Source organism: Haliotis rubra, unplaced genomic scaffold (genome assembly GCF_003918875.1).
Source record: "Haliotis rubra isolate DU_JTF1 unplaced genomic scaffold, ASM391887v1 Scf164, whole genome shotgun sequence".
In the NCBI taxonomy this organism is placed as follows: Eukaryota; Metazoa; Mollusca; class Gastropoda; order Lepetellida; family Haliotidae; genus Haliotis; species Haliotis rubra.
The window spans coordinates 901,580-962,527 of NW_025765603.1; the positions used below are offsets into that span (position 1 = coordinate 901,580).

Below are 60,948 nucleotides of genomic sequence, written 5' to 3' on the forward strand. Positions count from 1 at the left end.
GGACTCGGGCGTCGGGCAATGGGTTATTTCGACCCCTGCATACCTGCTTTCATCATCTACTACAATATTACTGATATTACAAAAGTTACTGACAGTGTTTTAACAACTTCAATGACACCAACAGTCCCTACAGAAATGTTTTGGTACTTTACAAGCTGATTCATTATAATACACATATACTATTTTCCTTCTGACTACATTACATCATTTTGAGAGTGATGCTACTTGCTCACAAACAACACAACAATTCCCATCGGACGGCCTCTCACCTGTCTGATTGAATCTAGACTGGCCTCTAACTCTTCCGATTTCTTCTTCTCTGCGTCAATAGCAATTTCTCTTTTCTCAGTTTCCACGGCAGTGATACTATCAATTGCACGGTTAAATTTCTCTTCCTCTGCAAAACATATGAGCATTTGTTGAAATATTCACAGATGTATAGAGAATACCTGCAATTCAGCGTCATCAAATATGATCACTAAATAGAAAATGTTTCCAATCACTTAACAGTGTCAACAAAAGTCCCAATCTTATTAACATATTTTGGTTTTAGCCAGTTTCCAAAACTGATATTACCTAATAAAGTTCACGGTTATTAACTAAACAGTTTTCTCTATTTGCCAAAAATTGACTGATGACAAGTTTCCTTAACAGTTTTCCACTACAACTACAAAATGTAAAATAGTAAAGTATAACTTCAAGACTGGTTCATTTTGAGTGAGCGAATTAGATATTCCAGTTATATCATGAAATGATACGCGTCCTAGATGTTTACCACTTTCATGAATTCCACGTTTGTTGACAAACCAACAAGCAATCACAGTGGAACCTGGATTCAAACATCACAGGTTTCTCACACGACAACAGGAGGAACTCATCACAGGTTTCTCACATGACAACAGGAGGAACTCATCACAGGTTTCTCACATGACAACAGGAGGAACTCATCACAGGTTTCTCACACGACAACAGGAGGAACTCATCACAGCGAATTGCAGACCCTAAGATTGCTTTTTCAAAATTTGTAAGTATCAATGCTCTTGTCCTTCGTCTCACCCTCGAGTCGCGCCTTCTCCACAGCGTCCACTAGCCTGTTGTCCATCTCTTCCTTGAGGGCGTCCAACTTCTCCTTCAGTTCTTCCTTGTGACGCTCCTCCATCTCCGCTAGCTGTGTCTCCAGCCGCTCCTGGTCAGTGATGGCCGACTCCCACTTGGCGAACAGCATCTGGATGTGTGATCCTGGAGCTGGACAGAGACGTTAGTGTTAAAACATATAGTCCACAACTTTGGTCTAGATAGTGAGTTTGATGTTGACATTCTTACCATCGTTAGTGAGTTTGATGTTAAACATTCTTACCATCATTCGTGAGTTTGACATTGACGCCACACTTCTCCAGGGCCTCCTCGACATCTGTCTCCCACGCCTGTTCGTCCTTCACGATACTGACAAGCAAGTCACGGACCCACGTCAGTGCATTTTCTGTCGACAGAGACTGGATCACAGTCAGCTCCTGCTGCAACATCACTGACAGGCGACCATCTGTCCTCAGACGATTCTGAAAAACGGGGAGCCAGAAAACTTCAGAAGCAGTGAGGTTGGTTTGAAAAACTCCTTCAGTAATATGGTGGTGGATACCATAAATGTTTTCCACACACTGTACCCATAATAATAACTACAAGTGGAAGTTTGGAATATAAACATCCTGAGTTTCATTCTAGAACTATGTTATCTGACAGTACTAACTTAAGTAGAGTATCTCCAGTTGAGGGTTATTCAGCTATTGTTAATCTCAATCATTGTCAGAAGTACAGGTGTTATCATTCCAGCAAGATATTTACAAAAGTCATGGGGTGTATGTGTTTTTGTGTCTGTGTGCATGTATATGTTTGTGTGTCTTTATCTGTAAGTGTTTATGTCTGTCCATGTGTGCTGTCTGTCCATGTGTGCTGTCTGTTTATCTGTCTGTCCATGTGTGTGCTGTCTGTGCATCTGTCTGTCCATGTGTGCTGTCTGTGCATCTGTCTGTCCATGTGTGCTGTCTGTGCATCTGTCTGTCCATGTGTGCTGTCTGTGCATCTGTCTGTCCATGTGTGCTGTCTGTGCATCTGTCTGTCCATATTTGTCGTCTGTGCATCTGTCTGTCCATGTGTGCTGTCTGTGCATCTGTCTGTCTGTGTTTGTCTGTCTGTCTGTCTGTCTGTGGGTGGGTGCCAGGGGATTACTTCTATATATAAATTTCAACATACCACTGAAGCCATCAATTTTTCCTTCAGTTTGTCACCATTGGTGATCAGTTCACTTGTGCCAATCTTAGCAAGTCGAACTTGCTCCTTGAGATCTTTAATCTTATTGGTCAGACTCGTGCGCTCATCAATAAGTTTCTTCATCGTCTCGATCAGCTCATCGTCTGTGATCTCAGTTTCTGGCGCCTTGATTCCAGGAGTGGAGAACGTGACCTGTATCACCCGGTTCCGGAAGCGCTCCAACTGAAAGTGAACACAAAGATGTTGTAAAGGATACAATAATCATGTTGGGCAACATGTACTCCAGTATGCTCCCCAGGGAGCTGAGAGTGCAAATTGAATGTATCTATGGAGAAGACATAATTGTATTGCTGAGAGGAGCGAGTGAGCGAATATGGTTTTACACCGCTTTTAGCAATATTCCAGCAATGTGATGGCTTGGGACACTTGAAATGAGCTTCACACATTGTACCCATGTGGGGAACTGAACCCAGGTCTGTGTCATGACAAGCAACTGCTTTATCCACTAGGCTACCCCACCGGCCCTAGATTGTGTGGACTTTGCACTCAGCAGCTGTACATGATATCTATTACTGCTTCTTGGTACTGAGTGAGTGAGTGAGTGAGTGGGGTTTTACGCCGCTTTTAGCAATATTCCAGCAATATCACGGCGGGGGGCACCAGAAATGGCTTCTTGGTACTGTATTACGTTGGTTAGGAAGAGCAACAGCACTATTTGTAAAATATGTTATCTGCAAAGTTAATAGTTGTATACACTCTAATTTTCCATTGTGATTCACTTTCATCAGCTTACTACAAATATAGGGGGGGAGGGGGGAAGTTGAGTGCATGTAAAACTTAAACAGATTTATTTTTTATTAAATACAGCAATTATAAACTTGAAAATCATTCAGGTACTGATCATTTATTATAGTGGCGTTAGCAAGATATGATACCATCCTGGGGCTCCTTTCATGAAGCAACCTTTACTAAGGTTAACCTTAACTCCCATTTGTTAACACTGCACTAAGGTTACCTTAGTGACTTACGATCACCTTAGTGCTTTGTGAAAGCAGGCCCTGATTCCAGTACAAGCAACACTCCATAAATACTATATATTATCGGTCCCTTGGACAATAAATGTAAATGCCTGTTTGACACATGTTCTATCCAATCAGAAACTGCGATGGCCTGACATTATATCAGGTTAACAACCCTATATATATTTTAATACTGCTGATGGGCTCACCCTCTTGGAAGACTGCTCCATGTCCACTCGGACAACTCTCTCAGTCCGCTGCATGTCCAGGAACTGGGACTTCGCAGCGTCCACCTCCCCTTGAAGTTTGCGATGGACGTCCTCCGACTCAAACAGCATCTGTTTTGTCTTGTCCAACTCCTCTCTGAGAGAGCCAATCAGGTTGAGTTGTTCTGACACTTTGTTCTCAGAGGCCTTGAATTTCTGGAGGAATAAATCTTTGTTTCTATAGTTTCTATTGTTTCTATAGTTTCTATAGTCTATTGTTTCTATAGTTTCTATAGTCTATTGTTTCTATAGTCTATTGTTTCTATAGTTTCTATAGTCTATTGTTTCTATAGTTTCTATTGTTTATATAGTTTCTATAGTCTATTGTTTCTATTATTTCTATAGTCTATAGTTTCTACTGTTTCTATAGTCTATAGTTTCTATTGTTTCTATAGTCTCTATTGTTTCTATAGTTTCTATAGTCTACTGTTTCTATAGTCTATTGTTTCTATAGTTTCTATAGTCTATTGTTTCTATATTTTCTATAGTCTATTGTTTCTATAGTTTCTATAGTCTATTGTTTCTATAGTTTCTATTATTTCTATAGTCTATAGTTTCTATTGTTTCTATAGTCTATAGTTTCTATTGTTTCTATAGTCTATAGTTTCTATTGTTTCTATAGTTTCTATAGTCTATTGTTTCTATAGTCTATTGTTTCTATAGTTTCTATTGTTTCTATAGTTTCTATTGTTTCTATAGTTTCTATAGTCTATTGTTTCTATAGTTTCTATTATTTCTATAGTCTATAGTTTCTATTGTTTCTATAGTTTCTATTGTTTGTATTGTTTCTATAGTTAATGGCCTGCCATTCTCCTGCATGTCACAAAGAATACATTCCTGAGAGATTAGTTGCTTATTTCTACCCTGACCTCAACTTGTATCCTACCAAGGCTATTAGTCTGTCCCACAGTCCCTGAACCGCATCATATTCCTACAGCCTAGCCCTCCCTGCAATGCTAAAGCCCTTAATGGGGCAAGTCTAGATTTCTTCAGGTTCTGAATCTCCGATCTCACTAGGGCTCCTTATCAATTTATATATACGTATATTATACATCTTACATTTGCTTTAGTGAAAGCTTTGATCAGTAGATGTTTTAAGTAAATGATAAAGCACAAACTGAAGACAGCACAGAACCGTTTCTTTTTGCTGATATTGCAAGTCACCAACAGCTTGGCAATACAGTACAACAACAAACGTTTGAAAACAATTGCAAAACATAAATGCACTAAGAAATTACGTTAATCTCTGAATAGATATAATTATATAGAAACAAACAATTCTTTTAAATAGGAACTACCATTCCGTTATGGTTAGTATTTTATTTACAGTGCACTCTGTCAAACTCGGACTGTCTTTCTCGGATTGCTGTATAAACAGGACTGAACTCATGGTCCCGACGTAATCCTTCTTTGTTGTCATAATAAAAAAGTTCTGTATCTCGGACTCTCATTATTTCGGATTTCGGACCAAAGTGTCACAGTCTTTGATGACTGATTTCTTCACAAACTGAATCTTTTATATGCAAGTATGTAATAAAAAAATGTACATGTACTTTGTCAGTGTTTCGTCTTTATACGCATTCATGTAACATGTGTTTCATGAACAATCGCATGTTCGTCAAAGGGAGATAACTCCATTAAAATCTGTGTACTTCGGACTACTGTATAATTCAAACTTTTTAGTCGGTCCCAAGCTGGTCCGAATTAGACAGAGTGCACTGTACTATCATGGCATTGCGTTTACAATATAATACTCAGTAATTGAATTAGATTGTAAACTGTTATGACAATAGTTGTCATCATCATCATCATCATCATCATCATCATCATCATCATCATCACCGAGGAGGAGATTACAGGGAGAATAGACAAGAGATTCGATCTTGACCAACCTGTCGCAGGCAGACCAGCTCCTTCTCTCGGACATCCGATCTGTCCTCACCAGGACGGCTGACCGGTGTCGACGTGTCCTTCAGCTTGGTGACCTACAACAGTGTATTCATCTTACAAAAGCTCAGCCTCAAAGGTAAAGTATTTTCTAACTTCAATAGTCTGTATTTTCATCTATAAATTGGTAAACTGCTAATGTAGTTTGTTGTCATGAAAATCACTTAAATACTGGTAATATCGTCACCATGAAAAAATATAAACTCCTTCATATGTTCAGAAAAATTTGAAAAAGTATTTTTGTCAACCCTTATGTTAAGTTGGCATCTTAAAACCAAACAAAATTAGAAAATACTCAAAAGATTGTTTTGGGGTTTGTTTGTTGTTTCACAGCAGTCAGCAATATTCAGCTAATAATTGAGTATGGACCACACAATCCAGTGATCAACAGCATGAGTATCGATCTGCGCAATTGGGAACAGATGACATGTGTCAACCAAGTCAGCGAGCCTGACCACCCGATCCCGTTAGTCGCCTCTTACAACAAGCATGGGTTACTGAAGATCAATATTCTAACCCGGACCTTCACAGGTCATACTTAAAAGAACTATTTCATGATGTTGATGTTGTTTTATGTTCTCCCCCTACCTTGTTGTTGAGTGTTGTTACTTGGACATCACGGTCTCGGAGTTCCTTCTTCAATGTCTCAATTTCTCGGGTGAGCTTGCTGATAGACGAATCCTGCAATGTGATGACACCATGATGACGGAACATATCCGTAATACCAGGAGAGTGACAAACATCTCAGAACACCCTGTCATAGCAGCTCAATTCCAGGAACTCAACCAACCACTCTCGCTCGTGGATTATGTGTGAATGAGAGTGAGTGAGTGAGCTGGATTTAATGCTTTGAACAGTATTCGCGTCATATCACAGAGAATTAGTGAGTGAGTATGGTTTTACGCCGCTTTTAGCAATATTCCAGCAATATCACAGCGGGGCACTGCAGAAATGGGCTTCACACATAGTACCCATGTGGGGACTCGAACCCAGGTCTTTGGCGTGACGAGCGAACGCTGTAACCACTAGGGTACCCTACCGCCCCTGTATCAGCTTGATGTCGAAGGAAAACTTCAAGTGATGTAGGTCTTATGGTTATGGTACTGGCAAACCCAGATACATGATCAGTGAGAACCGGGATTCAAACCCATGATCAAATGTTTCAATGTGCCCAAGGGACACTACTCTGCACATAGAAATGCTGATTTATTTGAAGAAACAAACATTTTGAAATGCCAACCAAACTGTACAATTTCTCACTAAGGCAATGTAATATATGATTCTGCTAATTTATGTTTCGAATTCATTATGAGAAACACAGCGCAAATTTTGTCATGTTTTTTGCAATAAATATAAACATTGATGAGCTTATGGCATTAAAATAATTGTACAGAGTTCTTTCTCCTGATATAAATTTTCTTATCAATTCAAAACATTGATCTTATTCGTTTCAATAGTTAGCAATATGTGTGTGAATCAGCTTGGATCACTGTATCCAGATATTTGGCCACACTGTCATGGTTGAGTGAGTGAGTGAGTGATGTGAACAATGCTGATCAGTTTTGATGATACACTATCAGCAAGGTCACATGACCAAAAAATTCCTTGTTTGGTCAATAAACTTACAGCAAATATAGGGTGCTGATATACCATGTGACTCAGAACTCCCGACTCAGTGAGTGAGTGAGTGAGTGACTGACTTTGTTTAGCACCACATTGAACAGTGCATGAGTGAGTTTTGTTTTTACACTGCTTTTAGCAATATTCCAGCAATATCATAGCGGGGGACACCAGAAATGGGCTTCACACATGTTGCCCATGTGGGGAATCGAACCCGGGTCTTCAGCGTGATGAGTCAACACTTTAACCACTGGGCTATCCTACTGCCCTTCCTTGAACAGTATTTCAGTTATAGCACAATTACAGTACATGTATATACCACTCAAGGGTTGCACCCATATGTAGAGATTTATTGCGAGGACTTGAAGAGCTGCAAGCTATCAAGAGCACACAGACACACCTAGTCAGTCAGTGGAGCAAATCAGCTGACAGTGAAATCGGCAAGTGACGAACAGTGAAATGTGCATGAAACTGACATGAGTTCTAAAGCAGGTAGATATCTTGAATATGCATAGAGTGTAACACAGCACATCTCATGTGAATTATTTCTTCAAAACTATCTCCATCCATAAGTAATATATATACCCATGCTAATGCCAGTTATCTAGCACTGTCAAGTGTTGTGAGTTAATTCATATATTGTCACAATGATAATGTGATAACTGCATGTTAATTATCACACTGTATGGTGGCATGATATAGAAAAAAGCTGACACCAGGTTATATGTGATACAATATTTAAAAAAAAAGAATGAAAATATTTAAGGAAAGATGTTTGTAAATTAATCCTCAGTTCATACCAACACATCGAAAAAATCCTGCAAAAATACCCCCTTCAAATTTTTGTGAAAGTGAATTAGAAATGTTAATAAAATGTCAACATAAAATGTTTGCGGTAAACATATCAAAAAGGACCTTTTGTTTCAAAAATAATTCAATGAAACAGTTGTTTCAAATATGTAATATCAGATGGAAGTTTCACCAGATTTTCACATCAAGCAATATCTTTTTAAAATTAAGAAATATTAATGTAGATAATTTTGCTCATGTTTAAACATGATCAAAGGTTAAAAGCCCCAAACCCTTTCAATGCCAATTTACCTTATTAATTAATTCTGAAACCTAAAGTATTGAACTCCTAACAACAACGAAGAAACTTCCACGGCATAATTTTCTAAATCTTTCCCATATAAAGTCAATTTTGTAAATAAAAAATTAAAACTCAAACAGGCAAAAATTTATTGTTTCAGACCACTTCCAGAACAAGGTACAAATACCAATATTAAAAGTAAAGCTTCACATATAACCAGGAATGGATGAAAGAATTCAAGTGAAAACCATTGCATGTGCCGCAAACAGGTTTACTTACCTCCTCCTCCTCTGGCTTTACAATAGAACAGAAACACATTAGCCTAAATCCACAGCAGGCAAGGCTAATAACAAGGGGAGGCTACTCTAGGCTATGGGGTATTACAGGGAGACAACTGGGGCTGATTTAAACTAATACATTGCACTACTTCTTAGGTAATTCAGTTCTATCTACCATGCTCTCAGGATCAAGAATTTTATATCAGAATTCATATTTGTTACAAATGGCTCTAAATTTGTGGTTCAGATAAGGATGATGATCAAGGAAAGCAGAAATGGTAAATTACGATAAAAACTGAAAAATGACATTGAACTGTTTTCAGATCCTTATTTTCATTATATATTAGTATACCAAAGCGAGCATGCATGTTGCATAAAAGCATAGGCTTTGTGTATGTTATTAAATATTATTGAAAAAAAATATCTTAAAAAGATATAATAACCTATCTGATTAGCATATTCAAATGTGCTTGTGAAGAATTGAAAGAGGCTGAAGCAGCGAGTAGATTCACTAACGCAAGCTGTGTGTTTTCATGTCGCTCTTTAAGGTACAATTCCTTTATATTTGTAGTTCTAAAGAATAAACATGAGACCTGTCTCTGTTTGTAATCTATGAGTTTAAGTGACTTTTGGTTTAAGTTCCATAGTTATGTCGTCAGCAGGCTTGTTCTCAGAAAGATTAATTAAAAATTAAGAAGAACTTACACAAAAGACTCTCTGTAGTAAACAAAGAAACAAATTAACAACAACTGTATCAGACATTTACTGTTATTCTAAACAGGCTTCCCTCAGAGTAGGATAACCATGACATCTTCACATGTAACCATGGTAACAAAATTGAAACAATCAAAAATTTTATCATAAAACGTCATGAAGTAGAAGGTGGGTAACAAACAAAGAAAAATCAAAATTTAGAGAACCACAAAAATTATAACGAGGTAAGTGGGTAATGATATTAATGGGATTGAACGACAGACAACGAAGGGTTAGTCACAGAAACAAGAACATGCTCTTCAGTTAGCGTAACAAACTGGGGGGTTAGACAAATATTCTGATTACACTTACTTTATTTGACATGTCTCTCTGCATCTGGGTTACTAAACCCGACGTGATGTTTTTGTCTTTCCTAACCCTCTCCAACTCATTGCGAACATTGTTCAGTTCTCGCACCTTCTCGTTGAGTTCTTGTCTTAGATGGTAAGTACTATCACCCGAATCGCTTTTCATGTTATTAAGCTACAAATACAAACAGTCGTCTAGTCAGTGGATTTATCATATCAGTTTTTACAATTACTTCAGAGAGATTGATGCTTTTTTCACTTATCGATGGAGTATGGTTTTACACCAATTGTAGCAATATGTTAGGACTATCATGTAAGACAACTCCAGAAATTAGATTCCTACATTGTCCCAATTTTGGGAATCAAACCCAGGCTTTCACCATGCTTTCTAAACGCTTCCACCACTGGGCTACCTACACACCCCTCTGAATGAGGTTCAAGGATAAAGAGGCCCACATTAATTATTGGACTTTAATCCAGATTTATCAAAAAACTAGGAGAGAGGGAGTTTAATTATTAACAATAAAAAAATAATTTTTAAGAACTGTGTAAACTACATCATGGAATTTTATAAATGTATTAATGACAGGAACGATTTCAGATATTGTGAAGTTTAGGACCTCATTACAATATACAGGACAAATATGTAGACACATCTTGTGTTATATATGTCACATGTATTAATTCATACATAATATATGCATCTACAACTATCTGCCAAAACACATGCTATATTGCTATATATACATGATATATGCAGCACACTTCTAATTCTAAACTCTCAGGATTACATCTCTGGTAATATGTTTTCGATAAAAACACCAATCTCTCCTACAGGTCATGGTAAATATTACCGTAATAACTTCTTAAAAGTGTTCCCAGTATATTTCCTGTTTCCATGGTAATTAAGTGACGCAGAAATACATCTGCATAATTAGTATCTGACCCATCCCACTATAACCCACAAAATAAAAACTCTACACATAATTAGTACATGCTAAACAATCAGTTGTGCTCAAAACAAAGTACACATTCAATAACCAACTGTTATTCATATCAGACCAGGCAAACTTAATTTCTTGTTTAAATTCTTATAATTTAATAGTAGGTTACAGTTGAGGTTAATTAACCTCCATAATTTCCATATTTAAGTCACAACAAAAATATTATTTTGGAAAGGCAAATACTCTCAATCACCAGAGCTCTTTAAAGGAAAATGAGCAAATGTCAGCAAATCAAGAAAAATCATTGGCCTGGTCTCAGTCACATTTCTATTTAAATTAATTAACTTGAAACCCTTTGTGACAAAATACAAAACTAAAAACCATACCAGGTGTACTTTGTATTTATACCCGAACCAAACACCAAGACAACTATGTAGTAAGATACACCCGACAAAACACATATGGAACTATACACCTGTAAAATATAGCCTAGCAGCACTTAATGTACATCTCCATAAGAAAATGAATTTTTTTTTTATCAAAACATTTCTTTTTGTTTACATATTTTGAAACTCATATTGAAAGACAGAAGCCCAAATTAATGATCAAACAGTAGGTATTGTAACTTCTCCACAGCTATAGATATTTATCTACCATTTCAGCTGTTTCAGTTACTCTTTGCAATTGTGCATCATCAGCTTCCTATTGCAAGGGAGGTAACTGACCATAAAAGTGTGGTTTCCACCCAAGCCAAACTAGGCTGGAATTTCATGGCTCGATCATGGAACTACAAGTGGCTATTATGAGTTATGTCCCTTCTATGTTCAAATCAGCCAATCAAATTCTACTGTCATATTACTGTCATTAACCTTGAATGTAATGAGAGCATCCAGTCAGGAAGATGTGATCAATAATCAAGAAAGTTCAGGATATGAAGTAGTTGTGCTTAACAATTTTTCCAGGTGTATTTTCACTCCATAACATGAAAGAACACCTGTGAAACTTACCTGTTCCTTGAGTGATGCAACCTCATCCTTTCGGGCATTAACTTCCGCCTCTAGCACCAGCAGCTTGGCCGAGACATCTGTGTCTCCGCCCATTATGACGGACGGCTCTTGATGAAGCTGTTTCTGCAGCTGGCCATTCTCCTGTTGCAGCTGCTGAATCAGCTGTTCTTTACGGTAGGCATCAAACTCACCCACACGCAATCTACTATTTTCTTCAGTTAAGTGTAGAATCTTTTGTTCCTGAAATATATTATAAAATAGAATTCGGTTTCAGTTATTGTGACTGAGTTTACAGAATATGTATCATGGTAGGTGACATCAAGAAAGGAACATCAGCATGACAAGAACACACCCAACCAACTGGCCTATCCAACCGACTGGCCTATCCAACCGAATGGCCTATCCAACCGAATGGCCTATCCAACCGAATGGCCTAAACCGAATGGCCTATCCAACCGACTGGCCTATCCCACCGACTGGCCTATCCAACCGACTGGCCTATCCAACGGAGGAAAACACCCGACCTACTGGACTACCCAACAAAGGACCATTACACTTAGTGGACATTAACAAGTAACAAATTGCAATAGTATATTAACATTGGAACTCAAACCCCAGTGTTTAGCTTGAGCAAAGACTTTAACCATTAGTGATGTTAAATTCTGATTGGTTAAATTTCTGATGTCACTGCCAGAAAGTAGTACTATATGCAGAATAAAGCACAGAACAGAAGAAGTGAGAACACAACAGAGGACACAGCTGTTTGCTGCTTGTACACCATCCTCAGTCATCCAGGGAATGAAGTCTCCATTCCTGATATAATCCCTGCACCTATTTCCCACAATGGCTTTGTTCCACCATTTTGAGCAATATATTCTTTCCACTGAACTAAAATGAAGCGATAAGGGACCGTTCATAATTTATGGCTAAGGGGGGTGATGATGATTTTTATGGAGAGGCATGTACAATGTGAATTACCCCCCTAAAATATATGTACAAAATAAGTGACCCCCCTGCATGTCATGTACAAAATCAATTACACCCCCTCCCCTTCCCATAATTTCTAAGCATAATTTTAAACATATTTTTATGTAAAAAGTTGCTGACCCCTCCTAGCTCCCCAGAGCAAAATGTGTGACCCCCCTAAAATCATCATTTCCTCTCTCACCCCCACCCAAAAAAATAAAAATAAAATAAATAAATAAATTATGAATGGTCCCTAATGGCAAAATGGTCTAGATTTATATACCTGGAGAGATTAGAACCTGGACCATCTGTGAGGTTGGTGAGCACACTAACCATTGAGCTGCCCTGTTATCTGTCATGTGACTTACCTTCTCCTGCATCATTTGTAGCAGATCAGGGCATGGTTGCTGTGGCGTTGTCGGTGGCGCTTGCTGCATCCTCTGTGTGTTGATGGATGACTGCGTGGACCCCATCCACCCCACTGTATCACAGACACACAAGCATTAACACAGAACAATGGGACATCGCTCACACAGACATACAAGCATTAACACACAACACTGGGACATCGCTCACACAGACATACAAACATTAACACACAACACTGGGACATCGCTCACACAGACATACAAACATTAACACACAACACTGGGACATCACTCACACAGACATACAAGCATTAACACACAACACTGGGACATCACTCACACAGACATACAAACATTAACACACAACACTGGGACATTGCTCACACAGACATACAAACATTAACACACAACACTGGGACATTGCTCACACAGACATACAAGCATTAACACACAACACTGGGACATCGCTCACACAGACATACAAACATTACACAACACTGGGACACACAGACATACAACATTAACACACAACACTGGGACACAGACATACAAGCATTACACAACACACACATCACTGGGACATTAACACACAACACTGGGACATCACTCACACAGACATACAAGCATTAACACACAACACTGGGACATCACTCACACAGACATACCAACATTAACACACAACACTGGGACATGGCTCACACAGACATACAAGCATTAACACACAACACTGGGACATCACTCACACAGACATACAAACATTAACACACAACACTGGGACATCAGCTCACACAGACATACAAGCATTAACACAGAACACGGGGACATCACAGCTCACACAGACATACAAACATTAACACACAACACGGGACATCACTCACACAGACATACAAGCATTAACACACAACACTGGGACATCACTCACACAGACATACAAGCATTAACACACAACACTGGGACATCACTCACACAGACATACAAGCATTAACACAGAACACGGGGACATCGGCTCTCACACAGACATACAAACATTTAACACACAACACTGGGACATCACTCACACAGACATACAAACATTAACACAGAACACTGGGACATCACTCACACAGACATACAAACATTAACACACAACACTGGGACATCGCCAGCTCCACACAGACATACCAACATTTAACACACAACACTGGGACATTGCTCACACAGACATACAAGCATTAACACAGAACGCTGGGACATCGCTCACACAGACATACAAACATTAACACACAACACGGGGACATCACACAGACATACAAGCTCACACAGACATACAAGCATTAACACACAACACATGGACATCAGCTCACACAGACATACAAACATTAACACACAACACATGGACATTGCTCACACAGACATACAAACATTAACACACAACACTGGGACATTGCTTACCATGTACCCCATTCAATTTAGGATTCAGTGGCAACTGTATCACAATTTGTATGAGTCAGTGAGTGAGTTTAGTTTTATGCTGCTTTTAGCAATGTTACTGCTATATAAAGGCATGGGACACAAAGAATGCGCTTCTCACATTGTACCCATGTGCGAATCAAAACAGGGCATTCGGTGTAATGAGTGAACGTTTAACCACTTGGCTACCCCCCACTGCCCGAGAATTTGTTTGAGAGTGTAAGAACAGTCAACATTTACTGCTTGTTCTTTACTGCTCTATGAAGTATGTGAATTCTACAACCGTAAACCAATCATATCTTACCTCCGGAAGTGCTCCTAGGCAACGGACCCCCAACAGGTGGCCCGGTCACGCCTGCGAACCTCATGTCACACGGTCCTCGTCTCACTGCTGACGCCCCCGCTGACAGTGGGCGTGACCTGAGTGGGGGGCGGGGCAGTGGCCCTGTGGTTGTCCCCGTCCATGTGACCGATGCTGGCGGTGCTGTAGATGTTGCGAGGTATGGCAGGTTGGTGGTTGTGTGGAGTTGCTGCTGCTGCTGTGAGTACTGCGTATGGTCAAGGATGGTGACCGGCTGGGGCCAGGCTGACCCTGGGCGGGGCTGCACAGGGGGGTACAGCACCTGGAAGGAGGGCAAGGACATATGGATGACCAGGAAATCATGTACGACATAACCACACCTTTGACTAAAGATGACAAATTGACAGTGTCAAAAGAAAACAAGGGAGGTAGTAATGGCAGCAATCACTCAATGACAAAACAGTAAACAAAACACTTAGTACTTTCAGAAAACTAACAGCAACACACATCACAGTTGATATCAATTAAACAGTAATATCATACCTATTAACTTATATAAGGGTATATCAATAAAAACTATAGTAGTAAGTTCAAATCAGTTGTAAAGAATATATTTTAGCTATAGTAATACAATTTCTGCATCAGATGTATTCATTCTCCTGATTGGATACTGAAAGGGGGTTTCCCAGGAATTCCTGTTCATCAATCAGTCAGTACTAGTGTGCTATTTACCTGCTACTGCTTATAGTTATGTCACAGCTTTACCAGAAATTTACATATTAACCTGAGAATCAAAGATTATGAGTGTGTTTTGACGGACAGAATAATCACACGCATAAAATTTCAGAAATTTCACTGAGACTATCATCCTGTTGTAGTTCTGGGTGTAAAATCTTAACGAACATAAACAAATTGCATGTGTTGTCACCTCTGTAATGGTAAAATCATGATAAACTTTGGATAACATCATCAACTACACCACAACCTGAAAATGTATCAGACTGTTCACTTATGATTTCTGTTAGAAAAATTCTTTTGCATGGGGAGTTGAAAGAGATTTTTTTATGTTGTTCTTTTCCAACAATCTTAATTTTACCCAGTTGTACCCAACAAACTTCATTTTTTGGCATTTTTCTTATTAATTTCAAACAATTTTCACTATTAGCACAAAATTTAAGGGTATTTACCACTAAACCAATAATGATTTTTTTTCACTCATGCCAACATAATATTAATTTGGGGCATATTATTTAACAAACAGTTCATTTAAATAATCTTGCCAAATGACCCTCTTTTTTCATTTTTATTTTTATTTTTCACATGAAATGAATGCTTCTTGACCAGTGTTACACATTAATGGATTAACTGCGATACTGCAGTTATGGAGATTCCTGCATAATTACTTCAATCTGAGGACTTTTAAATCTGTAAAATTACTACTAAGGTAATGACAACGACACACAAGATTCAAGCTTATCTCAAACAATGTACAATTACTTTCAAGAACCAAAGCTCACACTCAAAAGATTTTACGACTGGGGTTAACAAGATGCCAGGTCTGTGGAGTATTCCAATCAATCAAAGTTTCCTATCAGGTGCCAGACTGGAAACCCTGAATAAAGGATGACAGATTTGTATCAAATGTTCAGACAACGTTCCCTGCTTCATGCCTTAAGTCTCGCTCAGATTAAAACAAAATAGCTTTTTTAAAGCTACAATGATGCTTCTGTTAACCAGGTAGAATTGTGCAATGACAGTTTTACGTTTAACATATATTTGAAAATAAGAGATTTCTAATCGACAGTGAAATACTTCAAATTTGAATATACTAGGTTTGTCTACAAAATGGTCCAAACCAGTAGAAGAAGTTTGGCAAACAGTGAGTGAAAAGTAGAATCGCTTTTCTAACAAATATATTGGAAAACGTAGACTGTAGTTTACTATTTTCAAATTAAATTTTAAAATGTAAATAGTCAAACATATATTTGGACCTTTCAGCCAATCAGACATTATAGATATCACACATATTTAAAACACGAAGACCATTATGTTTTCTCTTTAAAAATCTTGGTATTTGAGTAAAGATATATAAAGTACCACCAACAACAAATGTTTATGTGTAAAAAGAAAAATGTTGGCAAATGTTTGAAGATTGCTAATCTCAATTATTTAATTACAGTTATAGCAATGTGATAATGCAATATAATTATTGCCACATGTATAACAGAAGCTGATCTCCAGGATCTTGGAGAAATCCAAAAACTTGAACAAGTCCAGACATGAATGACATGAATCCAGAGTTAGACAATTGACGGAAACCCATATCTGTGTAAGCCCTACAGGGTAATCATGTTAATTAGATATTGCCCTATGACTTTTTCATGGATCTGTCACCTGTATCACGGTGCTCCCTCGTCAAACTGACAGGTGAGTAATTAGCTCATGTTCATTTCAGTGGCCAGTGCTCTACTGCACATTGACAGACAACAGCTGATGCTCAGTCAGCTATTTACAACAGACATGACAAGACAGCTCACTTGACAACAAAGCGTTAATGCAGTTATTGCAAAAATCTTCCATTATATTACATAATCGCAATCATGCATAACTGACGACTACTTGTTAGCATGATTTATTTAAACTGAGGCATTGATTCACAGCATACGCTCCCTATTGCCTTGTCACATGCACACACAATAGGCAATAACATGAACTAAATCTCCTCTTTATATTATTTCAACCACAGATCAAATGTTTTGAGAAAATAGTACAATGTCAGTAAACATTCAAGAAGTTTAATGATTAATATCACGTTGCGAAAACAAGGAAAATCAAACCCTGTCACCAAAAAGAGTCTGGAAAGATTGTTAATTCAGACATACAAGACATGCATCTTCATCTACACTATGTATTACATGATTATAGTTGCATGGAACATATAGAGAGAATGATACACAAGTATGTACAGAATGCTCTGTTAATTGTTATATCAGAATAGGATATATCATGATATATCAGAGGTAGATATATGTATATCAATACATTTACAAATATATATTTGAAGTGTATATATGATATATCAAAAAGATGATACATCACATCACAGGTTGATAGGTCTCATAGCTATGGTATATTTACCGTATATTTTACATTGTTAGTAATGTAACACTGGCATGTCAACAAATGAAAGGATACAAATGTAAGATATTTTTTAAACAATACCTCACTAAGATTACAAATAAAATTACCCATAGGCATATCCAATACTTTTGTATACTCAATGTTCGTCTATTTTGGAATAATGTCATGTGTACGCCAATCTCATTATGATGTAAAATATTGCCTTGTGTTTTTGTCTCTTGAGACTAGATTCATTCTTCCTTCAATATTCAACAGGGGAGACCTACCATATGTTTGAGTCCATTTTATACTGAATTACATCAAATAGGGAATACATGATATATAATACAGGTGTAGATCGCATGTATATATGATGTTATGTGTTATATATCACACAGCACATCATGTGACCTCACACAATCTCACCCCAGCAAAATGTTGAACTGTATCAGATTTTGAATCTGGATATTCCTGTGAATCGTGAACAAACATGGTAGTTCTTAGAGAACAAATATTGAAAAGACTGATCTCTGAAAGAAACATGTATCATAAGGACAATAGTTCTGTCTTCTGAAAGAAAATGGCAAAATTAACTATGACCATATATGGTCTTAAACACACCTCAGAAAAATAACTCATTACTTACCATGCTTCCTGTTGAAGAACAAATTCAACTTGTGTTTACCATGTTTAATTGGGCTTTAGATGCCTGTAACTATTTATTATAACTGCCAAACAATGTAAGTACTCTTTTAATTACTTTAAACTAGTTAACACAAAACATTCATATATTTTCATTCAGCAGAGATGGACAGCTGATTAATACAGAAACACTGATATTTTTTATCATTGCTTTAATAAATCTTCTGAGAAAAAATAAATCATTCAACATTTTTGTTACCATGGCTACATAACCATATGACACATGTATTTTTCAGGTTATTTACATATTAATAACTATGAGGAATAGTGTGGATATAGAAAAGTTTTCAGATGAGAAACTCACAAGATTCCACGCAAAGTATAATGATAAAGGGTTTAAAAAAAAGTAAAAGTCTGATGATATTCATAAGCATACCATAGGCCTTCTCATTCGATAAACAACCTTAAACAAAACAAAATTAAACATACACATTGACAGCATGTAATAACTTCTAATTTTTAAGGTCAGTTAAGTCAATTCAAATGAACACCATTTACACAAGTGAGGAAATTAGACACTAATAGAGGTGTGACGATACAGAAATATCACGATACGATAACGTATTGCGATATCTTGGAACGATACGAATTGATTCAATGCATATCACGATATGCTATCTTTAGTTATTTTCTTTCAAAATGTATATTTTGATAGCAAGTAACAGTGTAAAGTTTGACATAACCGCTAATTTCTGGTGTAAATTAATAATTTTAAGGTCAATGATACATATCACGATACAAAAAAAGTATCGATGTATTTATCGTCAGATAAAGTATCACGATTATCGATACTATGATATATCGTCACAGCTCTAGACACTAACACTGATGACATTGTTAAATCAGTCCTTCGCCTGAGAAACAGAGGACCAATCTTGATCATTATTGATGTTACCCTAAAGAGTATTATCATGTGTTGTGTTAGATACACTTTGAACTATCTTGTTCAAACATGTTATAAAATTTGCACCAAAACATTTCAACCTCTGGGGCCTTAGCATGATAACTTCATGCACCAAGGTAATGATAACACAAATCATAGCTTTATATCTTACTTAAATATTTACAATCGATTGCAGCAGACTTTCTATTATGAGTGAGTGAGTTTAGTTTTTGGGCGCTTTTAGCAATATTCCATCAATATCAGGAAGGGGGACACCAATAATAGGGCTTCATGCATTGTACCCATGTGGGGATTTGAACCTGGGTCTTCGGTGTGAGCACTGGACTCTTTAACCACTACGCGTCCCCAACGCCATTCCTATTACAAACATTCCCAGTTGTAAGATAAAAGTGCTAATGATGGCAGGTGTAGCCTGTCTGACTTCATTTGGTTTCTCAGGTAAACACTGACATGATAGGATTGTTTATTTATATGCATTATGACTGTAAGTTGGGGTCTAACAACAGACATTTTCAGGAGGGGGGTATAGACTTTCGGCCAAAATATATCAATTTGAAAAGTAAAAAAGATAATATGTAAATCCTGACTTTAAATAATATTCTTATACCCTCAAAATATTAAGAAGGTTGAGAAAATTTAGGGCGGGAGGAACAGGGAAAGACATAATAACAAATATTAGTGAGTGAGTGAGTTTAGTTTTACGCCGGACTCAGCAATATTCCAGCTATATGGTGGCGGTCTGTAAATAATCGAGTCTGGACCAGACAATCTAGTCATCAAGAGCATGAGCATAAATCTGAACAATTGGGAACCGATGACATGTGTCAACCAAATCAGCGAGCCTGACCACCCGATCCCGTTAGTCGCCTCTTACGACATGCATGGGTTACTGAAGGTTTCTTTCTATCCCGGACCTTCACTGGTTAACAAATATCAACCTGGATGGGTTGTTTAAGGCAAATAATAGATTCTTGAACCTACATTAACCGTAATTTGGCATAAATCCTTGTATTGTAAGTTTAATGTTCAACAGAAATTAATTACAGTGTGCTGAATAATTTATTTGTGCTGAGCACACATTGCATGAGGTTTTGTATTTTTAAGTATTTATAACTTAGTTCTGATTTGGTCCATAATCGAATTATTATGTCAGCAGATTTGTAAAACAAGTTTACAAAAAGTATGGCCTGGAGCTATTTTACATTCAGTGAAACGTACAAATGACAGAGCCTCAGGAATGGCAAGTCATGACTATAATACCGAAGCTTTATGTCTGTTTTACTCTCAAACCTCCTCACAATGCATATAAAACACCAGGAGTGGATGTGATCAAGTATGCAGGGAACTCGCATCTATCAACTGCTATTGTGTTGTACTTCAATGTAAAACATCAATGCCAAGGGGAACAATACATTCATGCTGTCCCAGAGAGTTTGACTTAGCAACCACAACTATAAACACACTCCATTCCCCCTTTGTCTTTTTGGCACTAAGTTATTTTGATACACGTAAATATTTTGCTGAGTCCAAGAAAACCAAGCAAATAGTGTTGTACTTACTGTGGTTGAGATTTGATGAAGTGTGTCTTTATTTTATAGTTAATGTGAAGGATATGACCATGATGACTTAATGGCTAAATGCATGGAGCAATATACAATAAACAAGACGTTGTTATCCATAAAGTCGTAAGCTTCATTATTGACTCAGCAACTTCTAGAATGCTGATTAAACAATTAGTATTTAATGTGGTTGAGATTTGATGAAGAGTGTCTTTACTTTTCATCCTCAAACAGGCACTTAATGATAATATAAAGAAGTTTGAAAATGTTCATTCAGTTAATCAGTATCCAATAATGTTTCGTGCATTTAGTTATATCAAGTCAATGGCTCTATATTAAAAAGTATTCAAGTGGTGACAGATTAAAATAAAATATTGGTAGCCATATGAAATTTCCATCACTATGGCAATAAATCAGTCACAGCTTTCAGATTTCAATGTGATGTTGTCAAGGAGACTGTTGCTAAGTGTCTGCTTGTGTGCCTTTAACACCCTTCTAGCTTTAAACAAAATTGTGTTCACACACTGTATCAAGTTTGAGAATCAAACTGAAGTCTTAGGCATTACAAGCAAACACCTGTACCACTAGACTACCCGTTGTGGAGAGAAAGTTTAGTGTATCTTAACTTGTCTCTCCGACAACCCTTCACGTAGACACTTGACACAGCTTAACGCCTCTACATGACACAACCCTGCTTCTCAGCTATGTGCACACTGTCTGCCTTTGTCCGGACCCGATAAGCACAATCAATACTTTCATAACTGTTCAAATACCCACACTGTAAGGTATTGTAAGTGTAGCAATGCCTTCAAGCAATGAAAACTACAAAGATTCTTAAAGGAGGTCTACACTGTGACAATCTGGCAGCCCCAGCCCTAAGAAGTTGAATTCAAGTATTACACCACTTTGCATGCTCAAATTTTCTTCTGATATTCAACAGTTACCCTGACAACTTTATAGGGGTTAATTGTTTTATTTGTTTTATTTGTTTTTTCTTTCTACATGTTAAAATACTGGGTAACCTACATTGAAGTACAACAAATTAATGGTAGTGAGGGAAAATTTCAGTTTTATGCCACTTTTAGCAATATTCCAGCAATATCGCGGCAGGGGATAACAGAAATGGGTATCACACATTGTATCCATGCGGGGAATTGAACCCTGACTCTTCAACGTGATGAGCGAACGCTTTACCACTAGGCTACTCCGCCGCCCTTTATGTTAGTGGTGTAATATAAGGATTATACACTCTTTATGATACATGTAATAGCTATGGCGCTAGGGTTAGTGGTGCCAGGTTTAGGTCTGTTAACCTTCTAAATGACAATGATACCATGTTCCAGTGAAAGGCAGCATGTTTTAGAGTGCTTCCTCAACAATGTAATTGAACAATCAGTTAGCTTTAGGATGAAGTATAACAACTAGCAATATCGACAATAAGCACTGAAACAATAACAATCATATCTACTGATTATTTTTTAATTCGAATTTAAAAACAATAACACATTTATGAAATTAGAAAAAATTACAGAATTGTAATGTGAATTAATGAACTGCATAAATTTGACCTGATTTTCCTTTGTAATCATGGAATTGGATAACTTTAATTTTTTACTGATATTTACTTGCTTACAATTTAATGGAAAATACCTGGTTTACGTGAGACCACAGAGTACATGTACCAATATTACCATGGCAACTATAATGGCACTGACACAACAGCTTCATGACATTGTCTCATAATTCTGGCTAAATCACCTGTCTTGTACCTGACAGAGTCAATACAACACTGTGTTTATTTCACCTCTGACAATGGTACATTGTGCTGGAGTCATTACTGGCCCAACTGTGTGCTGGAATGGTGTGATACAGATATCTTAACAACTTGTGGAGGTCTATATCTCTGTACTTGTACACATATACACAAATAATTATGTGCAATATGATACAGTACAGCATTAGTTCTGTTTCTTGAGGTGCAGAATATGATTTGCATCTGTAGCATGTATAGTTCATGTTTTTTCATATTCTAAAAATATTTCATCAACATATAAATCTTAAAGTCAGCTGTGGTGTATCAGTCAATCTTTCTTAAGAAAACTGTCATAAATTGCTGGGCTTGCCCTATAAATACAGACTGGTTACTGACTGTACTTGAGCTGTGTCACCTTTTCAAGTGTCCTTAAAATCTGTGGATACATGCTGAGTTGAGAGCCAACATTGATTTCATCTTGGTTTATATCTACTGGGTAGTATATCTTGTGATACAGATTGGCAAAACATCACTGTGGTTTTATAATAAATCACTTTTCACGGGTAACGTTTTTTAGACAATTGCTAAAGCGTACGAGTTAATCATTCAATTTTTGCAGGTGTTTACAAATATATGTTAGATCAGATCAGTTTAATTTTCAACCTAAGAGAATCTGGCCCAAAGTTTGCATATGTTTCTTAAATTATATTTTGCTGACCCAATCTTGATCTCTTCCTCTAGCAATAAGTAAAACAATAAGTAATTAACCTCACAAACAAAGAACAATAAGAGAAGAAACAGTAATTCAGTCCTTACCAATATCAAGGATTTTCTATGTTACAACTTCACAAAACCACCTACTTTCATGAATATCCTCCTCTCTTAAATTCTAAATACCACAACAACAATGTAATTTTTAGAGTAAAATTGATATTTTATACTTATCCTGACTCATGCTCTTTTGCTTGTCTTCTTCTTCTTGCGAACATAGTGGAACACTTGTATCTCCTTATTTGAAGCTCCCTTCAAAATAAAATCACTAATTGGTACTCACCACGAGTTGCTCCCCTTTGTCTCCCCTGGCGGGAAAAGGTGTCGCCACCCTCTGGCCATGTGCTCCACTCTCTCCTGATTTAGCGAGCCCAACACTTGAATTTACAGGGAAATCCAAAGTGTTATGTGGGGAGGATGGGAGGGCTAACCTCATGAGTCAGGATAAGTATAAAATATCAATTTTACTCTAAAAATTACATATTTTTCCTTATCCTGACTCATGCTCTCTTTGCTTGTAGCATCCTACAGAGCGGAGGTGGGTAACAGAATACTTTGGATTTATAATTAGTGATTTTGTATAGATATACTGTAATATCCCCTCACGGGAACTTCATGAAGCCTTAGATTTAGGATGTTTCCTGTATAAAAGAAAACCATAGGTTATATAAAGCCATTAAAGGGAATTACATTATGAATATATTGAACAATACATATAAATTATATATATATATATATAGGTGACTCTGATAGAGGCACTGAAATTGACTATATCAAGTATATGCTTAAGGTAGAATACTTAAGCTGAACATATATACATAGCCCTAAAACTCCTTAGAGTTATAAGCTAGATGAGTATGTATAAAATACATATTAATCTTGTGAGGCTAATATTTTAGCAGCTCTCTGAGGGACTGTCAGTTGCTGGCGAGGACCAGTGGTCGAAATGGTGAATGCCAGAGACATCTTCTGTAGTGATGTCTCTTAGGTAGTGATTAGCAAATACCATGTTAGATTTCCAATAGCATCCTTCCATAATCGTGTTCAAGGAACAGTTACCGTGTAGAGGCGAGGGTAGAGGCCAGTGCCCTGATCTCATGTGGATTTGATGCTGTTGGTGGGTCCAAGCCTGCTGCCTTGTAGGCGCAGGAGAATGACAGTCCTTATCCAAATAGATATTGTGGTCCGTGACACTTCTGTTTGATTAAGTGGCGATAATGGGATGAATAAGCGTTTGAGAAATCTTCTCCTTGTTTTGGATCGTAAGTAAATAAACTTTGGCTCTTACGGACACAGTGATAGGTCTTGTGTATCTTGTGATCGAGAATAGAGGATAAGCGCCCGGGATGTGGAATAATCTGTCTGGTTGACCTGGCAGTTGATTCTTTGCAATGAAATCCCATCTTAATCGAGGAGTGCTGTGTTATGATTGTCATCAAACTGTATCCTCTCGTAATCCAGGCGTGAATTTCAGACATTCTTGCTGCTGTGGCTAGCGATAGCAGAAACAATGTTTTCTGTGAGAGAAATTCAAAGTTTGTCGATTCAAGGGTTCATAGACCTCACTTTCGTGAGGTGTTGTAACACTACATTCAGATCCCAAGCTGGAAGTGGAACTTCGCTTTTGGTCCTCAATCGAGCTTCGTAGTAAGGCCAGTAACTCTGGAGATCTTGTCAATTTGACACCCGTTCTCATGGTGATTACAGAGCTAAAGCGGCAAGATATGTTGATATCGTTGAACCTTTTAAATGTTTGTTTTGGCGTAGGTAACACAAATAGTCTGCCACTTGAGGTTGTGAAGCCTCTCTTGCTGTAAACCCTTTCTTTGTTGCATAATTTTGAAACTGTGCCACTTGTCGTCGTACAAGTTCACGAGTTGAGTAGCGTAAAGGCAAAGCGTGACTGCTTTTGCCGCCCTGGCAGAATATCCTCTCTTGTTTAAACACATTTGTATACAGTCCATACGTGTAGTTGGAACATTGCTGGGTTTCCGTGCACTTGTTTGGTGTGAGGATGAATTAACAGGTTTTTGGCGGCTTGGGTAGCTCCAGTGTTGGTTGACCGATTTCTTGAATTAGTATGGGAAACCACGTTCTGGCTGGCCGACCAGTAGAGCGACCAAAGTGAGTTGTAGGCTCTGTGTTTGTCTGATTTTCTGTAATACTTGAGGTATTATTGCTGGCTGGTGAAGCAGCGTGCGCGTGAGGCCTTCCATGATAGACTTAGGCGTCCGTTGCCCAAGCTTGGGGTCTGGGACTGGTGACCACGAATGTCGGTAGCTGATTGTTGAATCGGCGTGGCGAATAGGTCTATTAGCGGCTCCTAATTGCTTGATTATCTGTGCAAAATTTCCCGGTTGATCATCCACTCTGTCGGTGATGGTAGATGAGGCCGAGAGGCGTCTGCTAGTATATTTCTGGCTCGGGAATGTGCACTGCTCTGACATGTAGATTTAGATCTTGTATTAAATCGAACAGTTGAAAGCTTAGGTTCAAAAGGTTCATCGATCTCGTTGAGCCTTGCTTGTTTATGTAGAGCGCCACTGTCGAATTGTCTGTATGGATCATTAAGTAGCATTTTGTAGAAATGTGCTCCAATGTAGAATGGCGTTGATTACAGCTTTCATTTCTAGACTGTTTATATGGAGTTTGCATTCTTGCTGATTCCATAACCCTGATATCGTGTGGTTGGTGAGATGAGCTCCCCAACCTTGGGTAATGCAGCGTCTACATACAGATGGGTTTTGTATTCCTGCTCTGCTAAACAAATCCCTTCGCAGACATTCGATTTCTTGGTCCACCATAGTAGATGTGGTCTGAGATGTTTGGTAGACTGAATGGTTGTACATCGTTGAGATGTCGTTGATGAGACCTGTAGGGGCGTAACTGTAATCTGCCTGTGACAGTCATGTCTTGGGCTGATGTGAAGACCTAGTAGGCTCTGCCATTGTCGCGAGTGGTAGCGAGAGAGTAGAGCTGGTGGAATGGTCTGTTGTATCTTGAGCCAGCGGTCTTCTGGTACCATAATACGGTTGCGATTTGTGATGAATCGAATACCTAGGAACTGTAGGTCTTGCGATGGTACTAGGTCCGACTTGCGTAAGTTTACTAACCAACCTAGTTGTGTTAGTAGCTTTATGATGTAATTTAACTGTAGTTTTGAGGCGCAGTGGATCTTGATCTACTTGTATCCCGTCGTCGAGGTAAAGCGCACTCGTAGCCCTTGGCGATGTAGAAATTTGATAATCGGTTTCGTTATCCTCATTGAATAGCCAGGGGCTGATGATATTCGAATGGAAGTACTTTCCACTGGTAATGTAGCCCTTCTAGAGTAAATCGTAGGTATTTCCTGGAATCGGGATGAATGGGGATGTGCAAGTAGGCATCCTGTAGATCTATGCTGCCCATGTAGTCCATAGGGCCGAATCATCTGGCGTAACTGAGGTAAATGTATCATCGCGAAACCCGATTGGTTTTGCGTAGATAGTTCTTGTTGAAAAAGCTCATGTTGTAGATGAGTCTGTATTTCTCCGTGGAGTTTTCTTGGGAACTAGGAAAACTGGGGAGTAGAAACCTGGTTCGGCGTTTGCTTGATCTATTACTTCTATGGCCTGTTTGGATAGGAGTGATGAGACAGCCTCTTTTATCTTTGGTAGTTGTTAAGCTTGTAAATCGAACTTGGGGGTTTGATTGTCAGCGGAGGCTTGTCCTGTAGAGGGATCTGAAATCCGTGTTGAATAATGTTGGAGGCGTAAGGATCTTGCAGTATTCCCCAGTTTTCCCAGTGTAGTTGGGCGTCCACCCACTTGAGCTGGTTGTACTGGAGCGGCTGGGGGTGGAAGACTCCAGTCGTTCGAACCTGTGTTTCAGCGTCTATAATTGCGGGAACCTCTGGGTGTCCTGCCTCTTCCTGATCCTCCTCTATAGTTGCCATATGGTGACGAAAAGAATCTTACCTCTAGAGCTGGCTATCTTCCTGTCTCTTGCTCTTTGTAGGCCCGTGAACTTAGATCTGCCTGAGTATCTTTGTGAAGTCTGGCCGAATGGCGCTGGCTAGTGTGTCCATCGATCTAATCATAAGGACTTCCCTGGAATCCTTAGAGACTTCCTTGGCGACCTTGTCGATTTCTCCGTCAAAGATGGATGTTGTCGACGACCCGGGGCTGTATAAAGTGGGGCTGTAAAGTTCTCCCCAATTACAGGAGGCGAGGAGGCCTTGACTGACGAGCTAAGGTCAATGCTGCTGAAACAGATGTAAGATGATCCGTTAAAACTGCTGATCTTTCTTTTGCATAAGTAAGGCAGAATAAATCATTCTATCATCTTCCGTCGTGGAATCCGGAATCTAGTAATAAGAGTCTCATTGATCGTCCTAGATCTATTTAACCCAAAGAACATCACGTCTCGTCATGGTTTCTATATGAGCCAACTTGCGATCATCCATCTTGTAAATCTTGTTCTTTACATGGCTGATGATCTTATAGTTCTCATCGATGTCCTGGGCCTTGTAGAAGGAGTCCATGTTATCGTGGAGAACTTCTTGGCTTGAAAGTTGGGTAGATGTGGTATCTGAACTTTCGTAGCTTTCTGGAAAGCTGCATCTAGATTCTGTGGCACTGCTGCTTAATCGAGGTCGATCGGGGTAGAGTGATTGCATCTGGATCATCTTCCTTCATCAAATCGTCTGAGCTGTATTGCCACTTTTAGATGGTGATGTGAGATCTAGGTTATTGACCATCAATACCGTATCTCTGCATCAGAAAATATGATTCCTCCATCATCCTCAAAACCATCATCATTAATAAATTGTAGATGCTCGCCGGGACTGCGTGTAGCTGTCTGTATATCTGATGAGGTTTGTGGCGATCTAGTTGACTTGTCGCCGCTCTATGTGGAGATCTGATGGGTGATCGACCTGGTGATGAGCGGAGTGGAGATCGTCTATGGGATGATCTTCGGAGACTTGTGAGGTGAATGTTGATAGCGAAGCTCTTCGGCAGTCCCTCGATGTTCTTCTAGGCGATGAAGATCTGGAATCATATGTCCTTAGCGAATGCCGCCGCGAAGCTTCATTGCGTCGGTCGGGGATCGATGATATGACCTTAGCGAAGGCTTCCGTGATGTCTGATGGTCTGAGTCCATATCTAGAGATGAAATCGAAGATGGTGATGATCTCTCCGCCTTAGCGAAGGCCTTAGCGAAGAGCTGTACATCTAGGTCCGCCGTCAAGGTGGTGCGGGACTTCCCAGCGAAGGTGACATCGTCTTGGCTGCTTCGTTGGCGGGGGTGCCTCTGGGGTGCTGTCACGTTGGAGCCTTCAGCGAAGGCTTCGGACCCTGCTAGCGCGGTTTGTAGTGGTCCTCCATGATGTTCATAATCTGCGCATCATGTCTTCTGGGATGATCTGTGGCGAAGTCGTCGGCGTCTTTTCTGCGATGGGGTTCACATCAATGGCGTCTGGCGTCGGTGTAGAGCATCAGGCTGCATGGAGATCTCTGCAGAAGTCACAGTCGCTGACACGGTCGCTTCTTCTGCGTAAGTCGGGGATGATTATCGGCTGATCATCGTAGAGGCCCAACTCTGCTGCTGGAGCGATCTCGGCTGAGAAAGTTCTTGCTGTCTTCGTAGATTTCCCTTTGGAAGTCTGCTGCCCTGGGTGTCCTCAATCTGCGTTGAGGCGGCGATGAGGCCCTCTTAGACTTAGTCTGCAATGGCGGGATGTCTGGGGAGGCGGTCGTTTCTTGAGTAGCGGACTCGTCCCACGTTCCTCTGCGCGGGGGTCTCTAGCAGAACACCAGGCGGAGAGGGTCGATCGCTAGCAGCTGACTGGAAGGAATATCTGGACTCTCTGCCATGTTTTGCCCTTGTTTGCGTGATCTATCTGCATGCGTCTTAAAGCGCATAAAGATGATATTTATTAAATGCAGAATGAGATAAATTAATGCAGTAACTGCAAGCGTGAATTAAGCTACCGCAGTAGAACAACTAGGGCATATTACATGTGGATCGGAGGCAGAAAAGCGTAATCTACAAATCGTACAGATTTTCATGAGCGTAAAGCTAGCTGAACAATCACGAATACGTGAATAAACAGTAGAAATCACGATAATTAATCAATACAAATAGTAAAGGATACTAGCTATACCTCTATAGTAACCTATGAGAGGTAAAACTAAGAGATTATCAAAGGATATGTGTGTAAGGAGACACAAGGCTCTCACATCCTGCTCACTGGGCGAAGAAGGAGGAGAGTGAAGCACATGGCCAGAGGGTGGCGACACCTTTTTCCGCCAGGGGACAAAGGGAGCAACTTCGTGGTGAGTACCAATTAGTGATTTTTATTTTGAAGGGGCTTCAAATAAGGAGATACAAGTGTTCCACTATGTTAGCAGAAGAAGAAGACAAGCAAAGAGCATGAGTCAGGATAAGGAAAATAAGCGTCCACTCCAGGCATCTGGGGATATGAGAATGTTGTGTCAGAGCAGAGAATAATGGTTGGAATCGATGGAGGTTGCCAATGTGTACAATAATTCAGTCACAACATATCTAATTGTAAGCTAAAACACAAACACTGTTGAGTAGAGTGAGTGAGTGTTGTGTAGAATGTGAGGAGACATAAGTAAATACTTTGAGTTATCAGAGTGAGTGAGTGAGTTTAGATTTACACCGCTTTTAGCAATATTCCAGCAATACAACAGCAGGGGACACCGGAATTGTCCCCATGTGGGAAATCGAACCTGGGTCTTCGGAATGATGAGCGAACACCTTAATCACTAGGCTACCCCACCACCCCTTATCTGAGGTTTGACACAACCCCCTAATGATGACTAAAGGACATGCAGGGACCAAAGTTTTTACACCTCAAAGTTCAACACAACAGTGTGTTACTGTAGTTGTTATAACTGTGAACCAAAAGCGCTGGTTTCTAAGTTTGGTGCTGACAGACCAAGACTGACTGACTGAGTTTGGTTTTACGCCGCTTTTAGCCATTTTCCAGCAACATCACGGCGGGGGACACCAGAAATGGGCTTAACACATTGTACCCATGTGGGGATTCGAACCAAGGTCTTCGGCGTGACGAGCCAACGCTTTAACCATTAGGCTACCCCACTGCCCCGGCAGACCAAGAAACATAATCAAGTTTAATCTTGGACTTGAACCATGACTAGAATTTGGAACTGTTCATGGAAGCCACACTGCATGGTAAATTTCACAGGAGTTAGAGTGAGCGAGTTAGAGAGTATGGTTTTGCGCCGCTTTTAGCAATATTCCAGCAATATCACGTCCAGGCACACCAGAAATGGGCTTCACACATTGTACCCATGTAGGGGATCGAACATGGGTCTTTGGTGTGACAAGGGAACGCTTGAACCACAAGGCTACCCCAACATCCCTGCACGGGGCTTCCAACATTCCGGCACAGGCCTTAGAAGAAGACCCAATTTTGTTTTATCACTTTGATAAAAACACTTGTAGATGCATTTTTTCTACCAGCTGAAATCTGTGTCCACCGGTAGGCAGACATGCAAGACCCTCTCTCAAGCAGTTATTTGTATGTATAGTTTGACATAAAACTGTATTATACTTTGACTGTTGACTCCTTGCTGCCAGCTGTTAAATACTATATATTAAAAGCTTTTGCTTTTGAACAATGACAAAGATGCAGTAATCCTTGATAAATGAAAGTAAAATAATTGTGAAAATAATGTTTAACTAGCAGTATTCCATACTTATACATATACAAAGTATACACGTATGTAACTAAATAAAATAATTTTTAAAAATGTATATCACATGATTGCAAAAGAAAATACTTCATATTGATCTTGAATAATCAGATAATGCCAAATTGTCTTCAAGTCACATGAAACTAGCATAAGAGGCTCTGTCACCCAATGACAACAGAATTATGAAAAATATGCAATCATAGATGACTGACTGAATTTGGTTTTAAGCTGCTTTTGGCAATATTCCACCAACATCACGCCCGGGCACACCAGAAATGGGCTTCACACATTGTACCCATGTTGGGATTCGAACCTGGGTCTTCGGCGCGACGAGCCAACGCTTTAACCACTAGGCTACCACACCGCCCCTCATAGATGACCATGACATTGGAATATATTAGATTTTGATCACATTGTCCCTTGGTGGCAGACAATTATTTTGACAGATGACAGATAGAGAAATTAAAAAATACTCTATGTACAAGCAGTACCATGATATGCTCATTGTAAATGATGAATCAATTTAAATTATTTGATTGAATAAGCAATTCAAATAAGTGCAGAATTTCAATACTAAATGTGTGTTTAAGCACTGTGTGCATTAAGTATCAGCTGATTAAAGTGCCATATAAATTGTTTGATATTAATGACACTGTTTAAACTTAATCAATAAAGTGATACATACGCCAGCAACTGATAAAGTATATCATATTAGTTTTACCTTGAAAACTCTCTCCACCCTTCAAGTTTATGTTTGTTTACCGGGTCACTATGATCAATTTCACATAATCAAAGCCGTACAGCTGTATCTTACTGTCAGGGGGGCTACACAAGTTAGATACATGAGTTAAATAACGTATCATCAATAATCACGACACATTTATGAAATAATGTTTCAACACTGTATCAAAATTGTGACTTGGATTATAAGTGGTCAAAATTATAACTATCTCTCACACATTGTTGTATGAAAGATACATAATGATCAATTTGCCAGACAAGTTGTACATGTTTACACAAGAATGTGTCAATTATACACGAATCGTTTCCACACTGTGACATCTTGTATCCATGATGAACACACCTGAATTATAATATCACATCCTTCTCTTCCTATGGTTGTCACTTTAGGTCCCATCGGGCATAACATGCCCTCGCCTCCTTTTAAAAATGCTTTCATTTTCGGCAAGTTCCTTCACAGCAATGCCGATAGTTGTGATCCCTTGCAGTTGAGGGCGTGTATATTTAGCAGGTGCCCGCACGGTGCAGTGAATCCAAGCGAGCTAGGTTGCGGTTTAGCTTCCTTCTTTCCGCTGATTAATTATCTATTGTTTTGTCCGACCCATCCTTTATAATTCATCGCCTCCCAGCGTCCATTTATTTAGAAGATATATCTCCCTCCATCAAGTTGAGATCAACACGCATGTCATTCATTGCCATCGTGACAACCAAACAGTTTTACTCTCGAACCTAGAAACTGTAAACAGTTATGCATAGAGACGTATTTTTTGTCGCAGAAAATAGCTTTCTCAAAACAAAGTTATTATACTAATATGTGTTGGATTTGTGATGTTGAGAGCGTCGTTAATTTGGTGCGTGTGAAATAAATTTCCTTAATGGTTGGTTAATATAAAACGCTATGGTTTGAGATTATTTATGCAAATTTACTCGCGTACTACAACACCAATATTCTGATACTACATGCCAAACGACTGCGAATACAGTCTAGAGTTTTCATTTATGAAACCAAATTGCACAGAAGTAATACTTTACGCATTAAAATACACTTACATTTTTTACTTCAGAAATAACTCATAGTCTATGATGCTAAAAATTCAAAAATATTCAAATGAGGATCGACACAAAAAGTGTCTTGAGCAATTATGTTCAGAGAATTCGTCGTCGTCATCATCATCTTTATAATATATGATAAGCGTGTGATGCGTAACAATAAACTATGTACAATGTATTGTTGTTGTTTCTTTGATTTTTCTATTCTAGTTTAATTACATTTTGTTTATTAGCTTTTGTCATCCCATTGTTGCACCATGTTGATCACGTGACCTGGACGTTTTATGCCGTGATCATTCAGTCCTCGTGCCTGCCACTTAGAAACCAATTCAGTTTCTTCTCTTGTGAATATAAGAGTAACATTTCGTATTAATGAACTGGTACAGTATTGTACTAATTCTACATCTCAGTTGGTCACAATGACGAAATAGCTTCCCCAGGGAGACTCAATTCTCTATATCCCTTGGTGGGTGAAAACATGTCTTCAGTACAAACAGGGTGGTTAGTTTGTCCTCATTCTGAAGGAGTTGGAATATACAAACACATTTTACAATTAATTTAGTCTTAACTTTGAAGACTTCAATAGAAATATACCCAGGTTAGTTGTTTAACATATTGGATGCTTAAGAGCTGGACAAGTTTGAAAACTGATGGATTTTTCCAAAATGAAAGAGGACAGTTTTGTACATAAAATTGTGTTTAAAATTATACTAAGAAATTATGGGAAGGGAGGGTCGCAGATTTTTGTACATGACATGCAGGGGGTTACTTATTTTGTACATAAATTTTAGGGGCCATCCACACTGTACATGCTTCTCCATAAAATCATCATCATTTTGTCACTGTTTGGGGCCGTTTCTAATATGTTTCGTTTCCACCATCAGACGTCTGATTCTCTAATGGAAATTTATACATAGTTGTTGGGAAAACCGTTTTCTCTCCACATACGCTACAAATCAACCACACTTCCGGTTTATAGAAACGCGAACGAAAGACCGTAAACGTCATATCTAAACGTCAATTGCAACTCCACAAAGATGCCGTCAGCTATTGTACTGTTAGCCGAAGGGGCAGAAGAGATGGAGACTGTCATCACAGTAGATGTCTTGCGCAGGGGCGGGGTAATATTGACTGTCATGATGTGTTTTCTTGTGAAATGAAGCCTAACTTTAAACGTCAATATAGGGCTGAGACTGACGTACAGGGATGCGTTGAAATAAAACGGGTGTCTGTCTTGAAATAAATCTGTATGTATGTGCATAGGGTTCAAGGAAAAACTGACAATGTGTTCGACAGTTATTAAACCTACCATTTGTAAAATTTTATTTTTTTCTTTCGTCATATTATCATCCAAAATCATTTAGGGGCCATTTCAGTGTCTAATTTGGAATTTTAGTAATTGAAGCATATATCTTCAAATAATAATTTTGAGCAACTTCCAAACTTACATGTCCAACTGTCTTTCATATTCAAGTTGCATATTGATATTGTAAACCTGTAGCCTATATATGACAATATCTCAAAACCCATGCCCTGCCAAAACAGGGTTAGGTTAGGGTTACTGGCTAGCAAAAGTTATCGCCAATAAATCAGTATAACACGTGCGCAGTTCCGGTCAATTACAATTCTGGTATTTTTCCCCACGGTATTTGACAACAATAAAAGACAGCAAAAGAAAATTCTTCACGGTAAGTAACATAAGAGAAATATTAAAGATAAAGTAATGAACCCTATAAATAAATTTTAACTTAGTCGAGGGGATGTCCCACAACCTATATAATAGCAAATTCAAGTTCACAAGTCATTCATTGTTTCATTTCCTATCAATCAACTGTAATAGAAACACTCAAATAGTCACACAATCAATTATTCGAGGTTACTGAATGATATAAATATATATATATTATTTCAGGAATGGCATGAGAAATTCTAAATGGTGATAAATGTTACAGTTAGTGGTGAGAAAACATCTACTTATACTGCCATGATTCCCTTCCGCCGCGTTATAAAAACATGATCGACGACAGTGATCAGGCAGGACACATCGGTGAATAGCTTATTAAGTATCATGATTAATATTGTTTCATTAATGTAAGGAACGGCGGAGTAATTTTGTAAATACCGCTAAAATATGGCGATAACTGTTCGGTAGCCATTAGGGATAAATGTTTCTACAGGTACATTTGCTCAATATCTACATTTGATATCCACAGTTCCATTAGAAATAGAGTCCTGTTTCTTTTAAGATATGCTTATTTCATATTAGCACTTTTGGCTTCTCAATTTAGAAAAAAATACACCATTAGATTGTTTACGCAAAATTCATTACAGGTTTTGCCATCCTATGTTTCCCAGTTTTGCTACAATGCAAAGATTAATCTTTGGAAGGTCATTTTTTACTCTGACTGGAATAATGACATGTGTTTGAAAAGTGAATGAATAAAATGTGAAAAGAGAAATGTCTTTCAGTGGCATTTAGAAGTTGTACATAGATGTCCAAGATATTTTTATGGATTAGACTTTTTTTTTATTTCCCTCACAACGTTTCGGGACCATTCCAGGTCCCTTCATCAGGTTAACTGATCATAGTGACGACGTCATAGTCTCAACTGTCAGTTCACCTGATGAAGGGACCTGGAATGGTCCTGAAACGTCGTGAGGGAAATAAAAAAGAAGTTTAATCCATAAAAATATCTTGGAGAAATGTCATGTTTAAATATGTAAGGTGACACTGCCAAGTTGAATATCTGATGCATAGTAAGAAGGTAACAGTCTCAAAGTTTTGTTTCTTTATCAGTCTAGGTAAACTTAGGCTCAGTATTATTCTTTACACTGCTATACTGAGTCTAACGAACCTTAGTAGAAGGTCGAGTCAGCTAATCTTTTCAATTGACCAATCAGATAACAGCTTATAGCGAAAGTTAACATTCATACATACTGTTTAAACTTTCACCTCGAAAACATTTGCACACGAATGATTCCAAATGCTATTTTCCACACAATCTCTTCCGGGTGATACACATTGGAGGATGCCATTATTCACAACAGTGAGTAAACAGTGGCTGAAAATAGCGTTTTTGTCAACATTCAAGATGTCATCTTGCAGAAATATAAGCTAATAGTAACCATGTCATCAGAAACCCCTAAGCTTATATACTGCTGGTCAAATATCTGTGTTTTATGCAGATGTTCATTTGTTAAGATATCAGTGTCAACGACCAGTGAAGACAAAATAAAAAAACCACTTCACACAGAAGTTCAAAATGAATTCTGTAAGAATTGAAAAGATTAAACTAGTCACGGGTGATTTTGAAAGGGAACTATAAGTCCCGCTGAACCTTAAGTATTAGTCGTTGTCTGATGGATTAAATCCGTTTGACCGTCTTGCGTTTGATTGGACGGTCATAGGTCGTTCAAAGGTTAGCTTACGTGACCTTCTACTAGGGTTTGTTAGACTCAGTATAGCAGTGTAACAAATAATACTGAGCCTAAGTTTACTAAGACTGGTGTCTTTATCTAGAAGAACAAATTGTGTGTTCCACTATTTCATGAAATGTACCCAACTCTGAGAGAGCATTTAACATGGGACAACAGTCATACCCTCCCTTATTTCAGATTGATGTGACATTAGCTGGACTGACTGGCACCGACCCTGTGTTGTGTAGTCGTCAGGTCAAGGTCGTGCCGGACAAGAGTCTTGATGATGCTTTGAAGTCGGCGCCATATGATGTCATTGTTTTGCCAGGAGGCGGTACAGGTGCCAAGAATCTTCGTGAGGTAAACTTAGCGTGAGATTTGTGTCACAAAAGTCTCCAGGAGTCCATGCCTGTCACAAGAGAATTCTTAGTACGGGTAGATTGGGGCAGTAGATTGGGGTGGTGGGGTAGCCTAATGGTAAAAGCGTTCACTCATCATGCTGAAGAACTGGGTTCGATTCCCAGCATGGGTACAATGTGTGAAGCCCATTTCTTGTGTCCCCCACTGTGATATTGCTGGAATACTGTTAAAAGCCATATAAAACCACACTCACCCACTCACTCTCATTCACTCACTCACTTAGTATTAAAACTATTTGGTGAATTGAAAATTTATGTAGCAAATCTTACATTGATGTAGCAAGTTTAAAATCTATCTAACAAGTATTATAACTATTTGATGAGTTTAAGATCTTTGTGTATGTCAGTCTGCCGCTGTAGGGAAACTGCTCAAGGAACAGGAAGAGCGGGATGCATTGGTGGCAGCTGTATGTGCAGGTAGGTCTGACTGACTGTAGATGTACATCTATATATCTAGTCATGTTACGTGAATCATTGATGTGGGCTTCAAACCACTTGTTTCAGTCAGAGGCATGTCATTATCATTTAAAACCTCAATCAGAGGCATGTCATTATCATTAAAAACCTCAGAGGTGTGTCATTATCATTTAAAACCTCAGTCATAGGTGTGTCATTATCATTTAAAACCTCAATCAGAGGCGTGTCATTGTCATTAAAAACCTCAATCAGAGGTGTGTCATTATCATTAAAAACCTCAGTCAGTGTGTCATTATGTCATTATTGTCATTAAAACCTCAATCAATCAGAGGGTGTCATATTCATCATCATTTAAAACCTCAATCAGAGGTGTGTCATTATCATTAAAAACCTCAGTCATAGGTGTGTCATTATCATTTAAAACCTCAATCAGAGGCTTGTCATTGTCATTAAAAACCTCAATCAGAGGTGTGTCATCATTAAAAACCACAATCAGAGGTGTGTCATTATCATTAAAAATCTCAATCAGAGGTGTGTCATTATCATTAAAAATCTCAATCAGAGGTGTGTCATTATCATTTAAAACCTCAGTCAGAGCGTGTGTCATTATCATTAAAAACCTCAATCAGAGGTGTGTCATTATCATTAAAACCTCAGTCATAGGTGTGTCATTATCATTTAAAACCTCAATCAGAGGTGTGTCATTATCATTTAAAACCTCAGTCAGAGGTGTGTCATCATTTAAAACCTCAATCAGTGGTGTGTCATTATCATTTAAAACCTATAAGCAGTCAGAATTGAATAAGTATTCATGGTAGGATGTGCAGTGTCCTGGTATAATCATGATAATACAAGTAAACCATCCAGTCACTCATCTGAGGATTTTGTGACTGATGGCTGTGTCTAAATCCTGCAATGGAGTATTTTGTTGGCATATGTCTGTTCCTTGTAGTAATAGTGTTGTGACATATTTGATAAAATACAGAGTTGATCAGTATTTTGAATTTAGAAAAGGTATATATGTGTATCGGTATGTGTGTGTTGTACTTTTCATGATTTGTCTAGGATAGCCATCATGCAGAGTTATTTCCCTTTTTCCCCCAGCGCCAACCGAGCTGAAGGCACATGGCATCGGTAAGGGGAAGACTGTGACCTCACATCCTGGAGTTGCAGACCAGATTAAGGAAGGTGAGCTACGTACATTTAGACATTTGTGTTTTTAGACATTTGTGTTTATTTGGTGATGCACAAATGCTACAATTATAAATTTTAGACTTTTATCACATTCCTTTCTTTATGTATTCATTTTGTTAGGCTACTAAAGGGGCCACAGGTGGCCCAGTTGTGAAGGTGCTTTAAAGTATTTCCCATTTCATGCAAGAAACTGACCATGTGTTTAAATCCTGATTTGAAGTTATCATGTTTGTTGCTTTGTGAGGCAGGGCAGGGTAGATGACCATCCATTACTTTGAGTAATTCTCCATATTGAGATGAGAGGCCATGATCAATGGTCATGACACTGAAGCTCTCTATAGAAGGTCATGTCAGTTGATCCTTGGTTGCATTTGACTGCCGAAATTGACTGGAGGATGTGTAGATTCTTGACCCTATCAGATTTATTTCTTTACCACCAAGGTGAAAAATTTTGAATCTTAACATAACATACAGTTAAAAGAGTGTTTCCAGGGATTTTTGGTTTTCTGTGGTAACTATGGTAACCTAGTGGTTAACGTGTTAATTAGGAGATAAACATCATGTGTTGGCCAATTTCCGGGTGTTATTGAGTATTTGAAGCACAGGAATTCATTTGGAGGTTTCAAATGAAATATTCCCGTGCTTCAAATACCTAATAACACCCGGAAATTGGCCAAGACATGATGTTTGTTGACGCTGTAAACACAAAAGAAAACCAAAAGGTCCACACATGTTTTTGTGTCTGCACTCATTGACACGGGTACAGCAGTCATCAGCCAGCCGTTTCAGCTGTCTCCCATGGTAGCATCTGGAACTGCTCATTTGCGAGGTCATTCGGACTTTACATCACAATATGATTTGATTGACGTCATCACAGCTGACGACGTAACAATACAATGGTATGAGCGATGTTTGTATGTATCAATACGTAGCGAATTTTCGGGAATTGAATACCATTTGATCACATTTTTCAACCAATCAGATTAAAGAACACAGTGACTTATGGTTTTCAATATAGCTGAAATACTCTTTGAAACCAAATCTAACACACTTCTCTCCTTCTCCAGGTGACTACAAGTATTCAGAGGACCGAGTTGTCCAGGACGGCAAGCTGATCACCAGCCGAGGCCCTGGAACTTGCTTTGAGTTTGGCCTGAAGATAGTGGAGGCACTCCAGGGAGCTGAGAAGGCTCAGTCCCTGGTGCCTCCAATGTTGGTCAAAGTGTAGGTTGGATGTGGAACATTGTGTATACAAACCTCTGAAGTACTGACAGTGAACTTCATTTGATTTGAGTTTGGAACTGTATCGTAAGTACAGGGCTGCCATTTTGTTGCAGGGATTGTTTAGTGGTATGACTTTAACACTGAGTTGAAAAATCTGTAGAGAGAAAACTGTTGTCTGGAATAGTGGAATGTTGTAGTCCATACTGTTTCAGGGCAACTTCTGTTTTGATTAAGCCTGTCTCTGTAAAATTTGTTTTGTTATTATTATATATTAATTTTCAATGAGATCAAGGAGAAACTGATCCCAAGCTTTTGCACCTATTCTGTATCCTGTAAATCATGAATTTTATATTGTGTCATCAAAATAATGCGAGTGTCAACCCCTGGCCAAAATTGTGTAATGATACGGATACATTTTGTAGCCGTACCTGTGAAATTTTAAAACTATTTACCCGAGACAGTAATCACTCGGACATCCATGATATTGTGTCTGGTTAGTGCAGTTGGAGGGAATATCTTTACAAACTCTACTTCAAAATTCATGAAATGAAGAGCAGGCAATTAAGATGATCCATATTCAAATGCACCTGTGAAGATCCGGGTTAGATTTGGTCTTCAGTAACCCATGCTTGTAGTAAGAGGCGAATAACGGATTGCGTTGTCAGGCTTGCTGACTTGGTTGACACGTGTCATCAGTTCCCAATTGCGTAGATCGATGCTCTTGCTGTTGATCCCTGGATTATTTACAGACCACCGCCATATAGCTGGAATATTGCTTAGTGCGGCATAAAACTCAAAACTCAACTCACTCACACACACACACACCCATCCATATTCAAAATAGATGGTTCAGGCCAGGTCCCAGGTGTACAGTTCAGTGCAATCTTAGAATGTAAATGACCTGTGTTGTAGACCACACCTGACAATATGTCCAGAACAATTGTACTTTACACAAACAAGGGACACGCGCACTAATTTCCTGATTTACAGAGAAACAAGCTGTTAAAGACTTGGTTTGTTATTTGGCGTACAACTCAATGATCCACTTAAGTACTCAAGTATATTATCTAAAAGTCAGTTTATATTTTGATTTGCGCCATGGACAGACATTTTCTGTATTGCAACATGTCAGAAATGATGATTATTGCCATGTTTGTTTTACGTTATTTTAGTCATCCAGCTGACAGTTTGATTATCATGTTTGTATTACTGATTGTGCTGTTTTGATTCCCGGTGTACATTTGTAAGTAAATACATATATTGTATTCATACGCCTTGTTTGTCTTCACTTCCTTCAATGTAGTGATGTGGGGAAAAATAGTTCGGTATTCACCATTTACCAGCCTGAATGTTTGTGAAAGTGAATTTTGCAGTCATTCACTGTGATGTTTTGTACCTCTGCATCATATTCCTTGTTGGGTTTCCAGACAGAATTGACATCCATGGAAGCCCAGCACACTCAGCAATATTCCAGCTATATGATGGCAGTCTGGACCAGACAATCCAACCAGGTGGAACTGGTGCGATTCATTGAGTTAACAAATGATATCAGATGCAACATCAGCCTTGGCTCTTTGTATGACAACGTACCCTGCTGGTAAACTTGTTTCATATACTGTGTCGTTATTGAAGGGTCACCTTGGTGTGTAGGTGTTAAACATGATCATATAGACCAGTATCATGTAGACCAGTATCATATAGACCAGTATCAATACTCTTCAGTGCATGCATGTATCCATCCATCACTTGTAGACCAGTACCAATACTCTTCAGTGCATGCACATATCCATCACTTCAACACAGTGTGCGAAATAGTTTCAAAATTTTGCTTGCCAGTCAGGCAAGCTATGCCTGAAAGTTACTATCCCATAAAACAATTTACTAGCCCGAATAAAAAAATAGATGAGAATAAGATACTGTCTGCATGACACGGGTGTCATCATTAAGCTGATGATGAACATTTCAGGCCATAATCTTGCATGATTTAAAAGTGTATTTTAACTTAAGAAAGTTGGAGAGAGTGATATATTTACAAAGTGACCCCCATGAAATTTCACTTGCCAGTCGGACCAATGACTGTGGAGATTTACTGGCCCCGACTGGATTTTTACTAGCCACAGGCTAGTGGCTATTTCACACACTGTTTAACACTAGTATCAATTCTTTTCAATGCATGCATGTATCCGCCAGTATCGATGCCATGCGCATCTACCCAATATCATCATCACAGAACACACAACGCCATGTTTCTCAAGTATTTTTCATCATCATCTCTACATGATCTCATATCTTGTAAGTATAACATCTCAAGGTTCTTCAAACAATCTGAAAATAGTCACTGTGCCATAGAATCATATCACTCGGGGGAATTCTACTTTAACAATTGTCTCCTGCAACAATATACAATTACTAATACATACCACTCCACTTTTGATCGGGATATATTTATCTTACCATGATAAGCAACACTAAATCACATTTATAGGTGTCAAGTGTATATTTAAATATATAGACAATGCTAAATGACCTTCCATTTAAAACCATTTTTATTAAACAAGTTAATGATCTGGTTTGATACCAAATCTTTCACGAGTTTAATAAAAAGGGTATTTCACGGAAGTGGGTTTAGTATTCTGTATATTATTCTCCGACATAAATTGATAGAGACTGCCTACAGTATGATGACTCTCAGCTTTCTGTGAGTCAAGCAAGATCTAATACCATTGTGACATTGGTATTAGCATTGTGACATCATAACTGTAAACCATTATGATGTCATACGTCTAGCAGTATTACACTAGTGTACTATTGCTGTAAAGATATTACACTGCAGTATCTCCCATGGGCGAGTAATAATATGACATGTCTGATTATCCCTATCAAAAGTTGAGCTGTACATACACACATGGTGTGTGGCAGACACAGGAGACGATAACCAAACATAAGATCCAAACATAACAAGGGGGGATAATCAGATGTATACATGATATTAATATATCCACAGAATGTGTATCCATATCCAGCGCAGTGTTCAAAATTAATCATTAAGTAAACGATCATTACCCATGTGTTTAAAGTTGTCGACTGATGTGATCCATACATTCAAATATACTACTTCATTTCTAACAGAGACATATACATGTATATATAAATATATCTGTGGACAAAACAAAACACAATGACCCTCGCAGATGACAAGTGTATATTTAGATACAACACATTTGGTTATCCCTTTTGAGTGAGTGAACATCGTTTTACACCACTTTTAGCAATATGCCAGCAATATTAAAACGGGCAACACCAGAAATCGGCTCTGCATATTGTACCCATGTGGGGAATCGAACCCGGGTCTTTGGCATGAGAGCGAACGCTTTAACCACATGGTACCCCGCTGCCCCTATCCCTATTGAAAGGTGAGTAGTATATTATCAGAGCAACCAAATGGACTCGAGGACCCAACACTGCTGTGATTAACATACAGGAATACTTCGACACAAACTCTGAAGGTCATGATATGATCACATGCCAATCTGTTGATTCTGTTTTAACAGTATGTATTTCATAGAAATAAATCAAGGAATCTGGCAACCATTGCAACACAAAACTCAAAAATCTATTCTTGTGGCCACGCCACTGATATTTAGTTCATATGAATATATTAGAATCACGAATCTTGTTATTAATGCCACCAAGGACAGTATTGACATATTATCACGGCATACTGCCTTCATGTGGAGGGAATGCCCTAACAGAACCTACTACAGAATCTTTCCACTTTACTGAAAACTGTAAGCAATGTACAATACGAACAGATTTAATTTCAACTCGTGATCCTGTCAAAACAAAGAGAAGCAACTTCGTACAGTGAGTTGCAGCACCTGTGACCCATTGCTGACGAAAGTGTCCCCATGAGCTCAAATTTGTCACCACATAATATGGGCTTCAGCAACATTTGTCTTTCAGCCTCTGGTAACCATGGTAACTGATATAAGACCTGTGACAGGTAACCTTTTGTACATCAGAATGTCTGTAAAATATAACAAACGACACAAAATCATAGAGCACTAAATGCTAAGGTTTACGAGAGGTAATGGCTTGAAGCCAATTCATACCTCAGGCTTAGATGAACACAGTGTTATACTCAAATTAAATATCTATACTCATGGAAACAAATAAGGGAACACATGAAAGTACAAGTGTTCCTTTATTCTTTTTTAGAATTTCACCCACAATGCAATACAAAGCTTGTTAAGAAACCTGGAAAAGAATAAAGGAACACTTGTACTTTCAGGTGTTCCCTTATTTGTTTCCATGAGTATATTTGACAAAACAATAGCACTATAAATATGTATATTATGCACCATTCTACTGAATACAATGTGGATTTAGATCGGATTAATCTCTACTTTAAAGAAAATGAGAAAAGTTTATTTGCACACATTGGGAGACAGATACTCTTCAGTAATACTCATAGTTATCTTCCAAAATTTATCATCTGCATGCCAGCACACAAAATATTATAGACATTTCATACGAAACAACACTCTAGCATGTATTAGCTGGTTAAACATACATACGAGAATTTGTCCCATTCTTCAAAAACAATAGTTTTCAACACTTCATAGGTTGTTATACGCAATATTCCTCTGTCGCTCATTGAAGCCATGTTGTAGTTGAACAAGTCTGCCCCATTCACAAGTCATGTTATAGGTCCTTAAGACCGAATGCCAGGCAGGGTAACATTAAATATCATAATGTCATTTGGTTGTGGATCTAACCACCAACCATCCACTCCCACGTCCGTCTCGATTCACGTGATCAGAGATGGTACAAAATTCTTACTCAGACTACTTATTCACAGCCTCATCCATAAGGTTTCTACACAATTAGTGAGTGATTTTAGTTTTACGCTGATTTTAGCAATATCACGGCGGGTCACATTTGTTGATAACCTTCACCTCACACCCACTCCTAGCCTTCAATATTTTTATTTTAATGAATGACCCAACCCTTAATATTGTTAATATTATTACTGACTGAGTTTGGTTTTACGCCTTTTTTAGCAATATTCCAGCAATATCACCGCGGAGGACGCCAGAAATGGGCTTAACACATTGCACCCATGTGGGAAATCGAACCCGCGTCTTTGGCGTGACGAGCGAACGCTTTAACCACATCGCCCCTTCTACACAATTAACATATCAGTACTACACATACTTGCTGTATGTATTTACAGGAGACGGAGGACTGCTATTGTGCATACAAATTGGTGAAGTATTGACAATGCTAGATACAAACCATCACTGACCAACACTTACATATCAAAGACTCATCACCTGCATCTTGAATCTCTGGGACTTCTAACACTACGTAGCAATACCGATCGGCTTTATCTAAAACACAAGACTTGCTCACAACAAACTGAGCTGTCACCGGTATATTATTACTCGTTGATTCAAGCACCTGTTGCATGTATATTATCTTTAGCACTTGGAAGGAAATTAACGCTAAGTTTAATATTTTGGAGAACTCAAGAACTCAGGTATCTTCTGACAAAACAAGGTTTGTAATCTGGGATTCCATCCATGATCTCTGTGAACATAATCCTGAGAAAGAGGCACGAGAAATATTTCTTGAAAAATACAAAATGTCCATATAATGACTCCCACACAACAAACACATCTTCTTTATGAGATCATCTTACACCTCAAATGTTTTAACAATATTCTCACTAATTCCACTAAAATCAAAAGATTCCCTTTTTAAAACAAAACTTAAAAAGCACTTTTTGTCATAAAATTAAATGATTTCCAACGATTTCCCCTATAAGAAACAAAACATGAATAAGCAATCTATGTAATCTGATCAAGCTTGTTTTGTCTGACCATGCATCAATAGATGCAAACTTTATTGTTAAAATATCCGTACCAGGTCGAACGTTGAGCAATAGACACCGCTACCTCCTGGTATGAGAGGCGTTCAGATACGACCAATCAGGAGAGAATTAGCTGTGTTTAATTGCCCTTTAACAGTATTTCAGCTTGTTGGCAGAAGTCTTGAACCCTTTTAGCACAGGTATGGTGTTGACATACCACAAATGTAATCAGGATTCAAACCCATAATCCTAATAACGGTTTTCAGACAACTGGGCCACCTATCCAAACCTAATCACAGAGGCCTCAAACAGAAATACTGTTCACAATATCTGTTATCTTCTTCGTTCACACAATTCAAGAATACCTTTTTGGAATTCAGTAGAATTCAATCTGATCCAGAATATTTATATGACAACACAAACACACCAAATAATCAATTCAATCTCAAGAATGCCAAAACATATCTTGAAATATCAGTTACATACCCATCCATCCCGAAAAATTTTCCACAAAAAAATATTTCACTGAACACACTGTTACTTTTCTTAAGTAATTGTTAACAAATGTAAACTGAGCTCCTACAACGCTATCACATGTACGTAACCATGCTAACAATATAGGTAGTAGGTGATATATAAGGGTCTATAACACACACACTCCTATAATCCTCCAGAAGCACGCGAGTCTCCTAGAACATATTTGCCGTAAGCCTTGTTCATCTGTTCTAAGAATATAAACGTGAGGACTGTATGGGGGCCGAGACGGGCGTAGTACGGCGTGAAGCCCTTCCACAAGCTGAAGAATCCTTCCTTCCGGATCACATTTGCCAGCACATCCTGCAAGGGAAAACAAGTTACAACATTTGCATGAAACTGTGTGCGAGTATTTCAGTTCATTTTTTTTCATATTTTCTGGCACACCAAAGGAAAGCAGCTTGGAACGAAATGTTGAGCCTTACACAACTGAGCTGGTCTTGTCCTGTCATTAAACTGATCTTGACATGTGACAACATTTAAAGAGGACGTAGGTTCTTGTACAGTCCAGTCAGTCTAAGTAAACTTACGCTCAGTACTATTTGTTACACTGCAAAATGAGTCTAACAAACCCTAGTAGTAGGTCAAGAAATATAAGCGAATAGTAACCATGTCAACAGCATGTATACTGCAGGTCAAATATCTGTGTTTTATGTCAATTTCATCTTGTGTCGCCATTTTGTAAGTCCCACCGAACCCTAAACAATAGCCGTTGTCTGATAGGTTAAATCCGTTGTCCAATAGGTTAAATCCGTTCGTCCGTCTCGCGTTTGATTGGACGGTCATAGGTCACTCAAAGTTAGCTGACAAGACCTACTACTAGGGTTTGTTAGACTCAGTATAGCAGTGTAACGAATAATACTGAGCCGAAGTTTACTCACTCACACTCCAGTCTGTAATATTTGAACAATAATCTGGACCAGTCAATCCAGTGATCAATAGCATGAGCATCGTTCTACACAATTCGGACACAGTGTCATGTCAACCAAGTCAGCGAGCATGACCATCCGATCCCGTTGTCACCTCTTACAACAAGCACGGGTTACTGAAGACCAATTCTAGCCCGGATCTTCACAGGTTGTTGGGTATGTGATACACCGGGTACCTACCAGTCCACCCTTGTACTCTGGCTTGCCATCTATCATTTTCATGTTCTGTATCCTGGAATGAAATAAAATGTTGTCACCATTTTGATCATCCCCAAAAACCTACATTTGGCATTGTTTTCTTACTAGCAGTATTTGAACTGAAGAAGAGATCCACATTCACATTCCACATTCCTATTTATTTCATAAAGAACAGGTACAAAGGAACATGGATTAAAAGATAAACAAATAGTGTAGACAGGTTATCTATCTGTCTGTCTGTCTCAGAATCCTGCATTTCGGGAAGTCAGTAAATTGACACCAATGTGGCCAGTTGACAAACATGCTGCAGTTTACATTTAGTTCAAATAATTTATACACATATTACATGAATTAAATGCTAAAAATAGCATCTTTAAAATAATATGTTCAGGCTCTGGTCATTCATTTTCATAATCATTCATATGATCAGAAAAAGCTGCAAAATTTGATAATTGTATTTGGAGAGCTATGAAAAATATTAACATGTATTTTGTCACCTAAAAGGGTAAGTAGTAATATTAGGGGCTGTGGGGTAGCCTAGTGGTTAAAGCGTTCGCTCATCACGCCGAAGACCCGGGTTTGATTCCCCACATGGGTACAATGTGTGAAGCCATTTCTGGTGTCCTCCGCCGTGATATTGCTGGAATATTGCTAAAAAAGGCGTAAAACAAAACTCAGTCAGTAATAATATTAACAATATTAAGGGTTGGGTCATTCATTAAAATAAATAATGAAGGCTAGGAGTGGGTGTGAGGTGAAGGTTATCAACAAATGTGACCTAAAATTGGAGTGGATGGGGGCTTAACAACATGATACCATCCTAAAACCAATATTCTCTCTGATACTGATACTACACGACCAGTCATATCTGATTTCAGTCTGGGTGTCCCACTGACCTAGTTTTTGCAATGTCTACTGGCATCGAAGCAGCTGTCGTTACCAATCCACTGATCATACTGGCACAGAAATGAAGGAATAAGTTGTCACCAAAGTAACCTGCAAATAAACAAAACATTTCAACATTCAGATTGTCAGGGCAAAACACCTCACAAAGTTACTCACACCTATCTCCCTCACCACCCCCAACCCCAAAAATGTTTCCATGGTAACAGAACACTCAATGAAAACTTTATATATATAACTGAACACCTATTCCCGTTGAAACAAACAACAATCAGATGTTGCCTGTATCCATGGCATCACGAGGCAGGACATAGTATTTCTTTGGCACTCTGGAGAGTTTGAAAGTTGGAATGAAATACTCAATCTAGTAGCTGACAACTTGCCCTTCAGGGGTTAAGGTAATTTTCTTAACATTAGGAGTACGTACTCCTTATTTTTTCAACACAGACTACTTAAGAGTACATTTAGAGTACTGAATGGAATTATAGGAGTACCAGTAATCTTGTGTTTTGTTTCATATATGCACCACAACATTGCTACTCTTGTTTAAACAGGTCAATATACAATAAAACAAAACTTTTTCAGATAAATACGTCCGTAAATGATTCTAAGACCGTACACCATTGCTGTGTTGCGTATCTGCTACGTTTTCTAAATTATTTCCTACCGTATCATGCATATTATTGATCCGTACATACACCGATACGGCCCTTATCTGGAGCCCTGCCCTTGATGTGTCTGCTCTCACAAACTTGATATACAGTAAACTTAGAGTCATAACAAAATCAAAGGGACTACTGATTTAGTTTGATTAACCATAGTTCACATTTTTACTTAAATATACAGCATGTGGTCAGGACCAAACAAAATGAAACTTTGTTATATCCATCAGTTTATTAATAAGTGAGTAAGTGAGTTTAGTTCTACGCCGCACTAAGCAATACTCCAGCTATATGGCGGCGGTCTGTAAATAATCGAGTCTGGACCAGACAATCCAGTGATCAACAGCATGAGCATCAACCTACGCAAGTGGGAACCAAGGACATGTGTCTGACCACCCGATCCCATTAGTTGTCTCTTACGACAAGCATGGGTTACAGAAGATCAATATTCTAGCGTGGACCTTCACAGGTATGTAACAAACTGACCTGTAGATATGAGACCCTGTTTAGCCTGAGAGTAGGAAGATAACTGAGCAGCATTCACAACCATGGCACGTCCGACTGTCGGTAAACAACCCTGGGAATATAAAAATGCCATTAACAGTACGGAAACATAACCATTCCAAAATAAGCATGCTAAATCCCTGGCATACACTAGGCTGGAACGCATGCTGGATGTGCCAGTCCCTGCCAAGCACTGGTTTGTTTGTTTGTTTGTTTGTTGTTTAATGCCATACTCTGATATTCTAGCTATAATGACACAAGCCTATCAAGCAAATACATTGGTGGGGACCTATTTTAACCCAAAATTTATGGCTTGAGTTTGTACATGATTTTCAGCAATTGCACAGAAATACACATGAAACAGTCATGGTAGACACATAAAGTGTAGTGATGCACAGATACATCAGTGGACTTAATCGTCATCTCCCCTGTAAACCTGTCTCCCTAGCCCCAGGTGTATCAGTAGCAAGCAATGCTCCACTTACCCTCCATAGCGTGACCACGCCCTCTTCTGTGACGATCCTGGACAGGGCATTGAACACATTCTTGTAACCCCTCTGCTGATCAACTGGTAGCCTGAAATAAGTGAGTGAGTGAGTGAGTGAGGGTTTGGGTGGGAGGGAGGGAGCGAGCGAGCGAGAATCAGAGGGTGGGTGGGGACTTGGTTGGTTTGATTTAGTGTGGGTCGGTGGGTTGGTGACGAGGTGTGTGGGTTGGTGACTAGCTGGGAAGGTTGGTTGGTTGGTTGGTTGTTGTTTAATGCTGCACTCAGCAGTATTCCAGCTATATGGCATCGGTCTGTAAATAATGAAGTCTGGACCAGACAATCCAGTGACTTGCTGGGTTGGTTTCTGGGTAGGTTATAGGTGGGTGGGTGAGTTGGTAGTGGGTGGGTGAGTTGGCTGGTGTTTTGGTGGTTGTGTGGGTTCATGAATTGGTTGGTTGTTCGGGTTGTTCGGGCTGGTGGGCGAGTGGTTGAGGTTTCATCCCTGCTTTTAGTAACATTACAGAAGCATCATGGCAGGGACACCAAAAATGGGCATCACACATTGTGAACTTATTGGAAAAATTCAACCCAGACAAAGAGTGGAACCACAGCTAGTCCACAAGGTTACGTCACTCCCCCTAAATAGTTCAGTGAAACATGGTGAAATTGGGTTTAATGTCGCGCGCTGGAGAATATTTTGCTCATATGACGACGTGCATGCGTGTGCATGTGTAGGTGTGGCTGCTTGTACTAGCCCAGACTGAAGCTGGTTTTATACTGCTAGCCCACTGAGATACCAAGCCGCAGTGAAGCATGAATACCCCACTCAGACACATTATACCGACTCCGAGCCGACCAGTCCTTGTTGTACCCATTAATGCCGGGCGCCAGGCAGGGACCAACAAGTACCATATTTTAACGTCTTTTGGTATGACGCGGTCGGGGATCGAACCCGCGACCTTCCGCTCTCCGGTCGGACGCTCTAATCACTACACCACGGAGGCAGTCAGGGAAGCAAGGTAGCCAAAGATTCTGAAATAGGACCACAATGCCTACCTTCCATCTGCTGTCATCCTGATGAGAGCTACTTCGGCTGGCGTTCCTACAAAAGCTCCAATGGCACCTGCAGTGATTCCTATAGCAGCCTTTGTCAAAAAGTTGGGAGGCTTGCCATCTCTGAAAGTAGCATCAAGAAGACAATGTCTAATGATATAGTCGACAATGTCGGAGTTATGATTACACAATGCCATTTAGAAAGTGGTCAAATGTAACATGTTATATTTGGGATTACACTTTCTTATTTAAGAACACATTCTAGTACTTTAGTTGGGTTGAGTCCGGGATTCGAACCCACACCCTCAGAGTCAGGCACCTAATCACCAGCACACAATCCCGGTTTGAATCCCGGATGGGACTCAACCCAAAAGAAGTACTAGAATCTGTACTTTACTAAGAAAGTGTAATGAGCATCGACCTACGCAATTGGGAACCGATGACATGTGTCAACCAAGTCAGCGAGCCTGACCACCCGATCCCATTACAGTGTTCACGAATAGCGTCTGACCCTCTGACAAATCCGGCAGATTCAACAAAGGTCTGATAGAACTGTACAGCCCGCCGGGCCCCAGTGTCTGACAGTATATTTCACGATGACTTTGACTGAAGTTGTTATATGTGACATGTGACACTTCTTTGCTGTTTATAAATCTTATGTTTGTTAATAATTTCAATGCCAATTATAAGAAATGTTAAATCTGAAATGTGTGTTTAGTTTTATTCTTTGGGTCCTGTGAATTTTCAATGGGTCAGACAGACATCTGAAGCTTACAGGATCCTGTTACTTTAAAACACCATTCGTAAACACTGCCATTAGTTGCCTCGTACGACAAGCATGGGTTGCTGAAGACGAATTCTAACCCGGATCTTCACGGCAGAGTAGTTTTAAGAACAAATTCAAGCTGTGAATGTACATATGCTGCTTACTTCGACACCATCTCGAACAGTGTCGTGTAGATTCCCAGCCTCGTTGTGGTGTAGGTTGCCTGACGTAGAAGACCGGCCGACAGTCCCGTGTAGATCCCTGTGATGCCTTCAGTCTTCAGGATGTGGCGTAAAGCGTGAAAACTTGTCTTATGTTCTCTCGCCTTGCCGCCCTCACCTGGACAAATGGTGGCATTGTCAAAATCATTGTGACATTTGGTTACAAAGGTAATATCATCATACTCTATGATAAAGTTACACTGTTTTTTCTCAGAATGCAGAAAAAATAGAAGAGAAAAGGCTGAAAACAGTTCTAGAAAACACTAGAATTTGGCACCTAAAATATCAAAAGAGGAATAACTGCGTTACCTGGCCACAACAGACTATTGCAATCTAAATCACAGATGCTGAACAAAATATTGTGTTCTGAATGATAGATATTAAACAAAATATTGTGTTTCTAAATGATAGATATTAAACAAAATATTGTGTATTAAAAGACAGATGCTGAACAAAATATTGTTCTAAATGATAGATATTGAACAAAATATTTCAATGTTTCAAATGTTGAATATAACATACATGTGATATATGTGATATACAGATGTACTGAGCAAAACATGAGATATACAAGATATATGATATATCCTGAACAAAAAGCTTGATATATCCTGAACAAAAAGCTTGATACATATTAATCACAATATACTCTGGAATAACCATACTGTTATTAATTTGTATTGTTTATAAATTCAAATTTTATTTACTGTTATACAGTTCGTATCATAGGTGTCACTATGGTTACAAAGTTGTGTAATAAACTGTGAACTCGGGGAGATAATGCAGCAAATTAGCCTACCACTAAGCTGCATGCGGTTCTTGACTAAGTCCAGGGGCTGGACGAAAATTGTGGCTCCCATCCTGAAAATAAACAAATGGTGGACATGCTTAATAGACTAATTCACTATGTAATCCTTCAGATTCAGAAACTTACTTAACTTAATACACACATTCAAGAAAGTAGAATGAGTATCAGGGCTGGTTGTCAAGGTACCGTTGTCAACATCACCATGAAGATCGATAATCGTTAACTAAACATCAATCGATAAATAGCGGAGAAGTAACTTTCAGCAAATATGCCAAAAATGTCAGACAGAAATCAACATGTTTAACATCACTATAGAGCAGACAGAAATCAACATATTTCACATCACTATAGACTTTGGACATATTTAAGCAATGAGTAAATACAAAACGGCTTCCTGAACATATAACATGTTACATTTGGGATTACACTTCCTTAGTAAAGTATTGATTCTAAGTACTTTTGTTGGGTTGAGTCCCATCCAGGATTCGAACATATACCCTCAGGAGCCTGATCGCCAGCACACAAAGTCAGCCACCTAACCCGCTCAGCCACCGCAACTTCCTGAACATAATTTAGAAGCTGACCAAGAATAAAGACATAACTTTGTGTATTGTTAGAGTAAATTAACATTTATTTCATCACACAAGTTTATGTGCAATATTATCGATGACACAATTTTCATAACAATAATCATTAATAATTCTTCCCATTGATGATATTTCTGATTATCAATCTTTTTTTTTAGCCAGCCGAGAACATAAGCATATGGTAATGTGACGTTAATGTTAATCAAAAGTATTTTCTTGTTGGCAAACTTGACATTGTCAGATCCATTGGTATCTACTCTGTAGAACACAATATGCAAATGTTGTCTGCCTGTCTATCTGTCCGTCTGTCTTGGTTTGTCCAAGTAATACCAACAAGAATTAATTTTTGTTTTCCCTTATTATTCTTCACATTTCAATGGACATTTCCCATTTACAACAAATGGACGCATTTGATATCAATCTAATGAATGCTTTCTACTAAACTTTGTAACAGACATGGTGTTTACATCAGCCCTAATTGAAAATGTGAAGCTATAATAATATACTTGTGAACATAAAACTTAATAGTCTCCATCATATTCAGCTTATTCAGTAATGTTCAGGTTGGGTGCCTTTGCTCAACCTGGTATAATGGATATCATTTGTAGATTTACAGGTCCACAAGATGTGACATATATTGTCAAATATCACAGTCTGGTAACATATACCATCTGGTAAACCCGTTATTGGATGGTGAAAAGACATGTACAATTACTGAAACCAGATTTCACAATTAATAAACCTAGACCCAATTAGTTCGTAATAAAAGATCTCAAATTAAACAGGCACCAGTTCATATTGCTTTCACAAACATGTTGATTCAAGATGGCAAACAAAACATTCATGTCAAACACCTGTCATTACAGAGGTGAGAAAACCCATTACAATGTCCCAATGTGACGAGCTCATCTCAGGACCGGGCTTAAGCATGATCTGCACACAGCAGTGGACTCTAGTATTTGAACAAGGAATTGTTGTTACACCATTGTTTCAAAGAAGACTCAAAACATGAAAATGAAATCTTAGAGACATTATTAACCAAGATCTTCTGGAGAGGTTTACGAGTGAGTAAGTGAGTTGAGTTTTACGCCGCACTCAGCAATATTCCAGCTATATGGCGGCGGTCTGTAAATAATCGAGTCTGAACCAGACAATCCAGTGATCAACAGCATGAGCATCAATCTGCGCAATTGGGAACCAATGATGTGTCAACCAAGCCAGCGAGTCTGCCCACCCGATCCCATTAGTCACCTCTTACGACAAGCATGGGTTACTGAAGATCAATATTCTAACCCTGACCTTCACAGGTCATTAACTTTCTGACAATGTTTATATGTTTATACACACACCAAAGGGCACATGCCAACTTCTTCAACCTTAACAAGCAGATTACAGAGATTGGTAGATGCCCATCAGATGCTGTTTTTGGGAAATATCCCTGGTGTTTCTAATCGATTGTTTTTCATAATATATCCCAAAGTGCAATCTTTTTTTATTTATCATGCATGGATGAGATTTATTTGGATCCCACTTCTGTGTTTTATACCTTGACATTCAATGACGTCATGAAATAGTGTCATGTCAATTGACCTATGATATTGAATAGAAGCGACAAAACCCTTTCGACATCTAGAAGAAATCTCTGCTAAAAGCAGAGTCGATTGTACAATTGTGACAATATCATGAGTGTATACTTGTTTCAGCTGTATTACAGCTGTCGATGTTGTTTGTAAAGAAATCAACACATGATTTGTTTGAAGCCTGAAACAAAATAAACTCCATTTTATCATTACTATGGCTTAAAAATCCATTTCCGTAAATATGTATATACAATCATTTACTTTAGTACACAGCAAATGTGTGTACTTATTTATGCAGCAATGCAGTTCCATTTGTATCCTAAAAACTGCAACTAAATTGCATACAATACAATTAATACTCTCTTGTTGTCATCCATGTTTGGTGGTATAGACTCACACCTGTTATATTTGTCATCAGCGCGCCTTGAGCATGCACCAGTGCGTGGATATGTGCGCTATATAAATATCCTATAATAATAATAATCATTAACTTGATGCTCAGTTAATAAATCTGAAACTTGTGAAACTGAAAGACATAATTGGTGGTAACACCACTCAGATTGCCTGACAAAGGTTCCCATTTGGCATTTCAAGCGTCTAGGGTAATAACTTAACGTTATAAATTCAGGTGTGATGTGGCAAATGTATTACATGCTATGTAATATGCAGGTGGAAGCACAACAATACAGTAATTATCAGTGGACTTAAAAAATATGTCAATGGATACTATGCAAATAATTATTTAACATGTGTTTACAGTTTGCTGGTTTTTTAAATTTCAAGACTGCCCTCAGCAAATTCAAGCTGTTGTAAATAATAAGGTCTAGACCAGTAACCAGACAGTGACATCATGAGCATGAAACTATGGAACCGACGTGGATATAAAACCCCAGCAAAATATGACACTGTCCTAAGACAAACCGCCCTGCCCACTGTTATACATGTTTGTTTGCCGTTTAATGCCACACTAAGCAATATTCCAGCTATATGGCCGCAGTCTGTAAATAATCGAGTCTGGACCAGACAATCCAGTGATCACCAGCATGAGCATGGATCTACGGGATACAATGACATGTGTCAACCAAATTGTGTGACCACCCGATCCTGTTTGTCATCCCTTATGATAAGCATGGTTTGCTGGAGATCAATTCTAAATTGGATCTTCACGGGTTATATTATAAATGACCCAAACATCAACATATCCTATCAACTCATTTCAGTCATACTCTGGTGTTCAAATTCAACTCGTATTAATTTACTTTTTTTTTTAAAAACAGCAAATTTCTACTTATGATTCCGAACTATTGGGCAGCCTGGCAAGGACTGTGGGCCTAGTGCCAATATTTCTGTTGTTTTCATTATTCACAACAAAGCAATTTTCTAATGTCACCTTGATAATGATTGTCTAGATATGCAACAAACTCGTCCAACCATGCAAGATAATGTGAACATTGCTCGGTACTCAAGCGAAACACAACAAAATTGCATTAAAAATATATTTTTCAGTGTTGAGCCTATGTGAATGTTCATAACGGGTGTTCTGATAACATTTTTTAGAATCCCTGTACGGACACGAAGAAAGCTGTTGAATAACTGTTGATATGACTACACGCGAGACGTCCGTGCATTTGCAAGACAGGCGAGCATTTAACTGAAAATGCACAAATGGGGGTACGCTGGTTAAAAATAGGTAATTATAGTAACAGTGTGTTCACGACTCGGTTAACTTCTACATACCCTGCGGAGCCCCCAAACAAGAACTTTATCCCTTTCGGGATTTTAGCCTGTGGTGTCGACTGTGCACTGGAAGCAGACATCTTGTCAATGTGCTTTTTGACCTTGACCTCCATGTCACCTTGAACTTCATGTCGACATGGTGCCAAACCGTGCGTGCATTTGTTAGCGTCCGGATTCACCCGGAAAATTCATGCGTGAATATAAATTTAACTTGATAGTGGGTCACAAATGCAACGTTTGGATTTATTACCTAGCTAGATTTGTATTTTAATCTGACTCAGTGGTAATATTAATTACTTTTTCATTTCAAAAATTATCTTATTTGTACCAATTTTGCATTGCACACGTGGCTTGCTCAGAGAGTATCGGTTCGAAACCCGGATTGAACTCAACCCCCACAAAGAAGTAGAATCTGTATTTTACTGTGATAGTGTAATCCCAAATATAACATATGTTGCATCTGACCACTTTTTAAAAGGCGTTACAACATATATATTCACTTCACATGCAATTATACACATGCATTATGTCCTTATAATGTATATAACAAATTTTGTCGCATGTTAGGCAAGAGCAACACTTTTGCTTTCGTTTAAAGAACAAGTTTTTTAGACAGGGGGATAACCTGTTGGTAAAAGTGCTGGGTCGTCAGGCATGGTAAGTGTATATCAAATAAGATGTCATCCGTCATGATGTTGCTATAAGTATGCTTCATGTGGCGTAAGCCATACTCACATGTTCGTGAACAATGTAATAAATGTTCAACGGTAATGAACACATTTCAGTTATTAATCTTTGTTAAAAATATTTTAATCGGTAAAAAATTAATTGAGTGAAGGAGTTTTACGCCGCCTTTAGCAATATTCCCGTAAAAATCACGAAGGGGGACACCAGAAATGGGCTTCAGGCACTGTACACACGTGAGGAATCGAACCCGGGTATTCGGCGTAACGAGCGAACGTTTTTAACCACTAGGCTACCCCACCACCTCTATAACATTAATCATAGTGAACAATTCATATCTATCCGGGGTGGTGGGGTAGTCTAGTGATTAAAGCGTTCGCTCACCACGCTGAAACCCGGGTTCCATTCCCCACATTGGTACAATGTGAAACCCGTTTCTGGTGTCCCCCGTCCTAATATTGCTGGGATATTGAAATAAGCGGCGTAAAAGTATACGCACTCATGTATCGATCCTTACAACTGTACACGCGTCTGACGCATGTCCCTCAAGATTGGAGTGAGTGAGTGAGTGAGTTGGGTTTTACGCCGCTTTTAGCAATATTCCAGCAATATCGCGGCGGGGGACACCAGAAATGGGCTTCACACATTGTACCCATGTGGGGAATCGAACCCGGGTCTTCGGCGTGACGAGCGAACGCTTTAACCACTAGGCTACCCCGCCGCCCCCTCCAGATTGGAAACTACTGGAGGAATTGATTTGTTAGGTTGATGTTTAACGCAGCACTCAGCATTATACCAGCTATCTCCTGACAAAAGATCGAGTCTGGACCAGGTAAACCAATGATTGATAGCATGAGTAACGATCAACACCGTTGGGTTGAGATGACACACAATCAGCCAGGTCACAGACGAGATCTGTTTAGTCGCAGAACAAGCAACATTCACTGAGAAAGTATAAATTGTACAAAAGTGGAATATTACACATACGGCTACTCCCTGTTGCTGTTTGTGAAGTGAAAGAATCGTTATGTTTGTTTAGTGACGGACCAGTTCAATTTTGTCACCAAAACTTGAAATTTGCAAGTGAGAGCCAGCATGATGTATTCCATTACGCATCTCTTAAGCTTGGACCGCCTCCGTGGTGTAGTGGTTAGAGCGTCCGCCCGGAGAGCGGAAGATCGCGGGTTCGATCCCCGACCGCGTCATACCAAAAGACGTTAAAATATGGTACTTGTTGATCCCTGCCTGACGCTCGGCATTAATGGGTACAACAAGGGCTAGTACAAGCAGCCGCACATACACATGTACACGCATGCACGTCGTCATATGAGCGAAATATTCTCAAGCACGACGTTAAACCCAATTTCACCTCACCTCACCTCTGTTAAGTTTGACCTTGCATATCTAAAGATATCTACATAGCAATAGATAGCCTAGATACAGTTGTAATACTATGCATTAATATCAACATTTTGAAGAGCGCACATCATGTCCTATATCTACGTATTACAAGATAACCTCTACACTCATACTAGTATCGTTGTTTTGCGCTCTTAGATACTAAAACTTTCCCAGACTTCTATGAAGGAAAACAAGATAATGTAAAAAGGGAGCAATAATCATGATACACAAGCATTATTAATGATTTTACAAGATTCTCTCACAATACAATGTACTTCACACATGAAACCATGGCTGTAAACTACGCGTGAAGGTCCAGGTTAGAATATTGATCTTCAGCAACCCATGCTTTTCGTAAGAGACGACTAACGGGATCGGGTGGTCAGGCTTTGTGACTTTGTTGACACATGTCATCGTGTCCCAGCTGAGTAGATCGAAGTACATGTTGTTGATCACTGGATTGTCTGGTCCAGACTCGATTATTTCCAGACTGTCATCACATTGCTGGAATACTGTTCAATGCGGCGTTGAACAACAAACAAACAAATACGGCTGTAAAAGTTCATACATTCACCACATGCTGCTGAACATTCAAGTCCGCGTCTTCTGCATGAGGGGCGGTGGGGTAGCCTAGTGGTTAAAGTGTTCGCTCGTCACCACATGGGTACAACGTGTGAAGCCCATTTCTGGTGTCCCCCGCCGTGATATTGCTGGAATATTGCTAAAAGCGGCGTAAAACTCACTCACTCACTCTTCTGCATGTACAGCTTCTGGTATCACTATCTGCTTTAGTTACAACCGATCACTGCATGAAAAGTGAGTATGGTTTTACGCCGCTTTAATACATTTTCAAGCAATAATCACCCCGGGGGACACGAGAAATGGGTTTCATTTATTGTATACATATTGGGAATCCCCATATCGGGTCTTTGGCGTGACGAACGAACGCCTAAACCACTAGGCTACAGAGCCTCTCATTCAAAGAGAGTATGGAGCTGGTGGGAAGTCAGTCGGCCTTGGCTATAGTTGATCTTCCTCCCTGTCCCGCCCTTAATGTTCTCGATTCACCCCCAAGCAACGGAATACACCTTCGTACCATTTACAAAAACGACAGAAACAACACGATTTGTATTACTGTAGCGCTTGTTCTTTGGCAATATGGCGGACGCTTGTCACATATGACGTCACGAGCGGAAAGGTCACGTGAGTTCCAGCGGAATATGCATAATGGCCGAAGCTCAGATTACAGAAACTGTTTTCGCGATAAAAACATAATAAACCATATTTTTGAAATACAAACTGGGGTACATGTTTCTGATGACTTTATCTTTCACCCAGCAAATTATTGCAATTGTCTAGTATTCTCCTTTAAGGATCTACCACCCAGTGCTGTAGCTATACCCTAGTGCAGCTGATGTTGGAAGGGGAGTATGAACCTGGACAAAGCATGTGTCTGTTGAGGCTTTTTCGCAAAATCGTCAGTATTGTAGGTAGTCCAACCCAAAACAATGAAAACCACCATACATGCCAAGAAAAGCCGCCTCTCGCGTTGAGGATAGTTCCTCATTAGTTGATCACCTGCAGAATACTCAAGCCCTGTTACCTGAAATGAGGATCACTGATCAGCTTCTTTAGTGGTAGATCTTCTCCAAATCCTCGGGTGAGGACCTTTACACCCAGTCTGCATCATGCCGGACCATCCGATCCTTAGTGTTCGCAATGCCCATGATACTTTCAACAGAACATCTAAATTCAAATCATGGATATTTATAATCATAATCTTAAATTGCATCGTAAACAAGGGTAGCAAGACTGTTACCACGGCGGAGGTCACCAGAAATGGGCTTCACACATTGTACCCATGTGGAGAATCGAACCCGGGTTTTCGGCGTTACGAGTGAACGCTTTAACCAGTAAGCTACCCCACCGCCCAATCGAAGAGGAGCAATGACAGACCATGGTCTGGCAGTTTGGACAATGGCCTGGTCAACAGATGCAATTTTTCACTTCTGTATTCTTTTTAAAATATATCTTGAAAGTAGGCGCAAAACAAATTCTAAGTATTTTTTCAGAGCGATGCAAATGTAGTGATGAATGTTATGACATTATTTCTGCCACTCACGTCGGTAATTATTGCCAAAGTGTTCTCTGAGTGTATTCTTCATATACCTGCATCTGTATTCTTCAGTCTTCACTGGAACCAAAATCCTTCATTTTTACCACAAGTTCACTGAGTTACCGTCTCCCCATTAAGTTTTATCAAATAATCAAGAACTTTTAGAAATTCATTTACACGGTTGTTATCTGTGGGTCGGCCAGCTAGATGTACCTTAGTCGCTTAGTTCGTCAGTCCTGAAGTTAATGTCACATACTTGATGATAAATAGCATCAACAGCACTTATGCTGCTGTTTATTCGCTGAGCGCAATCGCCATTCCTCT

General features: G+C 39.0%; 3 protein-coding genes and 1 long non-coding RNA gene across 4 annotated transcripts in view; 2 read left to right on the plus strand and 2 right to left on the minus strand.

The window, feature by feature from the left end:
- Nucleotides 1-14,924, minus strand: part of LOC124271850 (forkhead-associated domain-containing protein 1-like) — a 24,193-nt gene extending 9,269 nt beyond the window's left edge. Inside the window, exons 1-13 of the mRNA XM_046707001.1 lie at nt 14,585-14,924; nt 12,832-12,944; nt 11,498-11,737; nt 9,551-9,721; nt 9,191-9,202; nt 8,487-8,501; nt 6,086-6,178; nt 5,443-5,535; nt 3,494-3,706; nt 2,248-2,487; nt 1,358-1,556; nt 1,057-1,245; nt 270-397 (exon numbers count right to left, since the gene is read on the minus strand). Coding sequence (XP_046562957.1) covers nt 270-397; nt 1,057-1,245; nt 1,358-1,556; nt 2,248-2,487; nt 3,494-3,706; nt 5,443-5,535; nt 6,086-6,178; nt 8,487-8,501; nt 9,191-9,202; nt 9,551-9,721; nt 11,498-11,737; nt 12,832-12,944; nt 14,585-14,924 — 2,046 coding nt within the window. The remainder of the gene's footprint in view (nt 1-269; nt 398-1,056; nt 1,246-1,357; nt 1,557-2,247; nt 2,488-3,493; nt 3,707-5,442; nt 5,536-6,085; nt 6,179-8,486; nt 8,502-9,190; nt 9,203-9,550; nt 9,722-11,497; nt 11,738-12,831; nt 12,945-14,584) is intronic.
- Nucleotides 14,925-33,856: 18,932 nt separating this feature from the next.
- Nucleotides 33,857-39,956, plus strand: LOC124271881 (Parkinson disease protein 7 homolog). Its single transcript, XM_046707049.1, has 5 exons — nt 33,857-34,029; nt 36,524-36,685; nt 37,092-37,161; nt 38,266-38,349; nt 39,423-39,956. The coding sequence occupies exons 1-5, from the start codon at nt 33,946-33,948 to the stop codon at nt 39,581-39,583; spliced, it is 561 nt and encodes a 186-aa protein (XP_046563005.1). The 5' UTR covers nt 33,857-33,945; the 3' UTR covers nt 39,584-39,956.
- Nucleotides 39,957-43,876: 3,920 nt separating this feature from the next.
- On the plus strand, nt 43,877-59,197 carry LOC124271882. Its single transcript, XR_006897166.1, has 3 exons — nt 43,877-44,282; nt 46,587-46,592; nt 59,188-59,197. It is a non-coding gene; the product is annotated as an uncharacterized LOC124271882 (long non-coding RNA).
- Nucleotides 45,099-56,569, minus strand: LOC124271880 (mitochondrial 2-oxoglutarate/malate carrier protein-like). The gene is made up of 9 exons (XM_046707048.1): nt 56,424-56,569; nt 52,511-52,572; nt 51,655-51,829; nt 50,728-50,847; nt 49,670-49,760; nt 49,167-49,257; nt 48,012-48,111; nt 47,098-47,149; nt 45,099-46,291 (listed from the first exon to the last, which is right to left on the minus strand). Exons 1-9 carry the CDS (start codon nt 56,534-56,536, stop codon nt 46,115-46,117), a joined length of 981 nt encoding a protein of 326 aa, XP_046563004.1. The 5' UTR covers nt 56,537-56,569; the 3' UTR covers nt 45,099-46,114.
- Nucleotides 59,198-60,948: the final 1,751 nt, after the last annotated feature.

Excerpts from the sequence above, each read along its gene's own strand:
- LOC124271881 (XM_046707049.1), top strand. The coding sequence starts at position 33,946 with ATGCCGTCAGCTATTGTACTGTTAGCCGAAGGGGCAGAAGAGATGGAG. Across the intron at positions 34,030-36,523 it reads ATGTCTTGCGCAGGGGCGGG|ATTGATGTGACATTAGCTGG; the intron begins GTAATATTGACT and ends CCCTTATTTCAG. Across the intron at positions 38,350-39,422 it reads TGCAGACCAGATTAAGGAAG|GTGACTACAAGTATTCAGAG; the intron begins GTGAGCTACGTA and ends CTCCTTCTCCAG.
- LOC124271880 (XM_046707048.1), bottom strand. The coding sequence starts at position 56,536 with ATGGAGGTCAAGGTCAAAAAGCACATTGACAAGATGTCTGCTTCCAGT. Across the intron at positions 51,830-52,510 it reads GAACCGCATGCAGCTTAGTG|GTGAGGGCGGCAAGGCGAGA; the intron begins GTAGGCTAATTT and ends CCATTTGTCCAG. Across the intron at positions 47,150-48,011 it reads GTAGACATTGCAAAAACTAG|GATACAGAACATGAAAATGA; the intron begins GTCAGTGGGACA and ends ATTTCATTCCAG.